Below are 72089 nucleotides of genomic sequence, written 5' to 3'. Positions count from 1 at the left end.
TCCAGCAATCAAACAATAGTTTGCCCTGCAATAAAGAGCACAAAGGCAGATGATTCAAGAGCAAATGAAACTTGAAGTATCTGGGGAAACAGACTAGAAACTAGATACTTACCTGGGCTTTGATATGACAAGCTTTAGTCTTTGCTTCAAGAATGATTTAGAGTCACTTTACTCAAGCCTGAGAGGATCTCAAAAATAAACTTTAGAGATTAAGAATAGGTGGATAAAAGAAAAAGCAGAATCTAGTTTCGGCTAGTTTGAATTACCTTATACTTTGTTCTAAATTACTTATCTAATATTTAAATAAGTGGTTTAGGCTGGGTGCAGTGGCTCATGCCTGTAATCCAGCACTTTGGGAGACCCAGTCTGGTGGATCACGAGGTCAGGAGATCAAGACTATCCTGGCCAACATGATGAGACCCCTCTTCTACTAAAAATACAAAAAATTAGCTGGGTGTGGTGGCGCGTGCCTCTAGCCCCAGCTACATGGAAGGCTGAGGCAGGAGAATCGCTTGAACCTGGAAGGCAGAGAGTGAGCCGAGATCGGGCCACTGCATTCCAGTCTGGCAACAGAGCGAGACTCCATTTCAAAAAAATAAATTAATTAATAAGTGGCTTAATAGTCTAAATGTTTTGCTTTGCTATTCTAACACAAAATTCCACTTGTATGGGAAACATCTAAATGAGATGGAAAGATTTGAAACATGAAGCAAAACCCAAGGCATCTCCATGAATCTGTTGACTGAAAACCAAAATCCAGATCAATACATCTAGATACAAGTTTTTATCTTTTTCAACTTTTTTTTTAGATTCAATACAAGGTAATAGCCTCTGGAGCACTGGCTTTACACATTCAAGTCTGTTGTTGGTAAATATTACAACCAACTCCAAGTAGTTTATAAACTAAGAAATATAAAATGCAGTCATTGTCCTCCGGGAAAAAAAAATCTAGGAACACTGGGAATTGAGTTTTCTGCATGACTTTGATACATTGCATATTAATGTGATTTTGATAAGGAATTTCAGGAAAGAAAAAATTACAGGCCACTTCGTTAACCTGGCATTCATTTACCTCATGAAAAATTCATGAAATTATAATACACAAGTAAATTCTAAGTAGCTCTTAGATTAATTTAAGTTGATTAAGCCTAGATTCACTCAGTTCTAAAATCTTTTCACATGAAATATGTCTCATATACATTTCATATTCTCTTCCATATTAAGCTAAATTACTTTAATTTATGTAAATCTAGATGTGTTTGAAGTGTGATTGAGGCCATACATTTTAATTCAGAGGATGATTTTTGGCACTTAGTCCTGCGTAAGATATTTTCTGATGTGCCAGGTAAAGGATACATGATGAAAAAATTTCAATTATGTCCATTTCTCCCTATTGAATTTTATCTTCACACTCCATTTATTAGCACAGGCATTGAATGGAAATGAATTTAAGAAAATAATTAAATATTTTTTTCACACCAGCTTTTCATATCACGCTTCCTCCTTGTTGACAATAGTCTTCAGATGCAAATGTGCATGTGTAATCCAGAAATTAGCTATCATCACTACCTCTAAAGGGTTAGGTTACATTATTTACATGACTTTCTCCACATTTCTGAGAAATCTCAGGAGGACTTTGCATCATCGTGGTCCCTTCTGGCTCTATTTTCCTGCTTCTGCTTAATTTGCTTAGGTTATAGATTATCTTGCTTTTCCCCATTTGCAGTTTCTATTTGGCCTCAAATGGACCCAGATGTGGAACTGGGACCATTTTTTAAATGTTCACAAAAATAACCTTTCCCATTTAATGTTTGCAATTACTTTTGCACCAACCAATAATTGTGCATTGCCTTATGCAGGATTCAGCTGAGAGGAGGAGGCAAGTGTCACATCTTTCAAACACTAACATCTTTGTAATGAAAGTTGAGCATCCTGTCCCTCAGCAAGCGGGTATTTGTTTCTTTGTCTGCGAAATGCCCTTTAACCAGTTTCTGTCTCCCCTTTATCATATCTCTTCTCCACATTCTTCAGCCCTTCTCAGACAACCAAGTAAAAGGTTGCATTTTCATATTTGGACCCATGGAATGGCTTAAGATGTTCTAAGTTTAGGAGGTTTGTAAAGTCATTAGACTGGCATAAACATAAATGATGACAGAAGAAAATCCAGCATTTCAATATGTGAAAGACTAGAGCCAGCAACGGAGACAGAAAAAGCAAACACGGACGTAAAATGAAACCTAGTAAAGTATGAAATCACAAAATTCAGTGGAAGGAAAAATGCAAAAAAGAAGGAAGTGATAACAGTATCAAATGGCAGCAGTGGATTGCATAAGAAGAGAAATGAGAATTGATAATTCGATATCAAAAGAAGGTCATTGATAACCTTGTCACAACCAGTTTTAGTAAAATGTTTTAAATACAATTTTAGGATTAGACTTAGGAGAAATTTGGAGGTGAGAAACTGGAGATAAAAAGGTTTGTTGTAATAAAGTTCTTCATTAGGAAAAGTTTAACTAAAGAATGATATAGTGTCTGGGAGAACCTGTAAGATGGTAATAATTTCAGGATGATGGTAGGCTGATGGTAATGGTAGATCAGTAAAGGAAAATGTATGATGCAAATGAAAGAATTAGATGAGAAAAAGATGTGTACTATAGCTCAGACTCTGTGGAGGGGTTGGTTTTAGACAGAAACAGAGACAGTTTATCTGTTTTGACCAGAATGAAAGGCAAAATGTAGTGATAGATATAGATAAGTCTACGGATTGTGACAAGGGATATCTCCTGTTTGATCACTTAACATTTTCTCAGTGAAAAAATAGAAAAATTTTTATTTTGAGATTGGAGACGGGAGATGAAATGATTCTCAAATAGCTTGCTCTGGTAGAAATTGTTAGCTGTAAAGTGTGTAGTAGCAACTTATCTGTATGACACCCTCAACAGTGTTAGGCATTTAAAATGATTTTTCAAAACTCTATCTCACTGTCAATTAAATTTGCATGTTTTTGATAATCTGCAAGTGAACTCTTTTTTTAAAATTACATATCCTCATTTAACAAAATAAATATGGAGCACTAGAAGTAGGAAAGGACTAATTTAATCCAAGATATTCTCAAGAAATTTGTATTTGTTTTAGGTTCTTTGCATTATTGGTAACTGTGTCTGCTGTGCTTTGGAATAAGGTCCAAGATTTGAAAATGACTTTGGACCTCTCTCAAGAAACCCCTTATCCAAGAAATACAGGATAAATAGCCATGTGGAGATGATCAACATCAGGAGTATGGTTGTACAACCAGAGCTGATGAATAAACTTTTAAGTATTCCTAGTTTTCTTTTTCAATAATATAAATACATTTTAAATAATTTATATGTTCTTCCATCTCTACTCCATATACTTACAGAACTAATATAAAGATATTTAGCTACACAGCCAAATGCAAAAGTCATAACTAGTTTATCCATCTAATTGTTAGTGGAAATGGAATTCATTTTCCTCTAATTTTTTTTGTTGTTGTTATTGTTGCTCTATTTAAATTATGAGACAGAGATCAGTGGAAGGTGGGGGGCGGGTGTAATTAAAGCTGAATAAATGTACAGGTTTCCTTCTACTCCATCACTATTTACTGGTTCAATAATGGATTTGCATGGTGTTTAAAAATCAATTCCCTGAGGACGAGGTTATAAAATTTAGATTGAGCGAACACCATCAGAGGTCAAATTTCTCATAGGTAGGTGGTTAGCTGAGGTATATGTTGGCAAAATAACATCTGTAAGTATGAAATTAAGTATTCTTTGCCAGAGATGATATTGCTCAAAGTAGCTTTGCCAAAATATTTTTGGAGTTAAAGGTGTGTTCTCATTAAAGATGTGGTTACTTAGGTTTATAAACATTACAATTCAAGATTTCAAAGTTCAACTGTGGTTTATCTACTGCATACCTACCTCTACCACGAGGGATAAGTTTAACCTGTGCACTGGGTTAAAGGGATGTAAATGAAATAACTGTAGGAATATTGTCAACTTTTTTAGACATGCATTACTAATGAATCTATTCTTCTTTAATAAACCAGAACTAAGATAATTTTCCATAACAATTTTCTCTTTAAAGCAGAATACACACATGTACATTATGTACATGTAGGTGTATGTGTATATAGATAGATATAGATGTAGATAGTTACAGATATATAGATAGATGTGGTCCTACTCCCCAAAGTAGTCTTAGAGCTTTTACTTGGGAGTTCATGTTATTGATTAACAAAATTTTAAATTTAATATCTAGCTAGATTTGCAACCTTCAAGTCTCAATGAACTCCTTTCCATTTTGACTCTCATACTGAGTGCATTATCAAGCTCTATCAATTAATCTTTCCTTTTTCTAATCATTTACATTTATTTGTTCCTACCTATTTTCTTACCCCATCTTGGTTTAGGTCATTTCCTCATTACTCTTGGATTATTGAAATAGTTTCCTTTTCTCTCCTCTTTGTGACACAGACAAACTTATTTTCCCAAATTGATGGTTAGGTGAGCCATATGGCTGATCAGCGCCATTGAAATGTAAGGAGAAGTAATGTCTGTTACTCCAGCTCATATCCTCTGTATGCTTTGTTGTAATGTGTGGGTTCTCTGAGACAGGAAAAAGTATTTGACAAACTCATCTTTGAATATAAAACTTCATGATGATCAATGGTAACTCGTTTTGACTATCTCATCAAAAGTGTGTCTTATCAACTTTTGGTTTTTTTTCCTCCCAAACAATTCTCAAGGTAAATTATTTTTCTTCTTTATTTTTCCATATTAGAGTTAATCTCATCCCAGATTATATCTGAGGCAGAAGGTGGGGGGCAAAAAACCACAATGCTTTCAGAATGTGATTTCCCAGATATATAATAGCAGCTCTGAGACAAAATCAGATTGTGACGTTTGTCTACATACAGAGTAACAGAGTTTTTAGATTCATATTTTGGAAGTAGATTATAAATAACATGTATGACACAGAGTTAGATGTTTCAAATACAATTATTAGGTAAATAATTAGCTGAGTTTTTCTCACAGGTTCATGCAAAAGTGGACCAGTTCTACTCTAAAGGCTCTCCTGCCATATTTGTAAATAAAGCCATAAAAACCAGTCTCTCTGTTCTTTGGTAGCTATTAATATTGTTTCAAAAGATGGGTTTATTTCTTTTTGGAGTGGAGTAAGTTCCCTCTATCACCTTCCGTGACTCCTCTATCTTGTCTTCCTCACAATCCTACTGTCTTTTATAAAAGGGGATCCTAAATTGTGTTTGTTCCAGACAGTTTTGGAACATTTTTGTAGAGACAGGGTCTCGCTATGTTGCCCAAGCTGGTCTCGAAATCCTGGGCTCAAGTGGTCCTGCCTCATCTCATAACTTTTGATATGTATTTCTTTGTTAAACTTTAAACATCTCTGGGAGACAATATAAAATTTATTTTCACTCTATTTTGTAAAAAGATGTTGAGGTCTCATAAATTTTAAATAACCTCTCAAGTGATGCAAATGGCACTTTCTCTCTGCTATCTTCCTTCTGAAAACATATAACCCTTGTCTAATCATTAAATAACGTGAGACAAACCCCAGTTGAGGGACAGTCTACAAAATATCTGCCCAGTACTCTTCAAAACTGTCAAGATCATCAAAAACAAAGGAAGTCTGAGAAACTGTCATAGCCAAGAGGAGCCTACGGAGATGTGACGACTAAACATAATACGCTATCCTAAATGTGCTCCCAAAACAGAAAAAGCACATTAGGCAAAAACTAAAGAAGTCAGAATAAAATATAAACTTTAATAATAATGTATCAATGTCGGTCCACTAATTGTGACAAATGTACCGTATCAATGTAAGATTTTAGTAATAGAGTAAACTTGGTGTGGGGTACATGGGAACTCTCTACGTTGTCTTCACAATTATTCTGTAAGTGTAAAACTGTTCTAAAACTAAAAGTTTATTTTAAACAATTAAAAGATTGGTTACATTAAATTCAAAATTTAAGTCCAATGTATCTGTAAATTCCATATTTTTCTGCTATATTATGTTGTTTCATTTCTTTCACTACTGAAAAGGAATTTTTTATTGTTGTTAAGTTCAATTTATTGTGAGTGGAGAAACAGGACTGAAGTGAACAATCACAGAGATTAAATTCTAAAGTCAGAGTACATAAATTGGTCCTTCACTCAATTATCATAAGTTTTTAAATTAGGCTTTATCTCCATTAAAAAATTAATATAAACATTCATTTGGATATCATAGGTTAACATTAGTTGAGGGTCAACTCTTTGTCAGCCACTGAACCATTTACATATATTATTTCTGGTATTCTTCATAACAAAAATATAAATTATGCACTAGTATCATTTCCGTAATACAGGGGAGGAAAATGAGACAGGAGAGGTTACTTAACTTGCTTAAATCTATGCAATCAGTTAGTGGTACAGCCAGGTTTAACAGAAACAAGAATTGGTCCTCCAGCGTCACATATGTCCTCGTTTAGTTACTGTGAGATTACTTTATAGATTGAGCTTTCAGTAAATAATCCTTATGGAAAAAGAATCATTAAATCAATGAGATAGTAAATTCTTTTCATGGAAAAAAGAATCATGAAATCTACAACTCTAGAAAAATTGCTCTTCAGGTGCAGCTAAACGGCTATGTTTGTGTAATAGTATGTGACTATCATAACCTTACTATAAACTTATTTGTGGTTGTTAAAAACATAGTGTATAATATAGCACGTGTAACTGCTCATTAATAACGTGGCTAATGTAATGAATTTAAAAATACCTTAAATAACTTTAAAATTAGAGCAATATATTTTCATGACTTTAATTAACAAGGAACTGTATTTAATTAACAAGGAACTGTATTTAATTTTGTACTCTTTCTATAAACACACACACATACACACACAGAGAGAGAGTGAGTGATTTACTTCTAATTCACTTCTAATTCTGATGTGCATAGAAAGCATATGTTTTGTTTTTTACCAAATTGGTATGAGGAATTGATATTATCATCATTTTTAGATGTGTCCACTTATGTTTCCAAGATCAAAACATTAGAAACACACACAGAATATTCACCTACATTGTACCCTGACCATTTTATGCAGATTCCTAAAATTTAAAAAACCCTAATACTTCCTTTAGCAACATTTGTTTTGAAAAAGAAGATAAAAGTAATAATTTGCTGTGTAGTTATTCATATTCAAGTAGAAATAGCAGTGTTTAAGAGCATTACGCATAAACTGATAAATAGAAGCACAAAGAAGACCCACTTCTAATTATGCTCAAAAGGTTATATAACTTTTCTTTAAAATAGCTCTGTGCATGAGCGATTAAAAAAGCAGTGTCCGGCCAGGCATGCTGGCTCACGGCTGTAATCCTAGCACTTTGGGAGGCGGAGGTGGATGAATCACCAGAGGTCAGGAGTTTAAGAGCAGTCTGGCCATCATGGTGAAACCCCGTCTCTACTAAAAATACAAAAATTAGCTGAACGTGGTGGCGCGCCCCTGTAATCCCACTTACTCGGGAGGCTGAGGCAGGAGAATCTCTTGAACCTGGGAGGTGGCGGTTGCAGTGGGCCTAGATCACGCCATCGGACTCCAGCCTGGGAGACACAGTGAGACTCTGTCTCGAAAAAAAAAAAAAAAAGCAGTGTCCTTAAATAGAATTACAAAGATTGGTGAGTGGCACCACTTTGTTGGGGGGTGGGGAGGCTGAAATATGTTAAGCAACAGGTAACACAATTTCAGATACTTGATTTTACCATGATCTTTATTCATGTGGCTATAAGCCTGTCAATTAAAAATATATACCTATTAGTAAAACTGGCCCATTTCCTTCTGGAAGCTGATGTCTATTGGAGAATGCATCTATTATACTTATGTATTCAGAAACACTGCAGACTCCTTTCCAAGAGAATTTATATTGATCTGCCTTAATATTCTATACATTACTTTTAGAACAAAACTATATTTAAACTGGCTTCTATTACTTCTCAACTAAGTTAAATTAGTTTTTTGGTCTTTTTTTTCCACCTGTGTACCATTATCAACTAGCATAGTGTTCAATATAATAATGACTCAATAACAATTTATAGGATTAACTCACTAATTAAACTGACCAGCTGGGCGCAGTGGCTCATGCCTGAATTCCAGCACTTTGGGAGGCAAAGGCTGTTGAATCGCTTGAGGCCAGGAGTTCAAAAGTAGCCTGGCCAACATGGTGAAACCCCGCCCCTACTAAAAATACAAAAATCAGCCGGCGTGGTGCTGCACACCTGTAGTCCCAGCTACTCGGGAGGCTGATGCAGGAGAATCACTTGAACCTGGGAGGCAGAAGTTGCAGTGAGCCAAGATTCTGCCACTGCACTCCAGCCTCAGCAACAGAACAAGACTCTGTCACAAAAAATAAAAATAAAAAATAAACTGAACATTCATTATAGAATTCCAACTATAAAGTAGGCTCTTGATGGATAGTTGAAAATTAACTTATTAAGGTGTTTACTTTTATGTGAGAGTGAATATTTGCATAGTATGTAGAACAGTTTAACTTTTTTGTTACCTTTATTGTTATACAGATCACATCCTTTTGCATGCTATGGTCTAAACAGAACTCTAATGTAAAATTATGCAAAACTCCATTGATGTTTTGATGTTTTTTTGTTTTGTTTTGTTTTTATTTTTTCGAGACAGGGCCTCACTCTGTTGCCTAGGCTAGATTGCAGGGGTGCGATCACAGCTCAATGCCGCCTCGATCTCCCTAGACTCAAGCAATCCCCCCACCTCAGTCTCCCAAGTAGCTAGGACCACAGGCACATGCCACCACGCCTGGGTATTTTTTGTATTTTTTGTAGAGAGGGGGTTTTGCCATGGTGCCTAGGCTGGTCTTGAACTTAAGTCTTGGTCTCAAGCAATCTTCCTGCCTTAGCCTCTCAAAGTGCTGGTATTACAGGCATGAGCCACCAAACCCGGCCTGACGTATGGTTTTTACAGAATTAGCTGGACATATTACTGTCTTATGTACCTTGAAACATGCTTTCTCTATAGTAAAACAATTGAGTTTGGAGATGACTTCCAGATATTCTTGACTTTTTTAATGCTCTTCTGCCCTGTTCAACTATCTTACTCTTTCATAAACTGTTCATTTATACAACAGGTGAAGTAACAGCTAGTAGAATTCTGCAGTAGAATATTTTTGTCCTACATATTTACAGATAGTGTCCAGATGGCAGATGAGTTACCATAGGCTAGAAACAAAGAAAGCAAAATAAAACAATGGTAGGGGAGGGGGAGAGACAAAGAAAAGAGAGTGAGAAAGAGGAAAAAGAGCAAAAGAGAGGAGGGAAGAGGAAGAAACAGAAAAGGAGGGGAGGAAAAGGGAGGGGAGGAGAGAGAGAGAGAAGAAAGAAAAAAAGAGGACTGGGCTGGGCATGGCGTGGCTCATGACTGTAATCCCAGCACTTTGGGAGGCTGAGGTGGGCTGGTCACCTGAGGTCGGGAGTTCGAGAGCAGTCTGACCAGCATGGAGAGACCCTGTCTCTACTAAAAATACAGAATTAGCAGGGAGTGGTGGCACATGCCTGTAATCCCAGCTACTGGGGAGGCTGAGGCAGGAGAATGGCTTGAAGCCGGGAGGCAGAGGTTGTGGTGAGCCAAGATTGCGCCACTGCACTCCAGCCTGGGCAACAAGAGCGAAACTCTGTCTCAAAAAAAAAAAAAAAAAAAAAGACTGTAAAGTATTTTCAGTTGAACTACAGACAGTGTCTCCACTACAAACAAAGAAGGGCCGATCCAATCCAACAGAATATAGGCTTCTTTTCTCCATCTCTTTTAAGGAAACTTTCAAATCAGCACAAAAATTAAAACTAGAGCTGAACAGCCATTTAAGGAGATGAGGGCATCTCATCTTGTTTATAAGGAATATCTGACCCAGAATTTCTCCTACATAGGCCAAGCCTCCACTTTTGCCTTTGCCATTCTTTTTTTTTTTTTTTTCTTTTCTGTCGCCCAGGCTGGAGTGCAGTGGTGCGATCTCGGCTCACTGCAGGCTCCGCCTCCCGGGTTCACGCCATTCTCCTGCCTCAGCCTCCCGAGTAGCTGGGACTACAGGTGCCCGCCACCACGCCCGGCTAATTTTTTGTATTTTTAGTAGAGACGAGGTTTCACCGTGTTAGCCAGGATGGTCTCGATCTGCTGACCTCGTGATCCGCCCGCCTCGGCCTCCCAAAGTGCTGGGATTACAAGCGCGAGCCACTGCGCCTGGCCGACATTCTTAAAAAGATGTGGAGATAACAACGTTCGGTAAGGGTATATGTTGAAAGTGAAGAAGTATTACTCTTGTTAAGAGTAAAATTGGTATGTGATTTAAGATGGGTGAATGTTCTCATGCACTTCAAGTTTCATACTACTGTGTCAGAGGTATGTGAAATTGATGACAGAGACCTGAAATATATGTACTGTTTAATCCTTTCATTTGTTAAATATCCACTTGTTTTAGTTTCTTCTAAGAAATTTGTTGGGAAATAGGGATACAAATGTGAATAAGACAGTGTTTTGCCTTCCAAAGCTGTGGTTGAGTGGGGGAAATGCGACTGCCAAACACACCAAGATTCATCTTGTATTAAATGGTATAGAAAGAGAAACAGGATGATATGAAAACACATAGAACTGACATTTGTCATTCAGGATATCTGAATGATATTAATCACTTGGAAGGCATTTGGAGGAAGATCCACCTGAAATGCATCCTATGGACTAAGGAGGAATTAGCCAGGAAGCAGGAAGAGCTTTTAGGGTGAGATAAAATATGTGTAATAGGATAAAAAAGTGGAGATATTTCATCATGGCTGAGAATTAATGGTGACACGATTGGTATGCTATATTAAAGAACATTTACTTAGGCCGGGCGCGGTGGCTCACGCCTGTAATCCCAGCACTTTGGGAGGCCGAGGCGGGCGGATCACGAGGTCAGGAGATCGAGACCACAGTGAAACCCCGTCTCTACTAAAAAAAAGGGGGTGGCGGCCTGTAGTCCCAGTAGAGGCGAGGCAGAGAATGGGTGAACCGGGCCTGCAGTGACCCCCCCGGGGGAAAAAAAGGCAAACCCCTAAAAAAAAAAAAAAAAAAAAAAAAAAAAAAAAAGAACATTTACTTAATGTCGTATAATGTGAATACTATTTAGTGCTGTAGTATATTTATATTTGCATTTTAAAGCAATCACTATTTGATAAGAGTAGATGTTTTCTGAAAGAGATTAAAAGCAGACATAGCAATATGAATTTGTTATTTGTGGTGATTAAGGTTACAAAAGGTTAGTGGCCTGAATGAGATAGCTTATCAAATGGAAGAAGTGAAAATGGGGAAGGCAGTGAGAAAGAGAAATAAAATATGACACCAGATAAAGACTAATCAAGAAGATAGATGGTAGCACCAGGACTGTCCAAAGTAGACGTGAAAATCCAGATGATGGTTTCTTTTTTAGGCATATTCAGCTTGAGTGGTAAAAATATTTAATGTGTAATTGAATTAATATCTGTGGCACTTAGGAATGAGAATGAGGTTTATATTAATTTGAGTCACCAAAATACATGAGGCAGTTCAAGCCATGGAAATGGATGGAGTCACGCAGTTAGAGATGCTGGAGTATTGAAATTATAAGGGGTGGCTCAAGAAGAGGAACTACTAACAGAACAAAATGGAGTGGCTGGAGAGATAAGAAGAAACCAGAAATAAGATATTATAAAGTGCAAAAACAGCACGTTCAAGGATAAGTAAAACAAGACTGCAGAGGATCTTTATTTGGGAATAAATCTGTTATTAGAAATATTGGCAAAAACATTTTCAGAGCAGTGCTAGAAAAAACGGTGTAAAAATGAGTCTGGACTAATGTTATTAACTGTAAATAGAAATAAGGAAATAGCTGAGAATATATTGAGTTGAGGAGTGTTGTTTTATTTTCTTGTGTACTTTGCTTAATATTTTTATGGTAAAAGTTATTTGCACATGTTTAAAAGCTATTGTAAAGGAGCCAGTAGAAAAGGATAGGATGAAGACACAGGAGAGAGAAGATTAATAGTAAGATCTAGGAGGTGAAGGCAGATACTAGTATCCAGGGGATAAGATGCAGGATTTGTATCTCATTATCATGAGACAGAAACAACTAAAGAAGAGTAAAACCTCGGATTCTCTTGAGAGGTGGATTCATAAGTCTGTTTCTATACGTCTTCTCAATGTGGCTCTGCCTTGCTCCAATATGACTGTATAGAGAAAGCATAATGTTTTTGTTATGTTTTTTAACTACCATTATACTGATCTGCCTCCAGAGTATATACACAGCTGTTATCTGAAAAATAAACTCAGTACCTAATCCTGTGAAAGCTTAGCCAGAATCACACAATTCCAACAATCCCTCCAGTTTTTCTTGTATAAAAGTACTCAGGCCTCGTCATTGCTGACATGCTTCTGATTGTAGATATCTAAATGAATTCCTGAAGGAGTGTAAGGACTTTCTCTCCTGTGGCTGTCTCCCGCTGATCCTTAGGTCTAAGCAGTTTGTTCTTCATCGGTCCATTCCTGCAATCAGTGTTGGCCTCTGATGCACAAATCTGTGGTGGATGAATTCATAGTGTATTCTTTTTGTGCAAGCAATCTAGGAAGTACTCGGCATTTCTCTTTTGCTGATGGGGTTTCTTCTTAGTTCTTGCTGGCTGCCCATCTCCACCCTCTGCTGTGAGACCTTCCCTTACAAGCCATAAAGCAGTTCTTTAGTCTCAAATCAGAGTCCACGTCTCCTAACAACAGTGAGCAGCTTAGGTAAAGCTACATGACTTACATCCTGTTTATTTATTTATTTATTCATTATTCTTTCATCTATTTATTTTTTTCTTGGTCTGACCAAGTTTGCCAAATTGTTATGTGCCAGGTTAGTAAAGAAGTTTTTTTTTTCTTTCAGAACCCAGCAATAGATTGAAGTCCTTTTGCTTTGCAATAAATGTTATCCTCACTTGTTCAACACATCTTCCCACTAAGGAGCTTCAAAGACCCAAAGAAAGTGAGCAGATTTATTTTCCCCTCATTCTCTCTGTTCCCTATTGTAAATATCCTCCAGGGCTAGAAAAGGAGCAAGACTAGGTTTACTAAATCCTCCCCTCTGATTCTATCTAAGCCTTAATTAAGTGAGCTGAGATATCCTTTTCACCCTATAAATAAACTCTAGGAAATGGCTCCTCTGGCCTTAAGCTGCATATGAGAAACAAGAAAAGCAAAAGGAATTAGCTAATCTTTTCTACTGCCTTGCCAAGAGATCTAGTACCAGCCTTCTCCCTGACTGGATAGATGTTGCAGTGACATACAGTTTAATAAAGAAATCAATACACAACAGGTTTTGAAGGAGACATTCCAAGAAAGAAGAAGGTATTACCCTACTGATTGAGGTGAATATTCAAAGCCAGCAATAACCAGGAGCATGGGTAAAGTATAAGCCACAGCAGGCATCCCATCAGCCTGTCAACAGAAAGTTCAGCACACAGCAACACTGAAGACACAAGGACCAACAATGGCATAAGCCATATCTTCAACAGAAAATCAGGTGCAACAGACTGATTACAGAGTGTCATGGCCTTGAGAATAACCCTTATCTAGTTCATTTCCTGAAGAGAAAGGAGAGTGAGGCAGCCAACTGGAAGAGGTGGTAGGATCAGCAGCCCAGCATGATGAATGAGCATGTCTTGAGAATTTTCAAAACATTTACAAAATGGTTCTTAGCCTTGACTACACCTTAGTGTCACCTTGGAGCACTTTCAGTGATCCAGGTGCCCAGGCAGTGTCCTATGACATCAGAATCTCTGGTTATAAGACTCATAGTTTTAAAACTCCCTAGGTGATTCCAATGTACAGCCAAGTTTGAGAACCACTGCACCAGAGGAAGAAAGCTAAACAGAGACTGGAAATTCTGCTTTTACGAAATTGAGGGCTATTATACTATCATAATCTCTTTTTAACGTGGACACAATTTTTTTACAAACTATAAAATATTATACTATGCTTATTATTTCTCTAAAGTTTATGTGTAAGGGGTATAAGGGGTTTTGCTTAGGTTGTCCAGTATTTCTCCAGACCTGTGGGTCACTTTCATATTATTTTCCAGACTACTCCAGTGAGGATAGAGAAATGAGAAAAATTTGGCTAAAAAATAATAAAAATGGATCTGAAAAATTAAATTACAAGCTAGAGGCTACATGGATCTTAAAAGAGTTGTTGGTGTTTTGTTTTTGTAGAACTCACAACTAAACTTTTCACCTCCATCAATTAAAAGGAAAAAAAAATCTCTTTCCATTTGCAAACAACCAAAGCTCTAAGCTCTGGGTTTATGAAAATTGAATTATGTGCAATACTGTTCCAGCTATCAATTAGACAAGAAGTCATCATTTAGAAGTTCTGCGAAAAAAAAATCACTCACATTTGCAAATCAACCGAGTATTTCATTGCAAATGTAAATGGAAAAGTGTTTGCTTAATTAATGTTTTCTCCAAGGGAACTAGAAAACTCTGTTATCTGATTTTCAACACAGGCCCAAGCATTGTTTATCATTGTATACTGTCCCTTTAAAAATGCTAAAATGATGTTATAATTTTTTTATGCTAAAATGATGTTAGCTTGTGCATTAATTCAGATATTTCACTGGTGATGTCAGCCTGACAGCATGCATGGTGAGAAAGCATTACACACTGCCTAATGGGAATGTAACCCTGGAGGAGATAGATAGACATAAATTGCACTTTTGGGTCCATGACAACCATCACTAGGAAAATGGATATTATTAACAAATTTTGGAAAGGTTAGTAAGCCTTGTGTGTGTAGGAATATTTAAAAGACATGATAAAACACAGGTACTGAATACAAAATAAGAGATGCAAAGAACAGGGAAGACCTTTGGTAGAGTGTATTGGCAAGCAAGCATCTGGTTTTATCATCCAAGGATAATATTTTGCAACAGATCACAGTAAAACATATAAAACCTTTAAAGCCTCCCAACAAAATCTTTGAGACTTTTCTGCCAACTCCCACTCAGAATTACAGAGTATTTTGACCTAGATGGGATTTTTAGATATCAGGAAATACTATATTGGAATAATACCTACTCTCCTTCAGTTGCACTTTTGCCAGTTACTTCCTATCAGATATTGGACAAGTTATTTAAACTATCTGACTGCACTAAGGTTGTGATGATTAAACAAATAATATGTTTGACTCATAGATGATGCTCCAGAAATGTTAGTTGAGTAATTCACAGATTAAGATTTGAGTGACTAGTTTTTGGCAACACAACTAGCCATTGGCAGAACTGGGACCAGAACCACAGACTTCTGGCTCCTTTAAAATATTTTCAGCTTTCTCCTCTCTTCTAAAACTCAGAGGCGATGTTATGATTCTTAAGGTTTCTTAGAATTTGTCCCAAGACTCCCAAACTCTTTGGAAGGAAAGAGACCACTAAGTAACTTTTATATAAGATGCCTGCTGATACCAATAGAGATAATTCTCAAATTCTTTAAAACTAGAGCTTTGAAGTCATGATGGAATATTTTGAATCCTTAACCAATGTGGTTTTAGTTTGGCATTTTTCCCCACATAACCCTTCTCCTCACTTCAGGGAGACATAGTATTTTAGTTTCACTGCCTCAAGAAAGGAAAGATACAGCAAAAAAGAAAAGAAATAAATAAAACAATGAGAAATAAGTAAGGACTATGCTCTGGATTTCAAAATCTACTTTTGAATTCAAGGGAGCCTCAACTATCTTAAGACAAAAGACTTAAGTTGCATGGTAAGGGTTTTTTTCAGCATTAAGAGTTAAATACCTGACTTAAAATAACTAACAGAGAAAAATACATATCTTTAGAATTAATTGTCCTTACCTGGTAAATCTCCATAAAGCACCAGAGAAGAGGTTACGAGATATAGTAAGAAAAGAAAGATAGCCATGGACCAGTGTCCTCTTGAATTAGAAGTTATTCTGACTGCACCCCTTGGCAGAGTGAAAGAACATCCAGCTTTCTGATTGGAATACTATAAACACTTAGAACACTCCCGAAACCATGACTCTGTGAATACATAGTGATGTTTACGTGGAGTTATTTGGCTGATGGACATGAGGCCCAGAGGCCCTGTAAACCTCAATAGGTTCTAGGAGTGAGCAGACAAGTCATTTTATGTCACATGTATTGCATATGAGTGGCACAGCTGGGACCTAGAGAACCAACAGTCTGCAGAGGGAGGGATGAGGAAGCCACTGTGGAATGCATCACATTACCTTCCAAATATAATACAATAGCTTCAGCTTGTGCTGATGTGGAGGGTTATATGGAAGGAGTAGACACCAGGAGAGCCTGCCGAGCGCAGCGATTCCAAGCTGAAGTTCCAGACTTCCAGTATTGCGTTCAAACTCCAGCTCCGTTTCTTAAGTGCTGCATAAAACTGGCCCAGTTTTTAAACTCTGTGCATCAGTTTTCCTATCTGTAAAAACGCATATTGTAATAATAGTACTTACTTCACGGGCTGTTATGAAGGCTGGGTGAATTCAGATATGTAAAGGACCTAGCATAGGGTTATATGAGTGTTTCATATATGTAAGCTATTTTTATTTTTAATGGTCATCTCAGCAGATGCCAGCTTGGATAGATGTAATGCAAGGACTAGATTCTTGCAGCTTGCTTTCACCACGTTCCATTATACTGCTTTTATTCCCTTACATTTAGAATTTATGCCACAGTGGGGCAGTGGGGATAGGAAGAGGAAGGAGCCCTAAGCTTACTATAATAGGAAAAATTTGAAGGGACCCTATCTGCTAAGGTTCAGTTTTCTGCTATGACGTACAATTATAAATTAAATTCAGTGTATACACACACACACACACACACACACACACACATACTTTCACTTCATAAACATCTAAATAATCTAAGCGTATGGTCTATGAAATTCATACCATCCAAAACTGAAAGTTTTTAATTGAAAATTCCTCTTAAGTATGACAGGAAGACATTTATGTCAGTCAGTAACAAATGTCTTCCCATCGTACTTAAAAGGAATTTTAAGCATCCGGTTACACACACACACACACACACACACACACACACACACACACGTATAAAATTTGCAATTTGGCCGGGCGCAGTGACTCATGCCTGTAACCCCAGCACTTTGGGAGGCCAAGGCAGGTGGATCACTTGAGGTCGGGAGTTCGTGACTAGCCTGGCCAACATGGCGAAACCTCATCTCTACTAAAAATACAAAAATTAGCCGGGCGTGGTGGCTTACGACTGTAGTCCCAGCTACTTGGGAGGCTGAGGTAGGAGAATCGCTTGAACCTGGGAGGTGGAGGTTGCAGTGAGCCAAGATTGCACCACTGGACTCCAGCCTGGCAACAGAGCGAGACTGTCTCAAAAAAAAAAAGAAAAAAATTTACAATTTGATGTTTTTACAGCAAAGATAATTAAGTATTCTGCTAAGTAATTAAATAATAAAGTAGTAGTATAGTTTTGGAGCCAGGATTTTCTTAATATTATTGTTTATAAAATAATCTGTTTCATAACCATTTTAATGGACTAGCAGTTAATAGTAAATGAACATTGTCTATCCATTGGTAACTCAACAGAGAGTAAGGTCACATCTGATTTATCTTGCCATGAATTTTATCATTACTTTCGATTTCTGATTAAATAAAAGCAAAATAATACTATTGGACAAGAAATCGAAATGTGTTAATCCAGAAAGACTATACACAGAAATATCAGAAGTTAGTTATGTTTTGCTAAGCGTGCTTACCATTTTAAGAATCTAATATTTGTAACTATAAAAGTCCTGAGACTTTCAGACTAAATAAAGGAGTACAGAAAATGTCAAGTTGCCTTTATTCTTTATGAGTGGAAAGTGTGAGTGCATCTATTCATTTGTGTGTCTAACAGCAGTTCTGTGAACACCTTAACTACAAAGACAGATGTCAGTGCTCGAAAGCTTGGCTTTGAGACTATGAAGATTATTGCCTTCTGAGGCATTCAAAGTGGAAAAGAAATTATGTTCACCAAAACTCGAAAATGAAGTCATTTTAAAGAAAGGAGGGTGGAGAAACAAAACATATGTTTTGTATGTTTAATTTAAACTTGTCATTTGTCTACCAAATAATCCTCTCTTTTCATTCCCCTTCTTTATCTCTTTCCTCCTTCTCCTTCCCTTTCCCAGCAGCCTGAGTCTATCTGTGCGAACAGCTACGCTGTACTACATTAAGATGGAAGGCTTTAAAGGGCGAATCACTTCTATGTTACCTATGAAGAATTTTACAGCTCTAGTTCATCCTACAACCAGACATGAGAAAGGGAATATGATGTAAAAAATCAAGTCACTTTTATTTTCATGTATTTATCTATTGGACAGAGTCTCTCTGTCACCCAGGCTGGAGTGCAGTGGCTTGATTTCAGCTCACTGCAACCTCAGCCTCCCAGGTTCAAGGGATTCTCCTGCCTCAGCCTCTCGAGTAGCTGGAACTACAGGTGCCCACCACCATGCCCAGCTAATTTTTTGTACTTTTTGTAGGGATGGGGTCTCACCATATTGGCCAGGCTTGTCTTGAACTCCAAATCTCAGGTGATCTTCCTGCCTTGGCCTCCCAAAGTGCTGGGATTACAGGTGTGAACCACCGTGCCTGGCCTACTTTTAAATCAGAGAAAATTATCAGGGTTTGTAACTAAGAGGTAGTAGCTCAACACCTGCAAATGACTACAGGCATTAATGTATTGATTCATTCTATAGATAAATATTGATCAGTTATGCATGCCAGGCGCAGTTCTATGACATGATGATGTTAAATCTTTTCAGTGAAGTTCTTACAGGCTCAGTCTTAGTATACGTACATAAAAGTGGAGATTATCCGTTTAATTGGATGCTATAAAACCTCAGCCATTCCTATGTATTTCTTGTTTCATATTCAATACTTTGTCATGGGGGATGTGAAAAATACGGAGCAAAATGTCTGTTAGCCTCTTTGACACAAAGAAGTCAAATATTGGATGATTGCTGTAATCAAAAGAACAGGGAAAGAAAAGTCACAGGTGAGCAGCTGGGCATAAACAGGATAGTCGGCGCTGGATTTCAGGCAGCAGTTTTGAGGGGCAGGGGATAGGTCCATTATTTGCAGCACTCTTCTGCTCAAGATTTTCCAGTGGTCAGGACACAGGGAGTAATAGGCCCTGGACTTCTCTTCCTACTATAACAACTAGAAAACCCAACAAATTATACAAAATAAACATTTTTAGATGTTAGACAACAGGCAGGGCAGGACTATTATTCCTAGAATTAGGGAAACAAATTGCAATAGATTTATGCCTGGAGACAGTTTCTGGAATGCAACACAAGGAGGGGAAACCCAAACAGAAATCAGTGATTTTGCTCTGTTGACTGCATGAGGATTGGACTTTCAGGATGCTGAGATGACTAGAATTTACAAGGTAGAAAATGCAAGGTGAGAGACATGTACAGAGAAATAGTTCCAATAATCTGTTTAGGGACCTCTGAATTTTTAGTGGAATTGCATTCTGCACAGAAGAGTCAAACCCCAGAAGGCAGGCAAAGAACATCTAAGGAAAGAGCAAAGGCCAGGGAATTATAAGCCAAACAAGTCCCAAGAATCACACAAAACTGGGAATTATTCTAGCTCTAACCATGCAGAGTAGGGACGAACCAATATGTGGAACGCTGTGTAGAGACCCCAGAAGGTAATGCCTTCATATTAGGGCTAAATTTAATATTACTCTAGACCTGCCCTAAAAAATATATTTAAAAGGTTTTTAAAAAGTAGCTTTGAAAAACCTTTATTTGAAGAGTGATGGAAATTGTTAGGCAGTTATTTGTCAATTAGTTGTTAATTAGTTGACAAATAACTGCCTAACAATGTCCATCACTCTTTAAATAAAGACAATAAATGTCAACACTTAACAACATAGCATTCACAAAAAAACCTAATGAAAAAATTACACATATGAAGAATCAGAAAAATGAGATTTACAACAAGACATAGTCATCAATAGACATATTTCCAAAAATGACAAAAATGGGGTATTTGTGAACAAGGACTGTAAAATCTATTATAAACATGCTCAGAGATTTGAAGAAAAATATGAACATAATGAGAAGTGGAAAATATATAAAATAACCAAATGTAATTACTAAAAATGAAAAATAATACATCTGAAGTAACAAACTCACTGGCTAAGTTTAAAATAAGATTAGATTCAGCAGGAAAAAAATCAGTAAACTTGAAAACATAGTATCAAAAACTATCCAAAATGAAGTAGAGAGAATGAAAGAGAAAAAGTACAGGAAAAATGACTTATGAGACAAGATTAACAGTTTGAAGGAGTTATGGTAAGAAAAAAAATTAAAGAAATTATAGCCAAGATTTTTCCAAATTTGGTGAATCTAAGCCCATGGACCCAAGAAGTTCAATGACAATCACACAAATGAAACATGCAGGTAACTACAACAAGGCACATTATAGTTAAATTAAATCTATAGAGAGAAAGAGAATGAGAGAAATCCTTAAAAGCAGCAAGAGAAAAAAAAAAAACATAAAATGGGGGTAAACAAATTGTGGTCCATGTGCCAAATTTGGCCTGTGTCCTGTTCTTACAACACTCAAAAGCTAAGAATATTTTTATATTTCTTTAAAAAAGAAGAATATGTAACAGAGTCATTATGTGACCCCCCGCAAAACCTGAAAATCTTTACTATCTTGGCCTTTACAGAAAAATATCATGAGCCTTTGGTATGAAGGAATAACGGTAACATTTAATGTAGACTTTTCTTCATAAACTATCCAAGCTGGAATAAGATGGAAAAAACATATTTAAAGGGCTGAAAGAATAAAACTTCCAGCCTAGAATGCTTTGCAGGGTGAAAATCTTTCACTGGAGTCCAAATAAAAAAAGTCTTCAGAACAACAAAGCTAAAAGAATGTGTTCTTTGCATATCTGCACTGTAAGAAATGGCAAAGGGTTTTCTTCGAGCAGAGGAAAAGCTATTCCATATGAAAACATGGATCTATACAAAGAAATGAATGCCAAAATTGATAAATGTGGGGGCGATGGGATTTTTTTCCTATTGTTAAATGTATTTAAAGATAATTGGGAAGAGTAGGGGTCAACTCCTTCTTATAGATGAATTTCAGTTAATAAATATAAAAGTAAAGGAAACATAATACCACCATTAGAGCAATGTAGTAATCATTGGAGGTAAGATCCAGCAGTAAATGCCAATCAGAAGACAAATGCTGAAATCAGAAAACAAAAGTCTGAGAAACAGTGCGTTTAATAGCTTTAACGTATCTCACTCTGAATACATGTTAATTACAAAAGGAAAAATGCTAACAGTGAAAAAATTTGGGAGACACCACCTTAACCAAGTGGTAAATGTTAATATAACCACGAATAAGACACAAACTCCGTGCACCCTTGATATGATGCCTGAAAACAGACAACACCTCTGTAATACTTTCTTCAAAATCCATAGCCTCTTTCTAATAGAAAGAAAGCAGCACACAAAAATTGAAACACATTTTATAACATGTCAGGTCATGCTCTTTGAAAGTGTTAAGATCATGAAAAAGATAAGGAAAAGATTGGAGGAGACTAAGAAAAGAAGAGAACTAAACGTAATGTGGCATCCTGGATTGGATCCCAGAATAGAAAAAGAACATTTGTGGAAAAATGAATGAAATGAGAAAACTGATGAAATGAGAAATGTAGTTTGGTTAATAATTTTGTACCAAAGTTAATTTCATGGCTGGGTGCAGTGGCTCACACCTGTAATCCCAACATTTTGGGAGGCTGAAGCAGAAGGATTCCTTAGGCTAGGAGTTGGACATCAGCCTGGGCAACATAATGAGACCATGTCTCTACCAAAAAAAGTTAGTTTCTTAGTTTCAGTAATTGTACAGTATTTATGCAAGATGTTAACATTAGAGGAAGCTGGGTAAAAGCTATAAAGGAGCTCTCCATACTCTCTTTGCGACTCTTCTGTAAGTCTTAATTGTTTTAAAATATATAGGGAAAATGTTAAATAAGAGTTTAAAGCAAAATTAAATAATGTATTGTAGGGTTTGCAGTCCACTTTGGATAGCTCAAAGAACAGAAATAGTGAAATGGTGTCCCTCTAGCCAGACTGCTTCATTTTATATGCCTGTTCTCCCAATTAGTTGCTATACAAGCTAGGACAAATTATTTAACTTTGTCTCAGTTTCTCATGGATGGAATTCTCTCCATTGGAAGAGTTAAATTCACTACTAGACATAACTATCTTAATATGAGACTTCCCAGCACTTTGTGTGTGTGTGTGTGTGTGTGTGTATATATATATACACACATATATATGTATATATGTATATATATATTTATCATTTATAATTTTTCATTTTTCATGTGCATTTTGCCCTGCCCTAGAGATATGTGGAACTTTGAACTTGAGAGAGATGATTTAGGGTGTCTGGTGGAAGAAATTTCTAAGCAGCAAAGCATTCAAGAGGTGACTTGGTTGCTGTTAAAGGCATTCCATTTTATAAGGGAAGCAGAGCATAAAAGTTTGGAAAATTTGCAGCCTGATGATGCAATAGAAAAGAAAATCTCATTTTTGGAGGAGAAATTAAAGCTGGCTGCAGAAATTTGCATAAGTAACGAGGAGCCAAATGTTAATCCCCAAGACAATGGGGAAAATGTCTCCAGGGCATGTCAGAGGTCTTCACAGCAGCCCCTCCTATCATAGGCCCAGAGGCCTAGGAGGAATAAATGGTTTTGTGGGCCTGGCCCTGGGTCCCTGTGCTGTGTGTAGTCTACGGACTTGGTGCTCTGCATCCCAGCCACTCTAGCCATGACTAAAATGGGCCAATGTACAGCTAGGGCCGTAGCTTCAGAGGGTGCAAGCCCCAAGCCTTGGCAGCCAGCTTCCACATGGTGTTGAGCTGGTAGGTGCACAGAAGTCAAGAACTGAGGTTTGGGAACCTCCACTTAGATTTCAGAGAGTGTATGGAAATGTCTGAATGCCCAGGCAGAAGTTTGCTGCCGGGGTGGGTCTTTCATTGAGAACCTCTTCTAGGGCAGTGCAGAAGGGAAATGTGGGGGTCAGAGCCCTCACACAGAGTCCTTACTGGGGCACTGCCTAGTGGAGCTGTGAGAAGAGGGCCACAATCCTCCAGACCCCAGAATGGCAGAGTCACCTACAGCTTGCACTGTGTGCCTGGAAAAGCTGCAGACGCTCACTTTTCAGCCCATGAAAGCAGCTGGGAGGGAGGCTATACCCCACAAAGCCACAAGGGTGAGCTGCTCAAGATTATGGGAACCCACCTCTTGCATCACAGTGACCTGGATGTGAGACATGGAGTCAAAGGACATCCTTTTGGAGCTTTAAGATTTGACTGCCCTGCTGGATTTTGGACTTGCTTGGGGCCTGTAGCCCCTTTGTTTTGGCCAATTTCCCCCATTTGAAATGGCTGTATTTACCCAATGCCTGTACTCCTATTGTATCTGGGAAGTAACTAACTTGCTTTTGATTTTACAGGATCATAGTCGGAAGGGACTTGCCTTATCTGGGATGAGACTTTGGACTATGGACTTTTGAGTTAATGCTGAAATGAGTAAAGACTTTGAGGAACTCTTGGGAATGCATGATTGACTTTGAAATGTGAGGACATGAGATTTGGGAGGGGCCAGGGGCAGAATGATATGGTTTGGCTCTGTTGCCACCCAAATCTCACCTTGAATTCCCACATGTTGTGGGAGGGACCCACTGAGAGGTAACTGAATCATGGGGGTGGGTCTTTCCCATGCTGTTCTCAGGATAGTGACTAAGTCTCACAAGATCTAATGATTTGAAAATGGAGTTTCCTTGCCCAAGTTCTCTCTTTGCCTGCTGCCATCCATATATGATGTGACTTCCTCCTCCTTGCCTTCCACCATGATTGTGAGGCCTCCCCAGCTGCATGCAACTGTAAGCCCATTAAACCCTTTCTCCTTTATAAATTACCCAGCCTCAGGTATGTCTATCAGCAGCATGAAAATGGACTAATACATCTTCTAATCCATGAACATGGAATAGCTTTCCTTTTATTTGTGTCTGCTTCAAAAATCCTCAGAAAAACACTAACAAACCAAATTCGACAACACATTAAAAAGATTATTCACCATGATCAAGTGGGATACTCTCAGGGATGCAAGGATGGTTCAACATATGCAAATTAATAAACATACATATCACATTAACAGAATCAAGGACAAAATCATGTGAACATTTCAATAGATGCCAAAAAAGGATTCAATAAAATTCAACACTTCTTCATGACAAAAACCCCCAACAAATTTGTATTGGAAGGAACATACCTCAACACAATAAAGTCTGTATATGACAAACCCACAGCTAACAACACACTGAACAGGGAAAAGTGAAAGCTTTTCCTCTAAGATATGTAACAAGAAAATAATGCTCACTTTCATAATTTTTATTCAACACAGAAGTGAAAGTTCAAGCCAAAGCAATTAGGCAAGAGAAAGAAATAAAAGGCATCCAAATAGGAGAGAAACAAGTCAAATTATCCCAGTTTGCAGACTACATGATTTTATGCATATAGAAAACTATAAAGACTCCACCAAAAGGCTATTACAATTAATAAGTGAATTTAGTAAAGTTGCAGGATAAAAAATCAATAAGCAAAAATCAGTAGCATTTCTATATGCCAGTAATGAACTATCCAAAAAAGAAATCAAGAAAAACGTTTTATTTACAATAGCTACAAAAAATACAATAGGACAAAACTTTAACCAAAGATGTGAAAGATCTCTACGATAAAAGCTATAAAACGTTGAAGTTTTAATTCTAAGACCCTGTACAAAGGACCTTAGAATATCCAAATATTAAAATATAACATACCAAGTCAAATACATAGAAATGAAAATTTTATTGACAATAACTTGTAACTAGTGCTGTCCTCATTTTAAATGTATCATGAAGCTAGTAAGAATAAATTCAAGATTACCTTAAATTTGTTAAATTAGACTACTGAAATGTCAAAATTATATCAAAGAGGTAGATTTGAAAGTATCCATGATATCAACACCCCCATTCATTTCTGTAAATTCTTCTAAAATTTCCTGTAAGAGTTCATGCCCATAGGATTTCTTTTAATATGTTGAATAGTACAGTAAGAAAATTACATTTACATAAGTAGATTTTTTTAATTTTCAAAAATCATAGCAGTATTTTTCAATGTAGTTGCTAAACTTTATTAAAGCCTTTGATTGCCCTCATTTTGACCAAAATTCACATGTTGTGATATTATAAAAGAATAACAAGTCTTGATTTTTATCTTCCAAATTCAATACTCAGGAATTCAAACATTTTTATAACAATATACTGAAATATTTTCAAGACCTCATCAAAGTAAAGAAAGAGTAGATAAAAGAGGAAGTCATTTCTTTCTTTACCTCTACTCTAGGTAGGAAGAAGTCGGGGGAAGAAAAATAAATTTGTACAATGTAATGTACTCATAAAGAGGTTCTTATTTTTATGAAGAAATAAGCATACACTTAAAGAAAGAGATATTTATATGATCTCTTTTTGGAGTATTTATTTTTATAAATGAAGATTTCAAAAATCATCATCCAAAGTAAAGAAAACTAATTCCAAGAAAAATTAAGGTTATATGAAGTTGTTAAATTCCACACTCTCCAAGTTTCCACTTGAAGGAATTCTCTGTGAGCTTTTACCCACTGTAAATCTGTTACTTTTGGTTTTAAGCCTGTACATTCTGATGTTCATTATTCTGATTTCATTATTCTGATCTCCCTTTCTTTTCATTTCTCCAATTCACTAACCCTCTTCATCATTCTATTTTGTGCTTTTATTCTGTTTTCCCCAGTATCCATACATTTGTTAAAGTGTCAGTTATAATTGTATTCAAAGTAGAATCTATAAAATCATTAGAGGTCTTAGCTAAGTGGATTGAGGAAGGTATAAACAGACCTTTTAGCACTACAAAATCTTCTAGACGTCCAAGAGTCACAAATTACTATAGAAAGAACAAGATGAATGATAACTAAACATTGGTTTCTATAATATTTTTAAGAGTTTCCAGTATGAAGTAAGGATATCACAAGTGTGTATATATATACATGTGTATGTATACAAGGACATGTACACATTTGTGTGATTTGTACATGTTGTCATTTCTGTGTATGCATATATTTGTGCAAATGTATATATGCTTATGTGTGTGCATGTTGCATTTTCATGTCAATACACATGTGCATGTGGGCCCATATGTGTGCACATGTGTTTTCTTATGTATGTACATGTATAGGTATATAAACATGCATGTATGCACATGTCTTTTCAAATGCAATGCACAAATAACATTGGGCAGGAGAAACTGACTTTTATAGAAGTATACAACATGATCAATTGTAGTTATTGAACTCTTAAGGGACACTATGAGACAAAAACATAAAGCATATTTTCCACATGGTATGATCCATCATATAGTTTTTATTCATTGGTACAATGTTCTCTTGAATCTTCAAGATATTTGCATAGTTTCTTATGTAAATAAAGAGCAATTGGATCATTTTTTGTTGTACCTTGAAATTATTGCAAAAAAATAAAAGTTAAAATTGTGAATTTATTTACCTAGTGGAAAAATCTTATGCATAGTCTATAGTAAGCATTTCTAAGCCAAGATTTCTCAGACTTATGTATACTGAAAAATAATATGGCAAGGGTAGAAATGTTGATTCTTCTAATCTACCCCTAGAGATTCAATAAGTCATGAGTAGATTCCAGAAATCTAAATTTTTTTGACATATTCTGCATTATTTTAATGCAGCTGGCCCATGGATCACATATTTAGATAAATAATACAGCACTGCAATTTGAATTTCATATTTTTCTTCAGTACAAGGGACTAGAGCACAAAAATCTAAATTTTGATATGACTCTGCCAAGTATACAGAGATCATACAAAGTTATCTTTTCCATCACAAATATTAACATGTGTGGGCATGCATGTAGCTACTTGATTTTGGCTAGTGAGGGGATTTGAGTACTAAGCAAGAAGGTAGAATATATCAGACTCAAGCATACACTTCATACAGGCCTATGGAGATTCAGGACTCTTTTGATGACTGTTAATTATAAGCCCGTGAGGTGCCTGGGCCAAAGGTAAGAGACAAATTTATTTAAAACACATATTTAAAGCCTTTTGGGAACCCAATTGTTAGCCATTCATCTCTTGATGAATATTATAGTAACAGTGAAGTGGAGCACACCTGCTTTGCTGCACCTGAAACAGTTCATCCAGAGGTTGCTCTGGCTCCCATGGAATGGTGACAGCAAGACCAGCTAAAAAGATGAGACAGGAGCATGGCACCAACTGTAGCAGTCAGAGGAATCTAGAGCTACAAACTGCAAATGCACACTGAATAACATATTAGACCAAGGGAGGTGTTTTGGAGCATTCAGTTTTTGAAACGCACATATTATTTATTATTCCTCAAGGACAATATGTGATAGTAGGGATATGGATGTTCTTTGCTGCCAATTCTTTGTTTCATTTGCTGAAAACACTAATTTAGGCAAGCTATTATTCACCTAAGTCATGTGTCAGCAAGACTAGAAACTTCATTGTTCTGTTTACTTGCCTTTTGTGGGACAGAATAAAAAGCAGGATTTGTATGAGTGAAACATATTGGACTCTTTTGGCCCCATCATAAAGATCGGTGGAAATGGTAGATACACAGCAGGTCCGAGGCGAGAAGATGAACTCCATATGTTGATTATGAGGAAGAAAAGAAGGCAGACCAGACTCTACTCTGCTAACAACACTAACAGACATGTTATAATAATGTCAAATTGTATAAACGATAGTCAAAGTCATGAATAGCCCATTTATTGGAAGTAATTTGATGACATTCAGATAAGTGGAACATTTTGATACAGTATTTGCATAAATTATTTCATTTGTATATATTTAAAATTATTTTAATAAAATATCTTTAATTAGAGGAAATTATGTATCAGTAAGCCAGATTTTCAAAGTAAAGGCAGCAATACCATGAATAATTCTCAGATACTGATACTCAATCTATTTCAACATGGATTTTAGGAAACACAGTAAATAAAAGTATCTCTTGAACCCCAGTGTGATCTATGAATAATAGAAAATAGACATAAAATACAGTCTAATGAAAGTAAGACAATAAATAGTAGAAACCAAAAAACTGTGGTGATAATTCCAGAAATAGAATAAATAGCATGAATTGTATTAAATAGTAGACATTATTAAAGGCATTAAAGTACACAGCTATATATAGGTATATAAGTTAAAACTATTCTGTAATTATTTATTTAAAGTTTTACTAACTTGTTGCTTATTTTTATTAGCATTATTTTAGGTTTCTCCAGAGGAACAGGGAACAGAAACAACAGGAAATGTGCACACACGCACACACGTGAGCCAATTTCTTATAAATTGCAGATCTTATATAATATATATATTTTAGATAATATGTATATATGTAGAACATATATTATAAAATTATCTAAAAATATAAATAAAATTATCTTATCTATATGTATGTATATATATTTATCATAAGAAATTGGCTCATGTTATTAAGGAGGCTGAAAAGTCCCAAGATCTGCATCTGGCAAGCTATAGACCCAGGAGAGCTGGTGGTATAGTTTGTCGGAGAGCTGGTGGTATAGTTTGTCGGAGAGCTGGTGGTATAGTTTGTCTGAGAGCTGGCAGGCTTGACACCCAAGAAGAGCCATTGTTTCAGTTCAAGTCTAATGGCAGGAAAAGACTGCTATTCTAGCTCAGCAGTCAGACAAGAAAAGTTTTCTCTTCCTCACCAGAGGGACCACCTTTTTGTTCTATTCACACCTTCATTTGATTGGCGGAGCCCCACCTACGTTAGAGAAGACAGTCTGCTTTATTCAGTATACAGAGTCAAACGTTAATCTCATCCAAATAAAACACTCTCAGAGTCACAACCAGAATACTATTTGAGCAAATACCTGGCACCTCATGATCCACTCAAGCTGACACATACAATTAACCACCACAAGCATATTTATTTATTTCTAACTGATTTATTTAACAAGAGCAAGCATACTGTACTCTGGGGATAGAGCAGTGAACAACAATAGATCAAAGCCACTGCTCTTATGGAGCATACATTATAAAGGGATGGGAAGAGATATAAAATAAACAAGAGAAACAAGTGAAATACAATAAATCAGAGATTTATAATTTTTTGTGAGGAAAATAAATCAGGGATGCTAACTGTATTTGTTTGGGGTTTGGTGGGAATCAGTTGCAACTTTAAATAGTGAGCCAAGGAAAACCTCAGTGAGATGCTGAGATTTAAGTAGAGTCTTTAAGTTGTGGAAGAGAAAATTAGGTGGACATCTGTAGGACAGCCTTTCAGTCAGGGGAACAGCAACAGAAACGGCTATCATAAAGGCAATGCCTGGTGTATTTAACAAAGGCAAAAACTGCTATGTTGGAACATGCAAAAGAAATAATCATAAGAAAATAGTAAAAAGTAGGTAAAGAATGGGAGGATCAGATCATGTAGAGCTTTGTAGGATAATATAATTTAAAGCCTTTGGCTTCATTTGTTTGTTTTCTCAGTAAGAAGTGAAGACTTCGGAACTCTCTTTTGCGAGTTTTCATATAAATCTTAATTAGGGAGGTATATCAATTCTTGCATTCATTGAAAAAAAAGTTATGTCCGTTAACATGTCTGTAGTATTCATAATTGTGCTAAAAACCAGAAACCCAACAGTGAAAAAATGAGACATTGTACCTTCCCTCACTGAGTTGACATTCTGGTTGGAAGACACTCATTTATAAGAAGCCACAATTACTTATGTAAATTCTATGAAAGGAGACATTACTGGGTGCTTGTTAGCACATAGGAGAGGCCTCTACTGAGTGAAAGAGTTCTCATGAAGGAAGTCACATCCAAGTTGAGACATGAAAGATGAGTGGAAGTTAACCAGGCATAGTGAGAGGGAAGGAGGGGTGCTGGTATGTGCTTGTGAAGTCAGAAGTGAGAACCAGGCAGAGGGTACATCATGTTGCAAGGTTTATATTTGAGAGTGTACATATCTACGAAAGAAAGAGAGAATGTTAATGAAATTTGGAGCAAGGTTGAAAGTGCTAAGCTGAAATTGGACAGGTGTGGAGGATCTTGGTGGGTCTTTATTTCCCTGATTAAGTACTATATCCTGAAGTCACCAGAAAATGCACACAGTTTTAGACTGAGTAGTGATTGTTTCCATTTTCATATAGAAAGATCAACTTGGCTAGAGAATGGGCTTGACAGGAAAGCAATCATCAAAAGTTTGGAGTATTTCAGGCAAAATGGGATAGAGCCCTGGGTTTGGCAGTGAACAGAAGTTAAGGAAAGGGAGGGAGATATATTTTAGACACTGCAGAAGTAAAATTTGTAAGATGTGGTGACTTATTAGTGGGCAGGACAGGAAAGAAGGAAATTAGCTGGTGACTGGTTTGAGCAACTAGCACATGATGCTATTATGAGGTAAGAAATGCTGGAGGAAAAGCAGTTCTGTGAAGACAGGTGAAGTTCTGTCTAAGATCCTTAATTTAAACATTTAAGTGGTGATAACCAAAATATAGTTGGATATATGCATTTGCAGTTATGCGGAACTGTCTGGGAGAAGATACACATTTGCAAAGTGATGATAATTTAAGACAAGGAAATGAATGAGATTACTCAGACTATGTATAATATTGGAATCTAAGAGACCCTTTAGTGGAACTTGTAAGAAGCCAAATATTTAAGGGATAAGAATAGAAAAAAAAGTGTCATTAAAGTATATGAGAGGTATAGGAAATAAGATAGGAAATTACGATGTCTCCAGAAAAAAAAAGCTTTAAAAAAAGGATAAAATGGCCAGTGTTTGTAAATATTCTCAAGAATTAAAGTCATGTAAAAACTACAAACTTATCCATTGTATTTTCTAAGAAGTCATTATTAGTAGCCTTGTGGATAACACTTTCGCTGAAGCAGTATGGACTGCAGAACTGAAGAGTGACCATGGAGAAAAGAAGCTGAAAGAGATGTAGAAGCTCTTCTAAACTGGTGCAGTTCTCATATTTTAAAGTTTTTTAAAAAGTTCTGTTTTGTCCGTCAGTCAGCATATAAATACTGAATTAAGTTCACACACACACACACACACACACACACAGCATAAAGTTGTTCTTTATATCTTCTAGATGGCAGGCATCTGATCACATCCGGATGAGTTGGGGCCAGAAATGAAGACGATGTTAGCTGGAGAGGAGTGCATGCAACTCTAGAAGGCAGCTCAACTGCTGTGTGGTTTGCCAGTAGCATATCTTACTCTTGAGGGCAAACTCTTCAGATAATTACAAACACAAAGTCTGCAATTCTAGCCAGGGTTGTATTTCAGAAAAGCCATCTATGGAGAGCAGGAAACTAAAGTTTGCCAAGGAAAGGGGCCAAGAGTAAAGTCAAGTTTTGTGCCAAATGAGACCCTGCCAAGGCAGGCAGGCTATGGGGGACTGGGAGAATTTAAGGATCTAAAATATCAGGGCAATAGATTACATCCAAATGGGTGAACCAGGGAGCAAGACTGGGTAATATCAAACATGATGCTGAAGAATAGGCCAGCAGGAAACCAGGAGACAAATTATGTCTGACAGGAGAGGAGCAGAAGCCCCATCTGGGTTCTAATTTATGGAACAGTGCATTAGCTCTGTCATTCTAAAATGTTAAAGGCAACACATCAGACAATGAGCTCTGAAAAATGAATGTCCAAACACTAGCTTTCCTGAGTTCCAGTACCCTAATCCACCTTAAGATTCTAAATCTTCAGATACTCCAGGCCAGAGAATTTCTTGTTAAAAAAAAAAAAAAAGGAAGTAGGAGATTTCAGGGAGGTAGAGGATTTATTGCATTTTCTATAAGTGAGTGACATGTGATTTGTTGAAGAATACAAATTGTCCCTGACATGTAGAAAAATAAGAGAAATAATGACACAGGATTTTTTCGGTGCTGCCTCACCAGCCAGAAACTTCTGTGACTGGTGGTGCTTCTGTTTGAGTTTTGCTCATGGCTGCCAGGCTCATTCTGCCTGCTTGGCCTGGCAGGCTGCTCTCAGCTCATGCTACTGGCCCAGATCCCACACCTGCCAAGGGTGAGCCAGGTGCAGAGTGGCCAGGGGTGTGTGAGAGAGCAAGCACAGGGTCCTGGCCACTGCGCACAGCCAGGCATGCCAGCTGCTATGGCAGAGCAGGCAGCTCCAGGCACTAGCACAGGCACTGGCTCTGTGTGAGGCTGCAGCTGGACCAGACACACCACAAACAGCTTCTGCTGTGGGCTGCAGCATCTGGATGAGAGGAACACCGTGGCTCCCCAAAGCTCGGAGATGCCAGGAACTACAGAGCCCCACAGCATGTTACAGCCCTGGCTTGGGGAGCCTCGAGGTCTGGGATACTAGAAGGACCACAGCTCTTTTCTCCTCCTTGTCACCTGCAGCAGGGCAAGCAGGGGTGGGAGGACTGGGGGAGGATGTTTCAGCCCATTTGTATTACAGCTCTTTTGGTCCATCCCACTCCAACTGTGGCTCCTGGGCTGGCCTGGCCCTGCAACTACTTCCCATTGCATGGGGTGAATGCCCAGCACCATGGAGGGCAGGAGGGCTACCATGTTACAGCCCCTTTTGTTCCTGCCAGCAACTTGGTGAGCTGGCCAGAGAAGTTATAGCTCTTTTCACTCCTGCTGTTCAGCAGATCCCAAGTTCTTGTCCCACATCCAGGAAGAACAAGGTTACTTGGACAACTGGAGGGTAAGCAAGGTGGAGAAGAGCTTTCTTGGGTGACTGAACAGCTCTCAGCAAAGAGGAAACCTGAAGTGGAGAGTTCCTGTCTACAGGCAGTTAGTCCTAACCAGTGCCTGACTCTGGCAGAGTCTGGGGTTTTTATGGGCTCAGAATGGAGGAAATGCATGCTGATTGGTCCATGGGCAGTAGGAGGTATGTGCTAATTGGTCCATGGGAGGACATGGAAAAAGCATCACTTGATTGGCTAAAAGGCATCAAGGAAGTGCTCACTCTGGGTGGCAGACTTTACCTGGAACTTGGTAAATTTCCCCAGGCTTCAGGCTGTCCCTGGCTTGAAGGTGGGGTTTCAACAGGGACCCACCCTTTCCTGCCTAGGGACCTGTCTGCCTCCTGCTGCCATCAACATGCTGTCCATGGCATTCAGGCTCTCCATGCACCCACAGGCCTGAGCCGAGCCACCCTCAGCCCCCTGGCCTCCCTCCTGTGCTTGTCAGTGACCAAAGTTTCAGTCTCAGAAGCAGTTTCCAGAGGAGACTGAGGCAGCTGGGGGTTGGTGTGTCAGCACCACCCCAAGCATGCACACACCCAGCCAGGTCATGCCAGCACCCAGGCTCAGCTATTGGGACACGACCACAACTTTGCTTTGCTGTGGAGTGGGGAGAGGCCAAGAAGTGGGAGCAGGCACTTCTGAGCCTGTGGGGGTAGGGGGCTTCTCGGGTCCCCGAGAGCACAGGGATGCCCGGATCTGGAGCCATGGCTTGGCAGCTGCCGTGGTGGCTGGGCAGCATTTGCACCCAGGAGCACAGGCTCCACCCTGTCAACTCGTTGGGGCATGGGGCTCCTGCTGGATCACCTGTTCCCAGCCCACAGGCTCCATGGAGTCTGGCCATGCCTCCCCTGCAGCAGCTGGAGTCCTCCCAGCAGCTGCTCCAGATGGGCTGCTGCTACCATCAATGAGTTTATAACTTAACAATTACACAAGTAGAAGAAAACGTAAAAGCCAACCTTTATATGCTTTTAGAGACAAAATTTGCTTCCTAAAGGAATAAATCAAATCCAAGGATTCTCATAATTCTGTACTCTTAGCAGACACTGTTGTCATCTTGTCATCAAGGAGATGATGGTGAACAAAGTGGTGAAGATCATCGCATAAAGTTCTCCTGAAGCTGAATGGTTGCATCTACTTTACAGTTGTCCATAACTGGTATGAAATCGGTTTTAAAATCTCATGTTAGAGGTCAGTGCAATTAATAGTATTATTCCTCCAATAAGGGGAGAAAGGCATATTTTAAATTTAATTATATCACTCAGTGAATATGAGGCTATGTTACTTATTAAAAATAGTAAAATATTCTAAAGTGAAGAATGAGGGAAATGCATGTCAAAATCCAGCATAAAAAGTAGTTGCTTCCTGGAATTTAGAACAGCAGCTCATAGAGGATGCATAAGTATTTTTCCTAAGCTGTATAAAGAGAAAGTACAAATGACAAATATTCTTAGTAACAAACGGCCTAAATTGAAATAAGTAATCCCCTGGTCCTTAAGTAAGAAATTGGAAGCATCTATTGGTATATATCTGTGCTTAAGATAAATTGATAAAAATAATAATAAATGGTACGACAGGTAATGAAATGAGTGCTCAATCATTTTACTTAGCACAATATCAAAATGCTTCTGTTCTGACAGAGGCATGTACCCATCAGGATTATTGATCCTTGTAAAATGTTTTAGGTAGTAAATATATATGTGCATATCTATACATTAAGAATTTTGACAAGCTATAAAAAATTAGAGTAGAAATTCTGCCTCATCTCATTTATTTAGATCAATTAATAACTAAAAATTTCATTTGCTCTATTAAGAAAGTGTGAGCTATTAAGAAAGTGTGAGCTATTAAGAAAGTGTAGGCTGGGCAAGGTGGCTCACAGCTGTAATCCCAGCACTTTGGGAGGCCAAGGTGAGCAGATCACTTGAGGCCAGGAGTTTGAGACCACCCTGGCCAACATGTCAAAACATCGTCTCTACTAAAAATACAAAAAGTATCTGGGCATGGTGGCACATGCCTGTAACTCCAGCTGTCCAGGAGGCTGAAGCATGAGAATCACTTGAACCAGGGAGGCAGAGGTTGCAGTGAGCCAAGATTGCAACACTGCTCTCAAGTCTGGATGATACAGCCAGACCTCGTCAAAAAGAAAAAGAGAAAGAAAGCGTGTTTCTGTTGTGGCTTCCTTTCACTCCAAATATTTCCACAGCTTTGCCCATGCACAGGTGGTCTATCACAAACTTAATTCTCATTGTCATGCTTATTAACTGTTGAAACTTGATGTTAGAAGTTACTAGAGACTCTGTTCCATTTATGAGCAATGCCCCTGCCATTCCAGATCTCTGACTAGGGTTGCAGAGGTGTTCCCACCTGCCCGCCAGGACTACAACTGTTTGACACTGCCATGTTCTGGATTTGTTTCTCTAAGATCAACACTTGACCTCTGAGCTAGGAGGAGTCCTTCAAAACAATAATATTAATATACTCCATCTTGAAACATTCCCATCAGATTATGGTTGATATGTTACCCTCTTAAGCTCTCAATCTTCCTATTTATGTCACCTATCAATTCTCATTCTTATTTCACTCAGTAAGCTTTTGTATTATAAACATGATGTCTTCCCCTAAGCATGTCATTATTCTTGGTAATATCAGCCTCTATGTGACTGTCCCATTCAACACCCGGCCTTTGATTTTCTTTACTTTCTCATTGCAGATGGCATTTTCTTCTGCTCTGTCTCACAATCACTCCCCTGGTTGTTAGCTTCTGGAACTTCTGATTACCAGAAGCTACACAGTAACTTAATTTTCCAAAACTGACATCATACTTTCTGATCAGTTTGTAACATTCATCCTGATTTCTGGTCCATGAAATTCAAACTCCTTATCCTGCTCCACAAAGTCACATTTGATCAAAGGTTAAATCTGCTCTTTCTATGCTAAGGTTAAATCCACACCTTCCACTTTCCCCATTGGAACCCGTGCTGTCTCATCTAATCAAGGACTTTTTCCCACTTAACCCCTCTGTCTTATATCAGTGTTCTCCATCTACATAATCATTTCCATTAACATGTTGTCGTATTTCCATCTGAAAAAGCAAAATCAAAAACAACAAACAACTTCCTTGATCCCACATATCCTTTGTTCCTCTTGAAAGCAAAACTCTTCAAAAGATGTCTGTAATCATTGACTCTACCTCCTCTTCTCCCCCCATTCCTTTTGATCCTTTTCCAATTAAGCTCTTGTTTGCACTGCTCTAAGGAAACTTCTCTTGGCAAATTCCCCAACGTAGAAAAAGAGTTTTATAACTTCTGCAATACTAATTCATCCTTGACTAAAAATTGGACTTGAAGCCACAGACAAGAGACTTCAATTAACATTTATCAGAAACCTTGAATTGAATTTGAAGGATCTTAATCAAGAAGCTTGGAGAAGACAATGCTGTTACTTCGCCTATATATCTGGTATGATTATATAAGGAAAAATGTTTTCAAGCCATCACATACATGTATTTTTCATAAAATTTAATTTAAATTTATATTTTCTCTGCCTAATTTCATAGAGTTGTGTCTAAGTGTATTTGCTAAGAACTCTCAAGTAATGATAAAAGGGTTACTTTATTGTTTCCAAAGATTGTGAATGTAAACTTTAAAACTGCTAAGGTTTGTAGAGGTTTGTGACAGGAAATGACTTTTGTTAAAATATGTCCTATAAAAATATTTAACTCATTTAGAGTATAAATATGTTTGTTGCAGGAAGTTATAACAGTTAACCAGCAATCTACACCACTGACTTTCTCTAATCTTATTCATAGTTAAGTGGCCTGACTTTGCTTATGAGTCAGCAAACATTTGATACCCTTTTTTTTTTCACTTTCTCCCTGAATCCATTCATAATAAAACTCGCGATTCGAAAAAAGCAACACATACTGAGATTTGTTTTCCTATCATTGACTTCTACTTTGTCAAATCTAATGGTGTGAATTCACACCTAACTTATGTGACTTCTTAGCTAATCATTTCTACTTTCCCAAAGCCTTTCTTCATGTTCTTCTGATTTTCCATTGACTATATTGGCTGCTCCTTCTCACGCTTCTTCATCAAAGCCTCTTCATCCTCGCCAACCTCCCCACTGGGATCACACCTAATTAGTCTTCTTTTCACTAACTTTTGTCAGTTCAGTCCTAACTATGCAATTCAAATTTAATAGCTCCAGGATTCACCTCTTCTCTGAACTCCTGAACCATGTTCCAATCACTGCTCAGCTTTTCCCTTTGGCATCTTAGGCGGAGTATGTTACATTGTATTAAGTATTATAAGTAATCTAGAGATGATTTAATGTATGTGGGAGGATGTGTACAGGTTATGTGCAAATACTTCATGTCCAAAACTTGGATGTTAGCTAAATATGTTACAAATACTGTAATTTTAAACAGGAGAATATCATGTTCTGGATCAGAAATCAGCACACATGTGGACCAAATCGGAACCATTGCTGGTGTTTACAAATAAAGTTTTATCGAAAAACAGCCATGCCAATACTTTTAAGTGTTATCAATTTCTCTTTTTGTGTTACAACGACAGAGTTGAGTAGCTGTAATACAGACCAGGTGGCACTTAAAGTCTGAAATATTTACTATCTGGCTTTTTACAGAAAACATTGCTAATGCTTTGTCTTCATGAATATAAAAGTAAAAATATGTTTTCAGTTTAATGTAAAAACAAAAATATATTTTTAGTTCATCCCGACAATATGATCCCCTCACTTTTCCCTGTGAGCTACGTATCCATACAAAACATGCACATTCATAAACACATAGCTAACATCCATTGAGTAGTACGTGTCAAGTATTTGTTTAAGAAATTAATGTGTGTGATTCACTTGATTCTCACAACAATCTTGTGCATTGTTATTTTGCTTTACAAATAAACTGAGGCTTTGGGAAACCATATAATTTGTACAAGATGGCACAACTAGTTCAGTGACACAGGTGGGATCTTAAAATGTTTACATGCTTATTCTTCTTTTTAACTGGCAGGCTCTACCTGACAAATACTAAAAGTGTTCTCTGGATGCTTAAATTGTGAGTGTTTTTTTCTTACTCTTTTATCTATATATGTTTATTTTCCTATAATGAACCTTTACTATTTTGTTATTTGTTATTGAATGTGTTATTTAAAAATGGCAAATATTCAGCAGTTGTATAGTTGCAAATTGGTCAGACTTAACTATTATCATTTGCTGACTATTTGTGCATCTTATCCTACAGGAAAGCACAATTACATGTTTTACAGCATCTTCAACACTGAAGAAATTATGTAATAATTGTCAAACCAAAGTACAACTTGTGTTTTTTGTCATCGATGTATCTCTGGTAGGACTAAGAGATATAACTTAGTATTTTTTTTATAAGATGCTAGTATTCTTAGTAAAGTCCATGAACAAAATAATAAGAAATGAGGAAATGTAAGATTTAGCCTTTTTTCCTTTTCCAAATTTCTTGCAAGAATCCTTTATATTCTTTATTGACAGTTTCTCACTCTATAACCCCCTGCATTAAAAATTCCGCTATCATTATTCTGTAAGAGAGCACTGACATTATAAGCCAGTGACCTTTTTTCAGACATCAGTAGTCTCAATTTTTTTTTTTGCATCATTTGATGTTGTTTATCACCCTCCCCTTCAAATAATCCTCTCCCTTGACATCTTTTATCTTGCACTATCCTGGCAATTCTCTTCACCTGTATTTTTGTCCACCTCTGCCATGCCAGTTCCTCAGCATCGCATGCAGGGCATTCGTGACTGCTCCTCTGTACCATTACATGTTCTACAGGTTCCCTAGTTTCACTTCAAGTCTTAGCAACACTGGGCAAATTTTGTTTGTTGAACAAGCATGATCTTACCATTTTTGGGCCCCTGCTCATGGTTCACACCCTTCTAGTACAAATTTTCTCCCTTCCTCCCATAACTAGTGTCTACTTATTTTTTAAGCCTCTACTGAAACATTTCCTTAATTTACTAAAGAGATACGATTTCTTCCTCTATCAGATCTCCATTTTAGATTTTTATAACACTCTATTTATATTTTGACAGTTGTATTCTACTACTTTTATGCCATTTATCTGCATTTATCTGCATCGGGCAACATAAGGGCTTATAATGACTGTATCTTACTTATTTTTTAGAAGTTTGTGTAGCAATACTGCATTGACCACCACATATGTGCAGTAACAATTAGTCAATATAGATACTTGTTTAAACAAAAATTATGAGAATGGCATGGCATGTGTTTTTGATCATGTTACAATGAGTAAATACGTGTATCATAAAATCACTGGTAAGCACGTCTGAAGGAGTCCTTGATTTCCATTTTCAGCCAATATAATAGGGTGAAAGTATATAAGAAAATATGGAATTCTTAAGGAAGTTATGCTTTTTACAAATGACTCACAGTTTTGGGCATTTTCTTACCACGACAAAACCTGTGTGTGATTATAACATATATAAATGTGCTTTACAATCTGTATCCCATTACTGTATAAAAGTTCAAGTGCTTTAAATTAGGTATCACTCCTGTATTCCATTAATTGGAGATACTGATTGTAATATATGTCAGAGATTAACTACACTTTTGGCATTTAAAATGGTGTGAATAATAAGTTATTGCAGCTGGCTTTAATATTTTTATGTTAACAGAAAGTTTATAAGCAAAGAGTAATTTGAATGGATAATTTTTGGAGATATTTAATTTATTATGAAGTGTTACCTCGACATTTGTCTTGAAAAAAAAGACTTGTTCATTTCATTTTCATAATTAATCAAATCTAAGCTATCACCTGTCTTAATTTGGGATACTCTCAATTGCAGAGATGTTAAAATGTGAAAGAATCTGCATATTAGAACTGATGAAACATGGTATTTAGGCTACATTAAGTAATTATTGAAAACATTAATCAATTAGTTAACCACTTGTTGATTACTACTACTGCTTCAATACTTTTGTAATAAACAGTTGGCCCTCCGTATCTGTGGGTTCAACCAACCATGGATCAAAAATATTTAAAAAATGCATTGCATCTGTATCAAACATGCACAGAGTTTTTTCTTCTCATTGTTTTCCGAACAATGCAGTGTAACAGCTACGTAGATAACATTTACATTGCATTTGGTATTATAAGTAATCTAGAGATGATGTAAAGCATATAGGAGAATGTGCATATGCTATATACAAATACTACAAAATTTTACAAAAGGGACTTGAGCATCCACGAATTTTTGTGTCCACAGGATACAAAATATCCTGGAAAAAAAATCCCCCATGGATACCGAAAGATTACTATGTAATTTTTTATATATTAGTACGTGTATATTTTGTTAAGATAAACACATTCAGATTAACTTGAATGAAGATTAATTTATTGAATAATATTCTCATATACTAAATTTTAAAAATAGTATGATATGTTGCATAAATGTTAGAAGTTACTTTTTAAGCTATTTTGTTTAAACTTTTTTTTTTAAAGGTATCATGTAATTTTAAAGTTGGGAAATTAAGATAAATTAGTCAATAAGAAAGTAATTTGTTCTGTATTGGTCCAAAATAGTTATTAAGCAATAAAATCTAATAAATATTAGAGGAATATCTTGTTATGCCTTTGATCTCCAGTTCCTAGATACACACACATTTCCAAAGCTTAGAAGTCTTTGTGAAACTGGGGAATAAAAGGGAAAACAGATGCCATTTATTAAAACTGTATGTTCAATGTTGAATCCTTAGGAAGAAAAAGGTTTAGCTACATGAAATGGTGACAGAGCTAACATATAGTCAAGATTGAAGAGCTGATAATAAAAGCTGGAAGAACCTCATTACTTTTGCATTCTTGCATTAATATTTTCTGTTTACATTTTTATATGCAACCAGATTTAGAAACATGAATTGCCAAGATTATAAATTTAATATATTCGTAATTTTAAAACTATATACCATCCTGATATATCAATCTATGGATAATAAAATCTCTCTTTAAATAGAGTTGGATTCTGTGTATTTTCTTCATAGCTTTGGTGAAAGCAATAAATCTAAAAATAATAAAAGAAAGGGAAATCTCTTAGAAATATGATCATTAAGTACTTTTACAAAAATATTTTGAGGCTTTAAAAGTTCGGTTTTCAAATATTTGTATACATTTTGATACCTCATTTTGAAAAGTTTTAGAAAACTGTGCTAAGACCATTTAAGCTTTTCTCTGCAAATAGTCTTGAATATTTCCATTACAATGATTCCTGCTGGGTGGGAATTAACACACATTTAGATTATTGAAGAGTGCACTTTTCATTAGTTGTATTATCTCGTGATTCTTCCGCTTAAATGGAATTGGATTTTGCACCTTTTCTTTACAGCTTTAGTGAGAACAGTAAATTACCTCTTTAAGATGTTTTAGTGAGGGTCAAAGGTTCCATTATATCCCAGGGGATTAATAAGAAACTGCATTCACAGCTGCCTGTATTATAAGTCATTGGATCTAATAAGTATTGCTGTACTGTATATCCACTGAAAAGGTGATTTTTTCAGCTAAGCTGTCATAATATTATAATATGATTATCCTATATTCAATGATCAAATTATCAGTTTGATTTTTTTGAAATTACGTATTGGGTTAATTGTTGAAGTAACATATCTTTTAAAATGTATTTAAATAATAAAGCTATCCAAACTTTCATATACATAATTTATTTTAGAAATTATAACTAATGTTACTGTATTTTTACTGGTTTGTGTGTATGGGTATATATACTTATATGATTAGTGTATATCACTGATGTATTAAGAGGGCAAAATATGTAGGTTATTTGGTGACAGAGTATGCCAGAAAAGGAGAGAACATTTCAATTTGGTCTTCGATCTCTTTGCTTTAATCCATATTTTAACCCACTTAATCCATTTGATTAGTGTATATGGCAAGTGAAAACACACGAAAAGTTTTATATCTCACCTCTTAATTCATTCTGTAATCTGCCATCCATTTCAGACTATTATCCAGTAGACAGAGGCAGGGACAAATCTCAATCAAAGCTTCAGGGATGTAGAGTCAGGAGAGCTGTGTTGTGACTTTAGAGTTATCCTTTATCACTGTGTAACTTTGGAAGTGCCACATCTCAACAGACTTCAGTCTTCTCTACCTTGAAATTAGAACAATAAACCAGTGATCACCACTATTGCTTAAGTATAAAATATTTTTATAACTCAAGGCAGATCCTTTATTATCACTGAAAAATCAAAGGTGTATCCTTTTAGAAAATAAATGTTACCCTATCTTTATTTATTGAGGTCAGTATATTTACACTTCATTTTCAAACATAATCTACTCAATTCCCAAATTTTCCAATATTCTGGAAAGTTGTATACATCTTATGAAATTAACACTGGGAGTAATTGAAACTATTATAACCAGGAAATTCTAAATATAGTCATGTTTAGTCCCAAGATTTGGAACCACCCAAAAATAATTTTCTGATAACATAATCCCCAATTATGCCAATAGAAAATAAGAGACTATCCACCATTATCTTGAGTTCAAGATTAGTACAACCATAGTTTTTGAAAGAATATTTATGAAAGATGAGAGAGCAACATTTAAGGATAAGTAAAACCTTGAAAAAGTAAGTATTTCATAATCAAATTAGATAAAATTTTGAAAAGATTTGGACATCTTTGAAGTTCCGTTAGAGACCTAATTTGGTGCATGCAGAAGTCCACTGGTAAACTAGATTAACTGATAACAAAGAGGTAAGGCTTTAAAGGCCTTCTGGTCCTAACCATTCAAAAAAATTTTTTAAAAATTCTTAGGTCCGGAGTGGTGGCTCACACCTGTAATCCCAGCACTTTGAGAGGCCGAGGTGGGCGGATCACGAGGTCAAGAGATCGAGACCATCCTGGCCAACATGGTGAAACCCTGTCTCTTCTAAGAAATACAAAAATTAGCTGGGTGTAGTGGCAGGTACCTGTAGTCCCAGCTACTCGGGAGGCTGAGACAGGAGAATTGCTTGAACCTGGGAGGTGGAGGTTGCAGTGAGCAGAGATTATGCCATTGCACTCCAGCCTGATGACAGAGTGAGACTCCATCTCAAAAAAAAAAAATAAATAATAATTCTTTATTTTGACACTCTTGCTATTGCTCTTACTAACCTTTGAGTTCTTAAGTAAGTCAAACTAATTTTTCTTCTCAAATAATTAACTTCTGATCTGTCTGCCATGAATACTTTATTCTCTTCTCTTGGCTAATCTTACTCTTCCTTCAAAACTGTATGTACTCCACCATTATAATATTTTAATATACAATTTAGTCCATAACATAATTTATTTGCATTTTTATTTGAGTATTTGTTTCACTGACAAGACAGACATAATATCTACTTGGGAATAAAAACGTATTTTGTTGATCCCTATTTTTTCAACCACTTGGCACTATACTAGGCACGTAAATAAATAATAAATATTTGATAAATTTAAACAAATGAAGTAAAGATACATGGTTACCATACTAGGAATTGCTTATTATCTTCCAATATCCACTTCACTTTATCCTTTAGTATAGAATAATTGAAGTTTTGTTATGTAAATAATTACCAAGCTGAAGACTTCCCAGACTCATAGTAACTAAGTTTGTCCACATGACTAAGTTCTGGCCAATGACATATGAACAGTAAAGCTGTAACTTCTGGATTCAGCCCTTAAAATAAAAGAACATGTCCTCCCCTTGCCCATTTTATCTTCCCAGTGCCTGAGATCTCTATGTGGTAGTGAGAGCTGTCAAAGCCTTTTTGGAACAGAACATTTTGAGGATGGTAGAGCAAAAAGGGGAAGGACCTGAGCTTGTTGATACTATGCAGTTGATATCAGGTATGGGCTACTTCCTTCAGATTTTGAAAGAACAGAAAAATGTATTTTCCTTAAGCTATTGTCTTAGTCTATTTTGTGCTGCTATAACAGAATATCTAAGACTGGCTAATTTATGGTTAGCAGAAATTTATTTGGCTCATGGTTCTGGAGACTGGGAAGTCCAAGATTAAAGGCTCACATTGGGCAAGGGTCTTCTTGCTGCATTATCCCATGGTGGAAGGGCAGCAGGGCAAGAAAGGATGAGTGAAGGTGAGAGGGAGAAAGAGAGGGAGAGAGAGAGAGAGAGAGAGAGGCAAACTCATTATTTTATCAGAAACCCACCCCTGATATAACAAAACCACTCCTACAATGATGGTATTAATTCATCTCATGGCCTAATCACCACTTAAAGGTCTCACCTCAACCCAATTGCACTCAGGATTAAGTTACCAACACATAAGCTTTGGAAGACACATTTAAACCATAGCCACTATTATAATATTTGCATTGTTTTTATGGTAGCTGAAACCTATATCCTAATGAATACAGCCTCAGATAGTGTCATCTTGAATGTATTTAAGGGACATTGCAATTATTTAGGGATAATCCAGTACTGATACTTGAGAACAAAAAAACCCAGACTCTTCGTCCTCATTCACTGAAGAATAATTAGAGATTTTGGTTAGCTGGAAAAAAAAAAAAAACTTGTAGCAGGAATTGGACTGAAATTAAGCCTATGTTCCTTCTTCTCTTTTACTTTATGTTGGGTAATATTTCAAACCTTGTTATAAACAATTACTATATACAAAGAAATGCAATATGGGTGATTGGATTGTTAAAGGAAAACGTAGCAATAGAAAAAGAACTTTCTGAAACCTAAAGCAAAATATATTTCAAAGGAAGTGTGGCAGACTTTTAGAAAATTTTGAGGGTAGTCCAAATATTCCTGGGTTTTGGCTCTTTTTTATTAATGATCTGAGTAAGTGATCTGGACATGGAGACCAGCTGCAACGATGTTTAATTGGATGATATGCAAAGATGAAGGCTGTAGTAGTAAATGCAAAGGCAAAGTGAATGAGGGGTTAGAGTCTTGGGGGTAGAAAAATTACTTCATGCATGTGGGAAAAGACTAAACAAAAGAGAACAAGATTTAAAATAAACCAGGATTTAAAATACAAATGAAACAAATTTTAAAAATCATTAAACTATCATCTTAAATTTAAATAATCAATATATTGAAATTATATTAGCTCATATATTACAAAATAAAGCTACTGTGGTATAATTAATAAATTATTATTTTTGCATGTGCATATCTCTTTGAGAATATGATCATTTGACTGGCAGATGTTACATTGGTATGTAAGATAATTTCACTAATGGATATAAAATTTTGACCATGTTTAGAAAAGGGAATGTTTTGTGAAAAACTTGACACAAGACACCAACGCGATGGGAAAATCTAAATGAGTTGTACCTATCAGGTAGCATTCTTTTTCAGTGTTTGTTTTAAATAATAAGATATTTGAGGGAAGAAGATTTGGGTTCCTATAATTGATTGCTTTGATAATTGTGCTAAAGTCCTTTTAATGTTGTTTACTTCTAAATATGGTTCAATATCATTTTTCCAGAAATAACATGGAATGCTTTTCATTATTTGAGCATTAACAAATGTCAATACTTTCATAATATCTCTACTTTTGTCTCTACCCAGGGCCTCCCAAATATCTAGTTCTTAAATGGTGTGTTTATGACAATAAATAGTTTGTATTACTTTATTTTCTAAGTTCATATGCTGAGATTCTATGATTCTGTTTGAAGCAAACATTACTGAGGTGCCTAAGTATATGCTATAAATGCATTTCACTCTAATTGCTGTAACAAGTTTAAAGTGTTTAACTACTAGAGTTGCTAGAAATACACTTCTCACTGGAGCAAACTTTTATCCTGCCAGCCACCACTAAGGTTGCCAGGGTTAGCAAATAAAGGACACAGATCTAGACTTGATTTTCACATAAACAATTGAATAACTTAAAAGCGTAAGTATATCCCATGCAATATTTGCCCCATATATTTTTAAAATATTTGATTATATCTAAAATTCAAATTTAGCTAGATATCCTATATGGTATCTGGCAACAGTATCACTTATCCCACAAAGGCATGATCATGAAAGAGTTTGCCCACAGGAACTTTCAGGTGAAGGAGGACCAAGGACTGATTCCAAATGGCCGTCCGTAGTGTGTCAATCTGAAATAGGAGATTAAATACTCATTGGAAGAACAACTCTTATTAGACTTTTGGCTTCTGGGTTCAGACTAAGTATTTGCTCCAACTCTTCTGAAAATAATTTTAAGAGGTTTTTTTTAAAGGGATCAAAAGGTGTATCAGAAAGCAAGGAACTACTGAATCTCTAAGATCAGATAGAGAGTTCAATGTCACCAGAGGTTGAGACCCAACCATTTTACTACCCTGCTATTCCTCTACCCTTCCCCCCAACCCCATCTCCATTCCTCTGCTTTTGGGAGATTGGGGGCTGTGGGGAGAAGGAGTTACCAATGTATACTGGGTGTAACTACTCTCTGCATACTCACAGGCTAGAAGGACATGAATTAGAGTCAGCTGCTAGCAAGATGAGGGCTCCTGGTGAAACAGGATTTATACTCTGAAGAGTGTGAATTGGGAAGTCAGAATATGGTAAAAACCAGTTCAGCCTTGGTTCTAGGCCGCTAGCCCCATCTGGTGCCTCACAAAAGAAAACAAAAATCCTCTAAAGAAACATTTATTTTCGTCCTTGAACTGTGTCTCAAAGTAATTTTTCACACACTAGCTAGCAAGCAATCAAATATAACAACCACCATAAAGAAGACACAAGCCAGGATCAGCAAATACAGTAGAAAACAGAAACACACCTCCAATAATTCCAGACATTGCAATTACTTTATTAGATACAGATTGTAAACACCACAACAAAAACCTATGCTTTCCATTGAATATTGTGAATAGTGCTGCAATATATACAACGGAACACTATTTAGTCATGAAAGAGAACAAAATCCTGTCAATTGCAACAACATAGATGTACCTGGAGGACCTTGTAACAGGTGAAATAAGCCTGGCACAAAAAGACAAATGCAGCATGATCCAGCTGATAAATGAAGTCTAAAAAAGTTGATCTCCTAGAATTAGAAAATAGAATGGTGATTACCAGAGGCTATAGTAGTTAGTGGGGAGGAAGGAATGGGGAGATAATGGTCAAAAGATTGTTTGACCAACATCTAAATATTTTACTTTGCAATCTCCTAATGTAAAGCGATGTTGAGAACATTTTAATCATACTTATTTGTCATCTCTGTATTACCTTTGGTGACATGTCTGCTCAGATTTTTTTGAATTTAAATTAATAGATTTTGTACATTCTTTAGTTGGGTTGTTTACTTATTGTTGAGTTTTAAGTGTTATTTATATATTTTGAATACAATAACTTTATCAAACATGTATTTTTTTCCCAGTCTGTGGGTTATTCTTTCCTTTCCTTAACAGTGTCCTTTATAGGTAAATTTTTATTTTAATCCAGCCCAGTTTGTAAATTTCTTTTCATAGACCATGTTTTTGGCATGGTGCCTATAAACGTATCAACATACTTAAGGTCATTTAGATTTTCTTTTATATTTCTTTTAGAACTTATATTTTTGTGGAATTTTTTTGTTTTCATTGTTGCCTGTTTTTTTTTGTATATTAATGTCAACTTATTCCAGTACTATTTGTTGACAAAAAGTTTCTTTTAAAAAAAAAAATGCCTTTTCTCCTTGGTCCAAAATGAATTGACTATACTTATGTGGGTCTATTTCTGGGTTCTTTATTCTTTTCCTTTGAACTATGGGTCTATTTTCTCACCATCAGTACTGTGCTGTCTTGTAATACCTTTATAGTAAGTCTTGAAGTTGGATGGTGTGAGTCCTTCAGTTTTGTTCTTCTTCAGTATTTTTTTGGCTATTCAGGCTCTTCCATCTTCCAAATAAACTCTACAATCAGTTTGTCAATATTTATAAAATAACTATAAATGTCAAATAGCTCCAGTTGACTGATAGTGCTGATCAGGTTAACTGTGTCTTTACTGATTATCTGCCTGCTTGAACTATCAATTATTTAAAAGGAAGCTTGGATACTCTATAATAGTAATTTTTCCTATGTCTCCTTTTAGTTCTATAAATTTTGCCTGACATATTTTGACACTCTTTCGTTAGCTATATACATGATAAAGACAATTATGTCATCTTGTAGAATTGATGCATCATTACATGATGCCCCTCCTTATCCATGATAATATTTCTTGTTCTGAAGTATTCTCTGTCTAAAATTAATATAGCTGCTCAAGCTTCCTTTAGATTAGTGTTATCACATCATGTCTTTCTCCACACATCTATTATTAAAATAGCAGAGTCTTTATATTTAAAGTGGGTATCTTGTAGACAACATATAACTGGGTCTTGTTTTTTATCCACTCTGATAATCATTGTCTTTAATTGGTAGATTTATACCTTTCATATTTAAAGTGATTATTATTTATTTAGATGTATATCAATCATGTTTGTAACTGTTTTCTATTGATTGCATTTGTTTTTTGTTCATTTTTCCTGCCTCCTCTGCCTTTAATTGAGCATTTCATAAAATTCAATTTTATCTCCTCTCCTAGAATATTAGTTGTCTTAGTCTGCTTGTGTTGCTAAAGGAATATCTGAAGCTGGGTAATTTATAAAGAAAATAGGTTTATCTGGCTCACGGCCCTGCAGGCTGTACAAAAAGCGTGGCACCAGCATCTGCTTCTGATGAAGCCCTCAGACTGCTTGCACTGATGACAAAAGGGGAGGGAAGCCAGCATGTACAGAGATCTCGGAGTGAGAGAGAAGAAACCAGGAGAGGGGATTTCCAGGCCTTCTAAAACAACCAGCTCTTATGGGAACTAACAGAATAAGAACTCACTCACACCCCCAACAATAAAGAGCATTAATATATTCATGAGCAACTCACCCCTATGACCCAAATACCTCCCACTAGATCCCACCTCCAACACTGGGGATCAAATTTCAACATGAGGTTTTGAGGTTCAAGTATCCGTACTATAGCATCAGTTATACTTTTTTAAAAAATATCTTTATGATTGCCCTAGAGTTTGCAGCATACATTTTTACCTAATCTAAGTTCACCTTCAAATGACACTATACCACTTCACATATAGTGCATGTACCTTATATGAGAGCATTTAAAATTCCCTTTTCTTATTCCTTATGACATTGCTGAATTCATTTTACTTATCTAAGTGCTGTAATCACACTATATATAATTACTATTATCAATCTAAACAGTTCTAATTTTTTTCTTTCCAACTTTTATTTTGGGTTCAGGGGTACACGTGCAGGTTTGTTACATGGGAAAATTGGGTATTACAGGTGTTTGGTGTACAGATTATTTAATCACCCATGTAATTAGCATACCTAGTAGGAATAAACAGTTATATTTTAAAGTAAGAATAAGAAAAATGAAGCATTTTATTTTCATTTATTCTTGCTCTGAAAATCTTCCTTTCTTTATTTAGATGAAAATTTATGCCTATATCACTTTCCTTCTCTTTGAAGTACTTCTTTCAACATTTCTTGCAAGGGATATGCTATTGACGAATTCCCACTTTTTATTTTTTCTAAGAATACCTTCATTTTTCTTCACTTTTAAAAGATAATTTTATTCATATATAATTCTAGGTTGGTGGGTTTCATTTTTTGATCCTTTAAACATTTCCCTCCACTTTCTTCTAGCTTGCATGCTTTTTGGTGCAAAGTCTGCTGTAATTCTTATGCTTGTTCTTATATAGATAACGTGTTTTTTTCCATCTGGCTTCTTTTAGGATTATCTCTTTGTCTTTCATTTTCTGCAATTAAAACATAATATGCCAGGTGTAGTTTTTTTTTTTGGTGTATTTATGCTTATAGATGTTTTCCAAGCTTCTTGGATCTCTGGTTGTGTGCTTTTCACTATTTTTAAAAAGTTTTTGGCCATTATTACTTTACATATTTATTTTATTTCTTTGTTCTCTCTTTCTTCTTCGGGATTTCAATTACACAAATATTTATCTTTTGAAATTATACCACAGTTCTGGTTCTTTTCTGTGTTTGTATTCTTTTTTCCATTTTAATTTGGGGAGTTTTTATTGATACATCTTGAAACTTACTGAGTCTTTCCTTGATCATGTTCAGTTTACTGATGAATTCATTGAAGACACTCTTAGTTTCTGTTACAGCTTTTTTGTTTCTAGCATTTCCTTTGATTCTAAGAGTCTCTATCTCTCTACTTATATTACTTTTCTGTGCTTGCATTTGTTGCATTTGGCCTCCTTTTTCTATTAGGCCCCTTAACTATTGATCAAAGTTTAAAAAAAATGTTTTATTTTTAGAGAAGTTTTAGGTTCACATCAATACAGAGAAAAAGATACAGAGATTTCCCTACACCCTTGTCCCCATATACACATAGCAGCACCCTTCACTATTAAACTCCCACACGTGAGTGGTACATGTTACAATCAGTGAACCTACTTTGACACATCACCACTCAAATTCCATAGTTTACATTAGTACTTTCTTGGTGTTGTACATTCTACAGGTTTGGACAAATTTATAATGACAGGTATCCAGCATTATAATATCACATAGAATAGTTTCAGTGCTCTAAAAATCTTCTGTGTCTTGCCTATATCCTATTGCCTAATATCTGGTAGCCATTGATCCTTTCACTGTCTTCATGGTTTTGCCTTTTCCAGAATATCATACAGTTGGAATTATCCAGTATGTATCAGATTGGCTTTCTTAATTTTACTTAGTAATATGTGTTTAGGTTTCTTCATGTCTCTTGGCTTAATAGCTTATTTCTTTTTAGTGCTGAATAGTATTTCATTATCTGGATATACCTTATTTATTTATTCATTCATCTACTGAAGGAAATCTTGATTGCTTCCAAGTTTTGGCAATTATGAATAAGCTACTATAAAACTCATGTGCAGGTTTTTGTGTGGACATAAGTTTTCAACTCATTTTTATAAATATCAAAGAGTACAATTGCTGGATCATATGGTAAGAGTGCGTTTGGTTCTGCAAGAAGTTACTAAACTTTCTTCCAAAGTAGCTGTACTATTTTGCATTTCTACCATAAGTCAATGAGAATCCCTTTTGTTCCACATTCTCACTAGCATTTGATGTTGTTAGTGTTTTTGATTTGGGCCATACTAACAGGTGTGCTGGGTTATCCTGATTTAATTTGCAGTTCCCTAAGCATATATCATGTTGAGCATCTTTTCATATGCTTATATGCCATCTGTATATCTAGTTTGGTGACATGCCTATTCAAGTCTTTTATCCATTTTTATTTGTTACCTTATTTATTTGTTATCTTATTTTTGAGTTTTAAAAGTTCTTTATATTTTTGATAACACTCCTTTATCAGATAAGTCTTTTGCAATATTTTCTTCCATTTTGTGGCTCGTCTTCTTATTCTTTGGGCAACATTTTTGTACAGCAGAAGTCTTGAATTTTAAGAAAGTCTCACTAATTAATTTTTTCTTTAATGGATTGTATCTTTGATGTAAAATCTAAAAGGTCATTGCCATACCCAAAGTCATCAAGGTTTTCTTCATTGTTATCTTCTAGGAGTAATAGGTTTGCATTTTTCATTTAGGGCTATGATTCATTTTGAGTAAATTTTTTACAGCATGTAAAATCTTTGTCTAGATTAATTTTTTCACATGTAGCTGTTTGATTGTTCCAGGTATATTTCTGAAAAGACTATATTTTCTCCATTATATTGCTTTTGCTACTTTGTCAAAGGTCAGTTGACTACATTTGTTTGTCTTTTTCTGGGCTCTCTATTTTGTCCCATTGATCGATTTGTCTGTTATTTTGCCAATGTCACACTATCTTGATATCGTAGTTTTTATAGTAAGCCTTAAAGACAGGTGGTAACAGTCCTCCAATTTTACGCTTCTTCTTCAATATTGTGTTGTCTATTGTGGTTTCTTTTGCATTCCTATATGAAATGAAAATCATTTTGTTGTTATCCATAGAATACCTTGCTTGGATTTTGACTGGGATTATGTTGTATCTATAAATCAAGTCGGGAAAAATGGATATCTTGGCTATACTGAGTCTTCCTATCTATAAAAATGAATATCTCTTTATTTATTTAGTTCTCTTTGATTTCAGTCATAAGAGTTTTTGTACTTTTCTTCATGTAGATCTTGTGCATATTTATTAGACTTATACATACTTATTTTATTTTGGGTTGTTCTAATATAAGAGGTGTTATCTTAACACTTAAAATTTAACAAATTGTTAGTATATAGAAAAGTGTTTGATATTTATATTTAATTTAGTATCCTGCAAACTAGGTTATTTGCAATTTTTTATTGATTCTTTGGAACTGTACATGTTGATGAACATGTGATCTGCGAACAAAAACAGTTTTTTTCTTCCATCTTAATCAGTATAGCTTTCATTTTATTTCTTGTATTATTGAATTAGATATGCCTTCCCGTACAATGTTGGAAAGGAGGGGTGAGAGGGTACATCTTCATCTTATTCCTAATGTTATCAGGAAAGCTCCTAGTTTCTCATCATTAAGTACAATGTTAGTTGTTGGGATTTTTTTTCCTAGATTTTTAAAATTATGTTGAGAAAATTACCTCCTCTCTTCCTACTTTGCTGAGAAATATCATGAGTGGGTGCTGGATTTGGTCAGTTGCTTTTTTGCATGTATTCATATAATCTTGTGAGTTTTTTCTACCATGTAGATGTGCTAAATTATATTAACTAATTATTAAATGTTGAACCAGCCTTGCATACCTGGGCCAAGATATATAAATTTTTATACAGTGTTGGACTTTTTTATACAGTCTTGGTATCTGATATTTTGTTGAGGATTTTTGCATCTATGTTCGTGAAAAATAATGATGTATTGTTTTCTTGTAATGTCTTTGGTTTTGGTATTAAAGTAATATAGTCCTCACTGAATGAGTTAAAAAGAATTCTCTCTTCCATTATCTTCTGAAAAAGATTATAAGAGTTGGTATAATTTCTTTCTTAAACATCTTGTAGAAGTCACCACTGCTTCCATCTGGGCCTGGTGTTTTCGTTATTGGAAGGTAATTAATTATTTCTTCAATTTCCTTAATAAATATATGCTTATTCAAACTGTCTATCTCCCATTTTATGAGTTTGGGCAGATTGTGTCCTTCAAATAATTGGTCAATACTACCTAAGGTATCAAATTTGTGGACATAGTGTTGTTCATAGTATTTTTGTATTATATTTTTAATGTCCATGGGATCTGTAGTGATGTCTGCTCTTTCATTTCTGTTAATAATTTGTGCTATTGCAGTTATTTTAAATCTTCTGTGCTATAATTCTAAAATTTGTTTCATGTATGTTTCTTATATTTGCTTTGTCTCTTGAAATTATAGGTTTTTGTTCTTGTCTTCTAGTGTGCCTTTCAATTTATTTTTATTTTTATTTTTGAATGTTGTATTGAGTAAAAGGAACTGAGGTAAATAGGTCTTAGTGTGAAGTTCTCTGTTAACCGTGTTTTCAGGTTTGAGCCCAAGTCGAGGTCCAAGGGGAGTCAGTGGGTGGGTGGTGGGTAGCTGGATAAACACTATAGGAATCATAGGTAGTTACAACCTGGCTTTATTCTCTCTCTGGTCACAAACTGTATGTACAGCGTTAGCAGGGTAATTATACCTTTTACAGACAATAGGGGCTCCAAGCCAACCATGAGCTCACATGAGTGGTTACCTAATGTGCCTCATGTGGCGTGGTTACATAATGTGTGAGGTTGGCACCTGTGCTCCAAACTTGCTGAGTCATGCTTCCTCAGAAGGCCGCCTCAGCTTACTCCTGACTAAAGTGTAGCCATCTCCCTTATACTCCACCCCCTAGGCCAAGGGTGTCTTCTGGGTAGGGACAGGTGCCCATAGGGCAGAGTCCTGAATCCATAACCAACAGAGAGCAACAGCTCACTACCAGGATCCCAGGTATGCTACTTATGACTACTAGGGTCGAACGTAGGCCAGAGCTCAGGGATGCCCACCATCTCTGCAGGGGATCATCAGTAACGCTCTCAACTGCCCTTATCTCCCTTTATCTCCTTTCAGGGCTGCTGTTATGTTCTGATTGTCAGGGATAAAGCTACAACATTGTGTTCCTAAAAGGACACAGGTGCCTCCTTAGGCAACAGTTACTATGTTTTAGACCATTTGGTTTTACAACACCACCTTTCTGATCTGATCAGCCTCATCTGTTAACAGGAAGAGGGCCACTAGAGTGTAATTTAGAGCATGAGCGGTGTGGTCTGCAAGAGCAGTAATTTGTGCTTCTATAGTTATGACACCCGCCCTAGGGTAGTCACTGCTAAGGGGCATGAGGCTCAATGCACTCACAAAATCCAAGACCGTAGCACCTCCCAGTTATGCTGGTGTCTGGGCAACGTGGGGAGAACAGTGGTAGGTACATAAGGCCACCCCCAGGTACAACACCCAGTCCATTTCGCTGGTAGGTAAGGCAACCCCGTGTCCCAACAGATCCATCAACTCTCAAGGAGCACAAAGTCAGTCCATCAGGGCCCTACTTTGGTGGGGCCACTTGTTCCATCATACCTCTGGTGTGGTGATGTGTTATGCTTACAGGCTGTGACAGGTATCCATCCCACAGTGGTGTTACCCCAATGTTGACCTATTCACCATGGTGCCTGGGCTGGTGATACTACATGTTCCCCCACTAGACAGCCCCATCCATCATAAACGCTATGGGTCAGCCAGGGGGCAGGCACACTGTGGAACTTGCTTTGTCCAAAGCTTGCCACATTCATTCCAGGAGTCAGCCATGGGACCCCAAATCTCCACCCATGTCCAGTTCTCTGCAGACACTGAGTGTATGTGCCAAGGCAAGCCATCCATGGCTTTGTTGGAGGAGTGGTGCAGATCCAACTGTTGGAAATATTGGTCACTGCAGTGTAGGTGTGGACCCAGTCCGTGATACAGGTGGAGCGTGTTAACCTACAGTCAAAATGACAGATCAGGCACAGATACTAACAGAGGTAAGTTACATCTCTCAGGCAAAATACAGGCTAACCTTTCATCCCTGGATAACAACGCAGCCACCAAGGGCTTTTGCCCTGGGTAATGGTACCACAACTTCTCGGCTCCCAATTGTTCCTTTGGGTCCTGTATCTGTGACAAAGTCATGGGGAGCTCATAATAGGCCACACAGACAGTACATATGTCCCCTGGAGGAGGGTTCCTTCTCTCTCCATTCCCCTATGAACAGTCAACCACAAGGGCCATGTATTAAACACCCAAGTAGTGACATATAGGTCATACTGTAGGCCCTCCCCTCAGTGAGCTATGATGACCAACCACTGGCAGTGGGGGGCTTCGAGGGTCCATAGCCACGGCTAGGTTTTTGTTCCCCTGGTTTCAGGGGCATTGGGGCAGGCAACAAAAGGTTACCATTTGTCCCCATACCTGGTCAGTGGAGGTCATCCTTGGTGTGTACCTGCAACTGAATGGGGACAGTGGCCCTATGTAACAAAGCCTCCACTGGGGCTGGGCTGCCTTTCTGTGGCCGTTCATTCAAGGTTTGGATCACCAGGTCCAGCCTGGAACTCCAGCCCCACAAACATGGGGGTGTGCCATGCAAGTGTAACTCATCCTTCAAGAGCCTGTTATATCGCTCAATCATACCTGCAGCTTACAAGTTGTACGGCGCATGAAATACCCACGTCATGTCCAATTGTTGTGCCCACTGTTATACCAGTTGTCCAGTGAAATGTGTTCCCCTATCACTCTCAACAGCCAGAGGGTTACCATACAGGGTACATAAATGTTGCAGGGCACATAAATGTTGCAGGGCCTTCATGGTGTGCTGTTGGTGGGCCACCCTGCAAGGGTAGGCAAACAACAGGCCTGTGGCCATGTCCACAGCTATTAGTGCATGCATATAGCCTTGCAACTTTGGCAGGAGCTTGATGTAGTCTACTTGACACCTGGTCAAGGGCACTTGCCCTATCGTCACTTGTTGTGTAACACTGGGCAGCTGCCTCCATTTAGGGTATATCTGAGCACATGCTGGACATTTCTGACAAGTCTCTCAAATATCTTGCATGGACAAGGACAGACCCCAACGCTTATTGACCTGTTAGATCAGTTCGCCCCCCACATGTCCCAGTTTCCAGTGTAGCCACAAGGTGACATCTTATGTAGGTGCCAACTCTAACCATCAGATTTTGGCCAAGGCAGCTGCCTCATCATTGCCAGGGGTGGCCAAAGGCCAGCAGATTTTAAGCATTTTCCTTCTTAAGGTGAGATAGGAAGAATCGAAGGGGCTAGTGTAGGAGAAATGTAGTCCCCCTCAGATGGAATAATAATCTGGTAAGGCCTGTAAACCCAGCACTTTGGGAGTCCAAGGTGGGCAGATCACGAGGTCAAGAGATCGAGACGATACTGTTCAACATGCAGAAACCCTGTCTCTACTAAAAATATAAAAATTACCTGGCCGTGGTGGTGCGCGCCTGTAGTCCCAGGTACTTCGAGGCTGAGGCAGGTGAACATTGAACCCGGGAGTTGGAGGCTGCAGTGAGCCGAGGTTGTGCCACTGTGCTCCAGCCTGGTGACAAAGCGAGACTCCATCTCAAATAATAATAATAATAATCTGGCAAAATATTTTCCCTTGAAGAGAAAACCTAATCAGGTTCCTGAAGGGAGAACTCAAAAGTGTGGGAACAACCTTACAACTACATTCTCTCAGGAGTTTCTCTTTCTCATTTTCATTGTAGTCAGCTTCTAGCAATTCATCAAAATTATCATCAGGTGTTCCTACTAGTGCAGCATTCCCATGGCTTCTGCCCCAGAGAAGCAAATGCCGGCTGTGACTTTCTGGATTTGCCTGTCTCTTTAGATTGTGGGGATGTGGTTTTCTCGTGCAACATCAATTCTCTTATGGGTCCAAGAAAAGTCATTGACTTTCATTTTGTTTATTTATTTTTATTGTAAGAATGAGAGTGATGTCTCTTAAGCTCTTTACAAGTCTGAGCTGAAACCAGAAGTCTCCATAAGATTTTTATTCCTCTTTAACATATCAGATTCTGGAGAACATAAAAACCATTACCACCAATAACAACCAAAAAAACCCAGTTATTAATTATCTAATATGCCTCAAGCTATTCTAGGTTTTGGCTGTGTAGTATTCTTGAGCACAACTGGATTAAAATCAGGTGTTGCTTCATTATAACTTTTACTCCTTGGTTCTGTTTACCTGAATAGGGCTCTAAAAAAAATCATAACAGTAGTAACCTTTGATTGCATATAATTTAGCAATAATTTTTAAACAGAGTCTTCTTAGAGTTGGAAGGTAGGGCACAGTGGGGATATCGTGGAATACCTTCATTTTTTACCAAGAGTATTTGGATTTTAAGCCCACACTTTCTTTAGTTAGCACATTGCTTATCCCCATTTCCATTTCCTCTCCTGCTTTTAACTGAGTCATTCCTAAAGGAGATACAGACCTACTAGTGTTAAAAAGTGAATTATACTAAGAGATAAGAAATAAAACCTCTGCCAAAGTTTCACAGATAATTAAATCTGTGACAACAATCATTTATGTCAGCAAATACTATTTTCCCATTAAATTAGTTACTCATTTATTCAGCAAGCACTCCTTAGTAGCAACTTTACTCTAAGTTCTGTTTTAGTTATGATAATAATTAAAACATATTTCTTACTGTTGATATCAAAATCTATTATTGAAGATGTACATATTAACAAATTAATCTAATACACAATGGCAAACTGTATGTTAGTTAGAAATATGTACCAAGAGAGCAAATATTTACAAGAACCACATACGATAAACAATACCTTTTATTTAAACCATATTGTCCATTTGTCTTGTTATGTGTTATAAATGTATATCACTCATAAATACCTTTTCCAACTCTTAAAAATTTGTGTTTTTCACTCAGTTATTTCCAGTTTTACTTAAATGTGTACTAAAACATAACCTCAGTGAGCACAGGTTAACGTTATTTCTGGGCGTCACATTGGTCCATAGGGGATGAATAGGAGATAGGCACCTTTATCTAATTTTGCTCATGGATGGTATCCCACATTGTAATTTATTATACTTTACCTTGTTAATTCTAATGTTAGAGAGAGCTGATACTCTTGGGTCTTATAATCAGAACTATTTTTTCCAGATGGCAACAATGTATATATAAGTAATGTGTATATAGGAGCTTGCATATGGATATGTTGGAAGGAATCAAAGTTGGAAGATGATGAGAAGAAAGTAGAAGACATTTCTATGAATCAATTTTAATATCCTTGTTGATTCTGTGTTTTCAAACATTGGGTCTTGTCATTTGATACTATTAATGAGAAGATAAAAGAATAACTTGTAGCTAAGTATAGTTGCATATATTTCAAAACCATCTGGTTTTGATCTCAATAGACATCTGGAAATCTTAATTATATTTTAATAACTTGTTCTTAAAATAAATTATTGTTTTACTGTGATTTTCAAAGTATGAAAGAATATATTTTGTAAAAACCTATTATTCTTGTGTTAGGTGACTTTATAATGTGACAATTATACGCATAAATATTATAATATAGGCAGACCATTTGCAATCAGGTTCAGATTTTTGGGTTTTTTTTTAAAGGAAAATGTAAAAAATAATGAAAATATGTCATTGGAGTGGTAGAAATCATTATGACAAAAAAGTTTGGAAACTTATTGTAATAAGTTCAAGAGATATAATGAGGATCAGGATTATAATTGTGACAGTGGAAGTAGAGTGAATGACACATTGTACTTCAAGTCATGTAAAGGATGAAGTGGAGTTGAGATGATCTTAATAATGGCTATCATTTATTGAACATGGAAGTGTAGGGCATTGTACCAAAATATTTTCAAGCATCATTTTACTTAATGATAACAATAAAAATGATATAAATACTATCCTTTTATTTTTGTAGATGTGAATATTAAATGTAAACATGAAATTATTTGTTCATTATTGAACAGTGGAATTGCTGGGAGTCCACCACAGTCAAACTTCAGAGACTCTCAAATAGTGGTTGCCACTGTTGCTACTGCACCATTTCAAGCCTAGATAACAGCACTGCCATTAACCCAAGCATGTGGTAAATGAGAAATAGTATGTCTGGAAGGGATAATAATAAGTTTCACCCTGTGCTCCTTTATGTTTGAGAAGCCTATGAAATATCTAGTTGGATTTTTTTTCATACAAAGTTAGAAATCCTATCTGCTCTATTACAATGACTGTCTGTAATGCATATTAGTGTGTACTCAATTGCTTAAGTAGGATATATGCCATTACAATGCAGAATTGCTTTGACTTATAAGAAAATTTCCCTAGTATAGTAATGTTTTCCATCACAAAGAAAGCACTCTGGAGACATTTGCTGAGAGACTGAAGGAAGCAGAAATCAATGAGAGAATTGGCTCTTCTTGGCTCCTTTGTTCCTTGTATTATATATTCATTTATTCAAATAAATATTTACTGGGTGAAGTCCTCAAGACAGAAAAGATTGCGAAAATAATGTAGTCATTTCTTTTATGCTGTTTTAAATTTTAAAATAAGCACATATTACATAAATGCTATCATTAAATCAGATTACCCTGAATTTTCCATTAGCTTCTTGTGAAATTTATTTCCCACTCAGATGAGATAGGAAGCCCTACTACAGGCTTCCTATAGAACCTGAAAGAATGGTTGGGTGGAGTTGCATTGGTTCCAAGGGCAGAAACTGGGATGTTCTGCTTGCCTGATTCATTTTCCAGTCTGCGTTTACCAGGTATAAACACCTTAAAGGGAGCCATCATTCCTCTGTACATTAGCCAAGAGACACAACAAAGCAGTACGAACTAATATATTCTGTCCCCCTCTTTATTTTCTTTTGGGAAGCACCAAGTCATTAAAGCAAATATGTAAGTATTTGAATGCATTGATTGAGCTTGATAGGATAGTGCTGTTTGGCAACCAGTGTATTTATTTGCATTTATTTTTAGTAAGTTTTTTACAGCTCTCACCAATGTTTCCAACCATGATCAATGTGCTAGAATAGAGAATCTATCTGTCTTAGTCAGGCTGGTCTCTTTACATAAATATTTCAGGATATGTGGCTTCCATTTTCAGGCAACAGGATATATCCTTTAAATTTAAACTAAGAAATATTAGAGAATTTGGGGAGATAGGTTCAAATTTATAAAGCAAATTGTCCATAAATATAGTACACTTGAATTCTATTGATTTTAAATTTATAGCATCAATTTGGTCATTAAAAAAAATTTTATCCTCAAAAAGCACCCCCTCTTGACACCTATGTGTTTTGAATATGATACAATTCAATTCTCATCTATGACATTGAACTTGATTTTAGGGTCTTAATAATAAGATAATTAATTATTAATAGCATAGGAAAAATAGCTTAGTCAAACTAAATAAATATATATGTACACACACATGAATACACACACACACACACACACACACACACACAAAGATGGAGAAATTTACTTGTTTGATATATTTACTTATTAGCTGTACCTTATCAAGTAGTACAACTCTGAACTTAGGCTGAAAAATTACATTGATTATGTACTGCCCAAAGTAGTTAGTATTTTTCCATTCCTGACACATTGAGAATATTATGCACTTGATTTGTTTTATCTACAATGTCAACTTTTGTACTGATTATTATTGATAATAGTTTTTGTTTTAGCACCATCCCTACCAATATATTGATAAGAAGCAAGTCAAATCTGTGGCATTTTATTTAGTTTGGAACTGTTCTACTTGGTGAGTGATTTTGTGTATATTCTCGCATCGGTTAATACAGTTTAAGATTACTAGCCTTATTCAAATAGATAATTCTACAAGAAACACTTGTCAATATGGTCAAGTGGCATCTATAAGAAATACGTCATTTAAAAAAGTGAAATGAGGAAAATATTGATTTTTTTAGATATAATCAAATGTGTTTTCCTTTATATTATGCCAAATTATAATACATTGTGGCCACCACTATGAGCCTATGGGGAGTACTGCCAGGTTACTGCTGATGTTCTCTTAAAGCCCAAGGGCTCTTCAGTCAGCTTGTGGTGAATGATGACTGACCTAGGACTCACCCTTTGGGGCAGTGGGCTCACATTTGGCTCAAGGCAGGTCCAGAAATGCCATCCAAGACTGAAGGCCTGAAGTTAGGGACCCAAAGAGCTTGCTTGGGGCTCTACCCCACTGTGGCTGAGCTGGTACATAAGGTACCTGCTTTTCCAAAGCAGAAGTGGTCTCCCGACATAACCACCACAGCTGAGAACGTGCTGAGCTTCATTTGTAGTCAGCAAGTTTCACCCAAGTCCCGCAGCATACTACCAGGTTAACACTGCTGGTTATAACTGTGGTTATTCAGAGACCAAAGGCTCTTTAGTCAGCAGTTGATGGGTGCTTCCAGGATTGGGCCCTTCCCTTAAGACAGCAGGTTTCTTTCTGTCCCAGGGTGTGTCTAGAAACGTCATCTGGGAGCTTGGGACTGGAAAGGGTGTCTTAAGACTCTGACTGTTGCCCTATGCTACTGTTGCTGAGGTGGTATCCACAATGCAAAACAAAGATCTCTTTACTCTTTTCTCTCTTTTCCTCAAATAGAACTAAGGAGTCTCTTTTGGAGCCGCAAGATGTGCAGCCTGGAGTTGGGGGAGGGGTGGCAAAGCATTCCTTTAGCTGCCCCAGCTGGTGTATCAGTAGGTTGGGTGGCCCTGTCACTATCCACTGGCTCTGAGCCAAGTTCAGCACTAAGAACCACCTAGGAGTTGCAGTCTTTGTGGCCTAGACCGCCTTTAAGTGTGTTTAGAACCCCAGAGCCCTTTAGCTCATGGTGCTGAGGCTTGCCAGAACTCAAGTTCCAACCGTTGTGATGGGCACTTGCCCCTGGCTAGGGCTGGTTTAAATATTCCCTCTGTGGGTGAGCATCAGCTGAGTTCAGCCCAGTTTGGCTTTCCACTGTGACAGGGCACTGCTGAGTTCAATGTAATGTCTCTCCTTTGCTGCATTCTGTCCCTCCCAAGCATAGAGAATCTCTCTTCATGCTACAGGCCACTGCTGGGGGTTGGGGGAGTAGTGGCATTGGTGATCCAAGACTGTCTGCTGCCCTCCTTGGTGCCTCTTTCAGCTATATGGAGTTAAAACTAGGCACTGTGAGAGCTCACCTGATTTTTGTTTTTGTTTATAAAGGGGTGTGTGTGTGTGTGTGTGTGTGTGTATGTGTAGATAGTTGTTAAATTGGTGTCCTTGCAGAGGGAACAATCAGTGGAACTTGTATTTGGCCATCTTGCTCCACCCCTCCTCCATCGCTCTAGATTGTTTTTTATCACTGACTTGTGGGAATTCTATATGTATTCTGGACATGTTATTTATTGGAATATATGTGTGTGTATATATAAACACACACACACACGTAAATTACCATATATATACATATATAATAAATACTTTCTCCCAGTCCCAAGGATGCTTTTTTGCTCTCTTAATTTGTCTTTTGATGAACACAAATTCCAAATATTAAGAAAATAATATTTATTAATCATTTGTTTGATGACTAATTCTTCACTTTTTTTCCTGCTTAAGAACTGTTTTTATGATTATAAAAATAACTTCTTAAGTTTTTAAATTAATTTTTATTGTTTTAACCATAGCATTGACCTAGAATGCTATTGTAACATCTTGTGCAGGTGTATGTAAAGTCATCTGACCTCATCTATACAATTCCATTGGACAAATTTTAATTAGAAGCCCTGTTGTGCAAGACGTAGGATTTTAATTTTAAAAATTAAAAATTTACTCAGACTCTTGTATAATTTTTTTTTTTTTTTTTTTTTTTGAGACGGAGTCTCGCTCTGTCGCCCAGGCTGGAGTGCAGTGGCGCAATCTCGGCTCATTGCAAGCTCTGCCTCCCGGGTTCACGCCATTCTCCTGCCTCAGCCTCTCCCAGTAGCTGGGACTACAGGCGCCCGCCACCACGCCCGGCTATTTTTTTGTGTGTGTGTGTTTTTAGTAGGGACGGGGTTTCACCGTGGTCTCAAACTCCTGACCTTGTGATTCGCCTGCCTCGGCCTCCCAAAGTGCTGGGATTACAAGCGTGAGCCACCGCGCCCAGCCCAGACTCTTGTATAATTTAAGGCAAAATAAAGTAACTTCTTAATTCAAATAATTTCCTGTGCAAATATGGAGAAAGGATAAATAAATGTTGACTCTGAGATCAATGACAACTTCAAAGGTGTGCTGTATTTGAGTTGGAAATAGAAAGATGATAAATAATGACAAGAAGAGCATAATAATACTTAAGTACATTAAAAGCCAGGAAGTAATTAGGGCACTTTAGGAAATGTAAGTTAATAGGGGGATATTGAGAGATTAAGATAAAAAGACAATTTGAACAACCACAAAGAACATGTCAAAGAATCTGGTGTTTATTCTTTTGGCAATAAGTGGAATGGAAGTTATTAATGTTTGGGAATGAAATTATTTCAGTCATGTTTTTAAAAATTAACACATGAGAGAATAAGATATAAAAATTGAGGACATCTTTTAAACAGTCTAATTGAGTGACCTGGACTATGATAGAACCAGTGGGAATGGAAAGCAGAGAGAGACGTGGTACTAATTTAACAGATAAATATTGGTTAAGTAAAAATTACATTTAACTGACTGTAGACTAACTGGATACATGAGCTATGGCAAAAGAGATGTTTAGAGACAGTGTTAATTAGAGATGGAGGGTGTGGCTTAAATAAAAGAAGTTAGGATGGTTTGCTCTGAGAAACTAAAGAAAAAAAAGATGTGATGGCTAATATTGAGTGTAAGCTTAATTGGAAGTGGAGAAGGGTTCTTTGTGAACAGAAGTTGAACGTGGGTCAGTTGGTCCTGGGAGATGGGCGAACACCTGCATCCTTGAAGAGCTTTGCGACTGCCCTTCTCTGTATACCAGATCTTATAGACACTCAAATGAAAAACTTAAATGGAATGGGAATAATTGGATTCTGAGGTGGCAGGGGCCAAGTGGCAGCACTCAATCGTCAAAGCAAGATGGTTGTAGTTGCCATAATGGACAGCAGAGGCAAAGCAGGAATCAGAATAATCTGACTCCTGTAGAGCTCTGGCAAGGGCTAATTAATCACAGTGTTCCTAGAAGTGAAATTGATAGTAAGCCTATTGTATTCTTACTTAATTTGTATAAGCAGAAAACTTCCAGGTCAAGTGGACTAAAGAATAATTTGAATGATAGAAACAGAGACTCATGGCCCCTCAATCAATTTCCAGACTTGAACCAGTCTACAGACCCAAAACTCCATGAATGAAGGGGAGACCCCAATTCGCTTAAGGAAGGACCCCACTACACTACTGACAATTTATACTGTTAACCTTTCTCTCATCCTTCCCCAAGGACACTTCTGGCCTTTTACCAGGGCAACTGTGTTTTGGGAAAGGAGAATTATCAGAACTTTCAGGGACTACTGTACACTGGCTCTGAGCTGACATTTATTCCAGGGAACCCAAAACTTCACTGTGGTCCTCCAGTTAAAGTAGGGGTTTATGGAGATCAGGTAACTAATTGAGTTTTAGCTCAGGTTTGACTTACAGTGGGTCCGGTTGGTCCCCAGACCTATCCTGTGGTCATTTCCCCAGTGCCAGAGCACATAATTGGCATAGACATGCTTAGCAGCTGGCAGGATCCCCACACTGGCTCCCTGACTGGTAGGGTAAGGGTTATTAGGTGGAAAGGCCAAATGGAAGCCATTAGAGATGCCTCTACCTAGAGAAATAGTAAATCAAAAACAATATCTCATTCCTGGAGGGATTGCAGAGATTAGTGCCACTATCTAGGACTTGAAAGATGCAGAGGTGGTGATTCCCACCACATCCGTGTTCAACTCTCCTATTTGGCCTGTGAAGAAGACAGATGGATCTTGAAGAATGACAGTGGATTATCATAAACTTAACCAAGTGGTGACTCCAATTGCAGCTGTTAATTTACACATCTCCTGGTACCTGGTATGAAGCCATTGATTTGGCGTATGCCTTCTTCTCCATTTCTGTCCATAAGGTCCGCCGGAAGCAATGTGCATTCATCTGACAAGGCCAGCAACATACCTTCACTGTCCTACCTCAGGGGTATATCAACTCTCCAGCTTTGTGTCATAATCTTTTTTGCAGAGATCTTGATCACTTTTCCCTTCCACAAGATATCACACTGGTCCATTACATTGATGACGTTATGCTGATTGGACTCAGTGAGCAAGAAGTAGCAAATACACTGGACTAATTGGTGAGACATTTGCATGTCAGGGGATGGGAAATAAATCCAACTAAAATTCAGGAGGCGTCTAGCTCAGTGAAATTTTTAGGAATCCAGTGGTGTGAGGCCTGTTGAGATATTTCTTCTAAGGTGAAGAATAAGTTGTTGTTTTTGGCCCATCCTACAACCAAGAAAGAGGCACAACCCCTAGTGGGCCTCTTTGGATTTTGGAGGCAACACATTCTTCATTTGAGTGTGTTACTTCAGGCCATTTATCAAGTGACCCAAAGGGCTGCCAGTTTTGAGTGGGCTGCAGAACAAGAGAAGGCTCTGCAACAGGTCCAGGCAACTTGGGCCATATGATCCAGCAGATCCAATGGTGCTTGAGATGTCAGTGGCAGATAGGGATGCTGTTTGGAGCCTTTGGCAGGCCCCCATAGGTGATCACAGCAAAGACCTCTAGGATTTTGGAGCAAGGCCCTGCCATTTTCTGCAGGTAACTATCCTCCTTTTGAGAGACAGCTCTTGGCCTGTTACTGGGCTTTGGCAGAAACTGAACGTTTGACTATGGGTCACCAAGTTACCATGTGACCTGAACTGCCTATCACGTACTGGATACCTTCCGACCCATCTAGTCATAAAGCTGGGCATGCACAGCAGCATTTCATCATCAAATGAAAGTGATATATACGTGATCAGGCTCTAGTAGTTCCTAAAGGCACAAGTAAGTTACATGAGGAAGTGGCTCAAATCCCCAGGGCCCTCACTCCTGCCACCCTGCCTTCTCTCCCCCAGCCTGCACCGATGGCCTAATTGGGAGTTCCCTATGATCAGCTGATAGAGGACCAAGGCCTGGCTCACAGATGGCTCTGTACGATATGCAGGCACCACCTGAAAGTGGACAGCTGCAGCACTACAGCCCCTTTCTAGGACATCCCTGTAGGATAGCAGTGAAGGGAAATTTTCCCACTGGGCAGAGCTTTGAGCAGTACACTTGGTTGTGCACTTTGTTTGGAAAGAGTAATGGCCATATGTGTGATTATATACTGATTCATGGGCTGTAGCCAATCATTTGGCTGGATGGTCAGGGACTCGGAAGAAGCATGATTGGAAAATTGGTGACAAAGAAATTTGGGGAAGAGGTACGTGGATGGACCTCTCTGAGTGGTCAAAAACTGAAGACATTTTTATCCCATGTGAATACTCACCAAAGACTGACCTCAGCAGAGGAGGATTTTAATAATGAAGTGGATAGGAAGATTCGTTCTGTGGACACCACTCAGCCTCTTTTTCCAGTCATCCTGTCATCGCCCAATGGGCCCATGAGCAAAGTGGCCATGGTGGCAGGGATGGAGGTTATGCATGGGCTCAGCAACATGTACTTCCACTCACCAGGGCTAACCTGGCTATGGCCACCACTGAGTGCCCAATCTGCAGGCCGCAGAGACCAACACTGAGCCCGTAATGTGGCACCATTCCTCGGGGTGATCAGCCAGCTACTTGGTGGCATATTGATTATATTGAACCTCTTCCATCTTGGAAAAGGCAGTGGTTTGTCCTCACCAGAATAGACATTTACTCTGAATAGGAGTTTACTTATCTTGCATGCAATGCTTCTGCCAAGACCACCATTTGTGAATGAACTCACAAAATGCCTTATTCACCGTCATGATATTCCACGTAGCATTGCCTCTGACCAAGGCATTCACTTTACAGCTAAAGAAATGTAGCAGTGGGCTCATGCTTATTGAATTCTTTAGTCTTACCATGTTACCCTGAAGCATCTGGATAGATAGAACAGTGGAATGGCCTTTGAAGTCACAATTACAATGCCAATTAGGTGACAATATTTTGCAGGACTGGGGCAAAGTTCTCCAGAAGGTTGTGTATGCTCTGAATTGGTGTCCAACATATGGTACTGTTTCTCCCACAGCCAGGATTCACAGGTCCAGGAATCAAGGGGTGGAACTGGCAGTGGCACAACTCACCATCACCCTTAGTGACCCATTAGCAAAATGTTTGCTTCCTTTCCCCATGACATTATGTTCTGCTGGCCTAGAGGTCTTAGTTCCAGAGGGAGGAATGGTGCCACCAGGAGAAATAACAATGATTCCATTAAACAGGAAGTTGAGGTTGTCACCTGGCCACTTTGGGCTCCTCCTTCCTCTGAGTCAACAGGCTAAGAAGGGAGTTGCAGTGTTGGCTGGGGTGATTGACCTGGACTATCAGGATGGAATCAGTCTGCTACCCCACAGTGGAGGTAAGGAAGAGTATGTGTGGAATACAGGAGATCCCTTTGGGCATCTTTTAGTATTGCCATGCCCTGTGATTAAGGTCAATGGGAAACTACAACAACCCAATCCAGTCAGAACTACAAATGGCCCAGACCCTTCAGGAATGAAGGTTTGGTTCACTCCACCAAGTCAAAAACCATGACCCTCTGAGGTGCTTCCTGGAGGCAAAGGTAATACAGGAAGGCTAGTAGAAGAGGGTCATCATCTATACCAGCTATGAGTACATGACCAGTTGCAAAAACAAAGACTGTAATTTTCATGAGTACTTCCTCCTTATTTTGTTAAGAACATGTTTTTGCATGTATACACTTGTACTAAGAAAATATCTTCATTTTATTTCCTTTCTTTTTCCTTTATCATGTGACATGAGATTTATTGGCTTCATATCACCATTTAAGTGTTGTTAACTTAATGTAATAGCATTAAGGTTAAGGATTAGTCCCCTTCTTGTTGTATGAAGGGTAGCTGTATTGTTAGGTATAAGGACCTTTTATTGTTTTTATTTGGAGATAAATTATGATTTCAGGAAATGTGCATGGGTTCAAGCTGACAGGGGGTTGAACTTGTGATGGTTAATATTAAGTGTCAACTTGATTGGATAGGAGGATGCAAAGTATTGTTTCTGGGTGAATCTGGGTGTTTCTGGGTGTTGCCAGAAGAGATTAACATTTGAGTCAGTGGACTGGGAGAGGAAGACTCACCCTCAGAAAGACCCACTCACAATGTGGGTGGGCACTATTCAATCGACTGCCAGTGTGGCTGGAAAAAGGAGGCAGAAGAAGGTGGAAGAAGCTGACTTGCTGAGTCTCCAAGACTTCATCTTACCTCCATGCTGGATGCTTCCTGCCACTGAATATCAGACTCCAAGTTCTTCAGCTTTTAGACTCTTGGACTTACACCAGTGGTTTGCCAGGGGCTCTTGGGTGTTCAGCCACAGACTGGAGGCTGCACTGTTGGCTTCCTTGTTTTTGAGGTTTTGGGACTTGGACTGAGCCACCACTGCCGTCCTTTTTCCTCAGCTTACACATGGCCTATCTTGGGACTTCACCTTGTGATCATGTGAGTCAATACTCCTTAATAAACTACCTTTCATATATACTTATATCCTATTAATTCTGTCCCTCTGATTAGTCCCCGACTAATACACAAGGTAAGATTTAATTGAAAACTTGAAATCTGTGTTTTCTGTAATAATAACTACCATTTATTCATAAAACACATGCTTTTTGCTTCCAGGATACAATGCCACTCAGTCTTCACAAAATAACTATGAGGGAAATGTTAGTATTAACATTGAACAGATAAGAAATCTGTGGCTTACAGAAATTGTGTAATTTGTCCAAAGTAACCCTAGTTAGTAAGTGGCAGAATCAGGATTTGATCCCATGTTTTTTATTTCTCATTCTTTTTCTGCTGATATTCACTTTGTTGTTGTTGATGTTGTTGTTTTGAGATGGTGTTTTGCTCTTTGTTGCCCAGGCTGGAGTGCAGTGGTGCAATCTCGGCTCACTGCAACCTCCGCCTCCCAGATTCAAGTGATTCTCCTGTCTCAGCCTCCTGAGTAGCTGGGAATACAGGTGCCCACCAGCAGGCCCAGCTACTTTTCATATGTTTAGTAGAGATGGGGTTTCACCATGTTGGCTAGGCTGGTCTCGAATTCCTGACCTCAGGTGATCCGCCTGCCTCGACCTCCCAAAGCGCTGGGATTACAGGCATGAGCCACAGCACCCGACACACTTTGTATTCTAAATGTATGTTTGGCAATTGCTAAATGAATGCTTAACTGAGTAGAGCATTTAACATGTGAATGAACATGGAAGGAATGGATAGCGCCTTAAATAGTCACCAGAACCCCTCCATACCCTCCCTTTAGTTACAACTACAGATGTGTGGGAAGACCAGACAAAAAGTCAGGAAGGTAATCTCATTATGTGTATGTGAATGCTATCTTTTACCACATTCTGTTCTTTAAATTTCCATGCAAGAGAGCTGTCGATTATACAAATACACACTTTTGTTTCATATCAGATTATGAGAAAGAAAACTACATTTCATTGAAAACCTTTATTTCTATGCTAGTCTGAAATTTTATAGTTCTTACATATCCTAATAATAAATATAAATTTGATTCCCTTGAATTCTCAAATCTGGGATTACCTGAAAACCCTGACAGGCTCAGCGCCATCATTGTCCTTACTTTCTGGGTAATGACGGGGGTCTGATTAAATACCTCAGGGGACCTGTAATGAAACCCACCAAGCGTTGAATCCAACTGAGCTTAAGCTTCATGTCTAATAACTGGGTTTGGGGATTGGTTTTCTGGTGCTCCAGTCCCTTTCTACAAGTATCTGGGTCTCAGTGCTTTAGTTTCTGTCTTATAAATGATCCTTTACCTTGGTCCCTCCAATATTGAGCCCTTGTCTTCACTTTTCCCAGAGCTCCAAAGGACTGAAATCACAATACTTCTATGCCATCTGTTCTTCATAATACATATTGACTACTTTTCTGTGTCGCCACATGTTGTCTACTCTTGGACTTTCTGTTACTAGTCACAGCTCACCTGCAAATGTATCCAAATCTCACTATATTCTGAATAAGCTGGCTACCTCACCAGACCACTGCAAATCACAGATCCCACTCTCATGTTTGCTTGCTTTGAATTTCGTTCCACCATTGAGGGCAGGGAATATATGTTTTCTGTGTTTCTTTACTTTCCCATATTGCCTATATAATGCTATGTATATTTTTGTAAAAATATATTTTACTTTGATTTATATAATTTTGTCTGATTGTAGAAAAATGACAATTACAATCCTAATCTCCCACTCAATTCCTCCATGGGTCAAACTCAATGACCTCTTCTACCTGATGTAAGATTGAAATATAATTTTGCCAGTAAAACACAAAATAAGTACTTTATAAGAGTATATTCACTTTATTTACTTAATAAATAATTACAAAAGTTAAATATTAATTTTTTTATCTGTAAAATGGGAGAAAAAATAATTTTCACTTTGTACATTATGACAATTACATGGGTTAGTACATATAAAGGGTTTAGAACAGTGCCTGGAAAATATAATGTGTCCAATAAAGGTGAATTAGTTTACCTATGCTTATTCTAATTTGGGTAAAAGACTTGTATAGTACTGGGCATTTTCTAGATACAGAACAAAAACTTTGAGTTACCGATTTTAAAAGTAAACTTAACTTTAGTTTGTGATTTCTATGGAATATTTAAAATCACTGTTTAGAAAGAGTATTTTCCAATAAATGAAAAGTAATTCTGACTCAATCTTTTTATATTAAAATTGCGTATGAGCCAAAAATAAAATAAATAATTCAAGTTTTAGAGCTTAAATAAAAATAAGTATTAGCATATTCATTATAACTGCAATGCCTGGTTCTTTCTCTAAATCTAAAAGAAGAATTATTTTTATGTCTTCTAATACCGGGATTCAGTATCAACCTACAAAGTCTTATTATGAGTAAACGCTAATAAATTCAACTGTGGTTTATAGTGTATAACATAAAGTAATAGCAAATCTTTGATATTCCATTTTTTGTAATACCAGTATAATGTCCCCTTTATTTTCAATTTTATACAAACAGGACTTTTGATTATTTTTTACCTAACTGGTTTAAGTAAATTAAAATAATTTTGCTTTTATTCTGTAAAATTATTTTCAATGGTAAAAAAGTGAAAACATATATCAAAGCCTCATAAAAGTTCAACAAAGGAACAAATGTATTTGTATTTTACTTATCAGTATAAAATTGGGAAGAAATGCACAACAATCTCTTAAATTTTCTCCTCAAAGTATTTGTTCATACCTTAAACATTTGATTTTAAAACATTTTTCTCCCTAACTTAAGTAGTCTAAAACTTGAAATGGATCCATAACAATAATGGTGGCATCTGGAAGACATTTTTAGCAACAGACAAAGCCAAAAGTCAATGGAATGCAACATGTGGATAAAATATTATAACTTTAGCTATGTGGTTAGGTATTTAAACGCCCTTTGGCAGTTGATGCCTTTCTTTTGATATGCAACCTTAGAAAGCTAATGCTATTACCGCACTGATATATCCAAAATATTTACATCTTGACATCTACCATCGGATGTCATTACTTTCCAAGTCTTCAACTAGATGGTATTGTATGTGATGAGAGTAGTTATTTCATTTACTTAAATTTTATTACATTTGTGAATTAAACCCCTTGAATATCCACAAATTATATGGTATTTGTTAAAAAACTTTAGGTAAATAATTCAGGAAATAGATTTATTCTATGTTATGAAAGTCAAATGCAGGGTATCAGAGTAAATTTAAACCACTAGACCATAACGAAATAAAATGCAAATATGCTGTCTGAGTCTGCCTTTTTAATATGTAGAAGACTGCCCCAGAGAGGGAGTGAGAGGGAAGAGACAGATGGCATTTAATATTAAGGATGAAATTTGCTCTATCCCTTTGAAAGCCTCAGTCCTAAGTTTTTTACTTCATTTCCTTTTGAGA

Source organism: Hylobates moloch, unplaced genomic scaffold (genome assembly GCF_009828535.3).
Source record: "Hylobates moloch isolate HMO894 unplaced genomic scaffold, HMol_V3 SCAFFOLD_1, whole genome shotgun sequence".
NCBI lineage: Eukaryota > Metazoa > Chordata > Mammalia > Primates > Hylobatidae > Hylobates > Hylobates moloch.
This window is presented reverse-complemented; position numbering follows the sequence as displayed.